The sequence below is a fragment of the Brienomyrus brachyistius genome, chromosome 10, assembly GCF_023856365.1.
Source record: "Brienomyrus brachyistius isolate T26 chromosome 10, BBRACH_0.4, whole genome shotgun sequence".
Lineage (NCBI taxonomy): Eukaryota > Metazoa > Chordata > Actinopteri > Osteoglossiformes > Mormyridae > Brienomyrus > Brienomyrus brachyistius.
In genome coordinates this window covers 15182391-15252866 of record NC_064542.1, presented here as the reverse complement: position 1 = coordinate 15252866, position 70476 = coordinate 15182391, and the positions used below count along the sequence as shown (strand labels likewise).

Genomic DNA, 70476 nt, shown 5'->3' with positions numbered 1-70476 from the left:
GAGCAGTGCCAAGCTTGGCCTGGGAGGCGAAACAGCATCTGGTCGGCTAACCAATTTGCTGATGCCCCTTGAGCAATGCAAGACTATGAGCTGATGTCACAGAGTAATGCTACGGAAGTCTCTGGTAATACACAGCAGACCTCCAGCTTGTTGTATATGAAGGAGGATTGTCCTTCGACTATTAATTTTATTGTCATATTTAATAATTGAGACGGCTGAATTATAATATAGAGCAAGAGGAGGGTGAGCTGGTGACACAGAGGCTCAGTGGGGAAGGTGGGAGTTCAAACCTTACCCCCTACACATGTGAGTGAAGTGTCGCACTCTCTCTGTATAACCTTGCACTAGATAAGTGGTTGGAAGAAGGGTGGATAATGGTGGTGAACATTGGCTGATGGACGATCGTCGGCTGACTCAGGGATTTCCCACTTTGAGGGTTTCCGGGTCGATTCCTGGCCCAGCTGTGTGCTTATAAGGGTTGCATGTTCTCACGTATCTGGCTTCACGTTGACATGTTTGTGTGGCTTTCTTCTTGGTCACGCTGGTTTTTTCTTACAGTCTGAGGAAATGGTTTAGGCGTTTACGTGTCACTCAATAGCTTGTCTACAGTATCCTGTGCTTCTGATAACGGTGCAGCATCGGAATACCGGTTATGGGACACGAAGGGATGGGGCAGGTTATTTGTCCGCAGGCCTGAGGTGCTGAAAGTCAGTGATTTGCTAGGCTCTGCATGCAAGCGACCCCCCCCCCCCCCCCCCCCCCCGCCATGGTCTGCACATGCCCAGGTTCAGAAGGGGCCCACCGGTGACATTTCGGGCATGCGAGACAGCATAGAAGTATAGGTGCGTACTAGGCCCGGGTGCCAATACACGCGTGCAAGAGCTCTCAGTGGTAAAGACCGATCATATCAGAGCGCAGGCTTCCCCGGAGGGGGGACTATGGGGCCCATGACACACAGCCTGTCACTGATCTGGCTGTAAAGCACCCCCCCCCCAATCATTTCCTGGGTTCTGCATTCCTCCCGGGATCGCTCGGCTCTGACGTGTCACATGATCGCGCACCTTGAACAGTCTCATCATTTCCTCTGCGGATACCAGCTCGACACACACGTCCCTGCGGCCCACTGCAGCGCCAGAAGGAAGAGTGTCGGATCCAAGTCTGGGCCTGACTTCTCCAGACAGGTCAGTAATTCCCATCACTGTTCCCATGTGTCACTGCTTCACTTTGAAGACCTCCTGGGCTCTACGAGAACTACGCAGATGTTCCAGGAAAAGTATTGATCTGTCTGTACTCATCATGGCTTCAGTTGACAGCATTGTGTGTGTTTCGCAGCCATGACAACTGGAGCAGGAAATCACAAGCAGGAAATCCAACGTTCTACATTTTTTTTATTTTTCTGAGATGGATGGATGGATGGATGGATGGATGGATGGATGGATTGACTGCCTGTTTTGGTATTAAACTTGCTTGGGGAAGCTGATGAAATGAAAAGCAGCGCCACCGAAGGCCGATGGACGCTCCTTCTGTTTATGTTGTGACTCACCACTGGTGAGCAGCAGGATTCCTGCTGCCCTGTAGAGCCGGGCACTGGTGAAGGGTACCGCACACACGAGCAGGAACCCCCCTGAAAGGCTCATGGAGACGGCGAGGACCATGAGCACAGTCCAGAACCCACGGAACACTGCAGAGTGGGGGGACAGATGAGCATCAGATCTGTAACGTACCACTGCAGCACGAAGCCAGCAGCCCGAGGCGTAACACTCACCTGCCGTAGTGTCATAATTTGGGTGAGGAACCGGTCCCACGGTGACAGGCAGAGGAAAGAGATAGCCGGGGACACAGACTTTGGGGGCCGGCTGCCTGGCTGAAAGCCCATTTTTCACAATGGATTAGCTGTTAACAATTCTCTGTGTGACCTTTATATCTTTTATTTGCTGTGACTGTTCTTAATAGTTAGTCGGCCTATTTCTGCTTCAGTATTCGTGTTGTGTGTCTCCCCACCTATATGTTAGTGTCCATCCTTCTGCCTGTCTCTCTGTCCATCTGTGTCTCCATCTGTCTCTCCATCTGTCTCTGTCCGTCTGACTCTCCATTTATCTGTCTCTCTGTCCATCGATCTGCCACCACAACCCTCCGCCACCCGTCAATGAATTCTTATTTTTGTATGATGCTGACCGGACCACAAACATCAAAAGATTGGGAGCGACTACTCCACAGCGGCTTGTTTCTAGTGTCCTGCCTGTCTGTCTGTTCACACGTTATTATTCTTGATGGTCAGTTTGCCCATGTGATTGCTACAACCCCCCCCCAGTCACTCACTGAACAGGACTGCCCAGAGGATGTGGGTGGAGCCATCTCCCTCAAACTTGCACCAGCGGAAGAAACCCTCGTGATGTATGACAAAGGGAGGTGGGGTGGGGCTGGCAGTCACTGGCAGTATCTGAAACAGAGGCGGGGGGGAGGGGGGGGGCGGTGGTTAAACCATCCCAGTGTGTCGTCAACGCCCGACTGCTGCAAACCCCCAGTGAGCGTCGACACCTGGTACCCGCGAGAGGGAGCACAGGGGGAGGAGGTTAAACACCAGCAGTGCTTCGCTACCTTGCGGCAGTGAAAACTGGAGCCAAGCACACGCTTTGAATATAAAGTGGATCTGGCCGGCGGTGTATGAAGCACACGCTACACGCTGCCTCTTCACCAGGGCTGTCACAGCGTGATTGATGGTGCCAAATGAATGCTGGTGCCATTCTGCTACCGGCTGGAGTCGCCGTTATCACACGTCCTGCTCACCGTGGCTGCAGATGATAGCCAGGAGGGAAGGGAGGCAGATCGAACGTCACGGTCAGGGTAGGCAAGCATAAGGGTTAGGGGGCTTTTCAGTTCCCCTGCAAATTCGCACGTCCATCTCCTGCTCTCACTTCCTGGTCAGGAATAACATTCTTGTTTATTATTATTACTATTATTTGTTTGTTGCTTTCTATTTCCTAGAATCCCCCATAGTGTTTCACCAAAGGAATATGTGTTACTAAGTTGACAGCTCTGCTCAAAGCCCTTCCATTCTGGCCCCTTCTGGTCATTTACCACCCAGTTCCCTGCAGCCCCTGGCTGCTGACCTGACCACTAATAAACAGCAGCTCTTCCCCAGCCCCCGTAAAACCCCCTCCACCCTCCAATCCTGCCTCCCCAGACCGCCGCACAGCCCCTCGCCAGCACTCACAGATTTCAGCGGCTGTCACAGTGTCCAGCGTCTCTTTCTGTTTTCTGTGACGGGGTTAAAAATCAGACTCTATCACCCAACTCAATTACATGTCCCCCCAGCTCCAGTCTGTCAGCATTAAATGCCCCCCCAGGACCTCGAGCATCGCTCTTACAATCCCATTCCTTGACTGGCTCTAACTGTCCCCTTTTAACATGAGTGTGGGGCAATTTAATAGAGCCCCCCCCCCCCTCCAGCTGCCACCCCATTGATAGGGAGTCCCAGTGTTTGCGGTCGCTGGGAAAACTAACTACATGCTTCCCCTTATACGGTCACTTGCACAAATGGTGTCATGTTCAGCAGCACCTGATTTCACAGTTCCAGCATTAACGGTTTACATTCTCGGGGGGGGGGGGGGGGGTCAGAATGTGCGGCGTTTACGATCCTTGTAATCAGGTTCCAGAATGGCAGATAATCAGTTTGTGGTAGTTTGTGACACGTGTAACATGTTGAGCATATAAATGGGTTTAACAACGAGGAAACCCTCCGATGTCGGGTGGAGGTGTGTGCGTCTGGCCGGCACACGAGGTGTGCTCATCAATAACACACCTTTAACGCAGTCTAGGGGAAGTGCTTTACGCTGCTGTCACAAGATCAGTTTCATTCATAGCTGTTAGACTGAGGGCAGCACAATGATCAGGGACCCTGACAATATGAGCAGGAACCTTGACATCATGGTCAGGAACTCTGACACTATGACTATTGACTCTGACATAATGGCCTGTGATACTGACACAATAACCAGGGACTCCGACACGATAACTAGTGACTCCAACATAAATGCCAGGGACATGAAGATTAATGGCCCTAACATAATGACCAGTGACTCTTACTCAATCATCTGGAACTCAATGACGAGTTACACAATGATCAGGGACTCTGACACGATGACTATTGACTCTGACACAGTGATCAGGGACTCTGACACAATGACTAGTGACTCTGACATAATGGCCAGTGACTCTGACACAATGACCAGTGACTCCAACATGAAGGACAGTGACACTAACACAATGACTTGTGACTCTGATATAATAGCCAGTGACTCCAACACAATTTCTAGTGACTTTTACACAATGATCAGAGACTGGCACAATGACTAATGACTCTAACATGAAGGCCAAGGACTCTGACACAATCTTCAGGAACTCAGACACGATGACTAGTGACTCAGACATAATGACCCGTGACTCTGGCAGAATGAGCAGAGACTCTGGCATGATGACTAGAGACTCAGACATAATGGCCAGTGACTCTGACATGACTAGTGACTGACACAAAGATCAGGGACTCTGACACAATGTCTAATGACTCTGATATAATGGCCATTGACTCTGGCACAATAACCAGTGACTCTGACATGATAACCAGTGACTCTGACATGATAACCGGTGACTCGAAGACCAGTGACATGACAGCCAGAGGCAATGAAATGCATGTAAATGCACATAATACTGTTTTCATATTTAATGCATGACAGACAGGGGCTATCCTCATTACTACATTCTGAAGCTCATTAATTTCTGTTAATCCTTTTCAGCACTTCAGGTCTGAAAGAATTTCCGGTCGGCGGAAAATTGTGTTTCTTCTTTATTTATTTTGAAGAATGGTCAAGTGTCTTTCCAAACTGGTACACTTAAGGACCTGGCCCCAGGTCTCCCAGAAGGGACAACGAGAGATTAACTCATGACTCAGCATTGGAAAAAGTTTTTTTTTTTTTTTTTTTTTAATGCATGCATCAATGCTTTTAGCCATAAAAATCGATTTTCCGCCATTAGATTCATATCCTAATTGCCATCTGCCTGGACAAAAAAGGTACATATTAAAGTGATTTGCTATTTATCTTTTGGATGAAGGGACTTTCAAAACATGGCGTAAGGAATGGACTACCAATAGTATTTCAGGTCAGGAGAGCCAAGTCGGACAACACCCACTAGAGACCAGGGGTGGGGAGGGGGTGCACAGGGGTTGGCCTCTGACAGGACTTATAAGGGGGAACAGATGCTATGAGTGTGCGGGTGGGGTAATGTATCCCGTTGGTCTCTTTGTGGCATGCGAGTTTTGTGTAGGCTGTGGATCAGCCCAAGATGTACTCAAGTATGCAGTCCACGTGCTTCCCGAGGGCCAGAAACTCTCATCTCTGACAGAGCACACAGATTCTTCCATGTCCACTCTCTCCTCTCCGAAGCCCTAGCAATCTCATGTTCAACATCAAGCTTATTGACAAAAGGTCCGTAGCCCAACAGGATGGTTTCTCACATGGCTCCTACAGGCCATCAGTTCACAGTACATTACATTTATTTATAACACGCTTTTATTCGAAGCGGCGTACATTTTGTTCTGAGAGAAATCAGAGTCAACCAGTCCCTGGCTTAGGGACCTTGCTCAAAGGCCCAATGGTAAAATTACACTGCCGAGTGAAGGATTTAAACCCGACCTGCTAATCTTAGGCACAGAATTCTAACCCACTGAGCCACCTTTCTAGGACAGAGCTGGTACCACTAACGGGGAGTAACAACGAGTAGCAGAAGCAGACAGCGGTGATAACATAGAAGTAAGTGATGGGCAACAAATAAGACAAAAGTAGCAGAGTGGTATAGCGAAAATGGATGGCGAATGAGAGAGAGCGGTGATGATAAATCGAGTGTCCAAATGACCAAATTTAATCTCCGCTGCCCTCACATCTCATAACTAATGGCTTCTGAGCAGCCTTATGACCCACCGGTAAAAACCATTTCTGAAGTGCTGATGCTTCCTGCGTACATGCACAGTGTTTCTTACAAACACGTGCACGCTTAAGAAGGGCAATTTTAACTGATTAGCGCCACTACAGTGATACGATGTTATCTTTCTAAAGATCTTTCTACTCTTAAAATCTTGAAGACCGTATACATATTAGTATAGTATAGTGTAGCATAGTATGGCATAATATAGTGGTACTACAATAAAGCATGTGGCAAAAAGGATTTGAATCACTGAAGAGCCTTCACTTTCTACTGATAAAGTTTAATATAATGGTACTGCCGTAAAGAATTGGGCAAAATTTTCACTAATGTAGTTTGGCAAGATGGTAAAATGTAACACTACAATGACAGTGCAGCAGGAGTAACATTTAGTGACCATAGAGGTGCCCTGAGAGGGCTGTGCAGGGAGATCCGAGTGTATGTGACTCACCTCTGAGGTATTCCCCTGCGCCGCCAAGCCGCCAGTGGCCGAGGCCCGCGGCCTGCAGTCGTCGCTTGCCAGCAGCCAGTAATCTGTGGTGAATGCCACCAGGAAGCAGAGCACCCCAACAACCCCCAGGACGGCCCCGATCAGGGCCACGATCTTCGCTTTCATCCTGAGCCCCATGCAAGGAATCCTGGAGGAACAGGATGGGATGGGGACAGCAGCGCTCCAAAGAACAGGGGGGCAGAGTCACACTGCGGGTCACCTTCTATTTTGGGTGGAAGAATTATCCGTGCTGTGGGTTTGCTGGCAAGAGGTGGCAAGGAGGAGGGTTTTACTGAAGACTGGGGGTGTCACACACAGGAGAATGAGTGATCAGGCGTGTCACGAAAGTGCGACAGGCTGAGACCTAAACTCATAAAGCTCTGTGGTCACACTGCTTTGAATCCAGAAACTTCTGTGACTCAGTCTATTAACAGCACCCCTCTTACGACAAAAAAAGCATCAGGCAGTTCATGTTCCCCACCTGCTCAACTCCCCCCACATGTTTACTTACAGGCCTGAATGTCAAACCCGGTTGAGGGGACGGGGGGGATTTCATGTATGGGGTTCCGCATCCCGGTGCCGTAAAGCGCAGAAATGCCCCTTATTGGAACCACAGGGTGCAGCCTGTCTTCGGAAAACAGTTTGTGGGGATCGCTAAGTTGCCACCCATTTCCCACAATGCACCACACAGGCCTGGCCCACAAACCACCCCTTCGGTTTAGCTGAGAAGCCATCTTCTCAGAACCTCTTCTTAAAATCACCCTAATATTTGCAGCCACCGTCCAATATACGTATTTATTGTCTCAGCCACTACCCCACCTTGTTTGGCTAATCAATACCTCATCAAGTTATTTAACTAACTAGTTTAGTTGGTGGCGAAATTTAACAAATATGTGGAATGGCTAGGGTGTCCTTGAAGAGAGTTTTGACAAGCAAAGTGGTGTTCATCTAGTTATCCAAGTAGGTAACAGTTAATTTTGAAGAACAGAAGAAATTCTTATTAGTTTTTATTGTCACTGCTAATTTGCATATGTTGAGTTATATACACATATACTCTTACTACCCATATAATTAGTTTTAGACATTTTCTTTCACTGCCAAATACTACCATTTGCACAATACTCTATGTAGTAATTATTAGCTGGGGTATATATTGTCCTCTGCTAACTTTCCAGCTACTTTGCTTATATAACAATTGCTCACGAATCCAACTGCTGCTTCCATTTGAGCGCCACTGACATCCAGACCTGAATGTGAGAAGAAGCCGAACCACCTGAACCCGACTTGACAGCGGTGCGGCCCAGAAGACCGGCGGGAGACAGTCAAACAGCAAAGCGCTATTAACATCGTATTTGCGTGGAAGCATTCAGACACGGGAGGGGTGGCCTGCCCCACACCGAAAATGAGTGCACTGTGAGTGACAGCTGGTTTTATGGGATTGCCGCCAGTTTTGTCAACCGAGTCACTGCCGCTCCCATTATGGGGTTTCCACCCGTCATTTGCAAGGGCTGGAGAGTGACTGTCACCTGGCATTTTGACGTAGGCATTTGTGAAACTGCTGCCACTGGCCTGCGTGTGACCAACAGGAAGTGATGGAGCTTTAAAACCAACCCAAACGTCCAGGTCCACCTTCCACAGACACAGAAGCTTTGAAATATGTGCTGCATATTATCATCATTTAAAATAACCCATTACCGTTCATTCTTGTTCATACAACTCTTTACTCATTTACACAATTACATATACACCGATCAGCCATAACGTTAAAACCACCTACTTGATATTGTGTAGGTCCCCCTCATGCCACCATAACAGCTCTGACCCATTGAGGCATGGACTCCACAAGACCTCTGACGGTGTCCTGTGGTAAGATGTTAGCAGAAGATCCCCATAACTTGTGTAATGGACCACTATAGGTGAGGCTTGTTTGTCCAGCACATCCCACAGATACTTGATCAGACTGAGATCTGGAACATTTGAAGGCCAAGTAAATACATTGAACTCTTTGTCATGTTCCTCAAACCATTCCTGCATTTTTTGCAGTGTGGCATGGTACATTATCCTGCTGAAAGAGGCCAGTTGCCACTGGGGAATACCATTGCTAAGTTGGGGTGTACTTGGTCTGCAACAATATTTAGGTAGGTGGTTCTTGTCTAAGTAACATCCACATGCCAGGTTACCCAAGTTTCCTGGCAGAACATTACCCAGAGCGTCACACCGTCTTCCTCGCCTTGCCTTCTTCCTATAGTGCATCCTGGTGCCATCTCTTCCCCAGGTAAATGACGTACATGCCCAGTCGTCCACATGATGTAACACAAAATGTGACTCATCAGCCCTGGCCACCATATTCCGTTGCTCTCTGCTCCAGTTCTGATGCTCACATGCCCATTGTAGGTGTTTTTGGCGGTGGACAGCGGTCAGCATGGGCACTGTGACCTGGCTATTTTTCAACTTTATTTCTGACTGTATTTTTTACGACATGTCCAAGTCTCAGTATGTCATGTTAAAATTGCACAATAGTCAGTCTTTGAATGTTTTCATACTCTATCGCTCTTTTCTTGCATTATGACCAATGAGACTAATTTCAGTGCATAAGGCATTACGTATGGGTCATATAGCTCAAGATGACAATAAGGATGCTTTCACTTGACTCTAATTATTATTATTATTAGAAGCCAAAGTACAGAAATAAAAGTGATCAATTCAAAATTCTCTCATACAATAATCATTTGCTAGGACCTACTGAGCCAACAGTCAAACAATGACACAGCTGGAGTATCATAACTGATATATGAGGCCTGTTACACAGCTGACATGACTGGGAGCAATGAGACATTTCTCTCTGGCATTGACCCTTTCTTTTCTGATACTTTCTCATTCATGGAAAAAGCTTGAACATCTTACGGTTTTTGTATAACATAGAGTTCTATATGACAAAACTGGCCAATCAAAATTGAAATAGTACCAAGAAAAGGTTTTCTGATTGGCCAAACACTTCCAGGAGGGGCACAAGAAGATTCTGGTTGGACAATGACCCCCCTCAGCCCCGTCTTAGACCCGACCATGGAATCAAACTTAGCAGTCAAACCTCATGCTTGTTGAAGGTCTTCTTATCTTCATGTATGTTGCTGGTTCCACACATGTTCCACATGTAACCTCCAGTGCCGAGGTCTCATTGCGTAAATCCTAAGATGTCTTTTCCATTTTACAAGTGTCCAAACACCACTCTGTGAGAAAAGCCCACCCGTCTCATCTGAGATAGACATCAAGGCTTCTTCAAAGCACTAGTGTTACAATTTTTTCAAATCTGTGCCATGATCCTGAAGCTTAAACCCCAAGATATAACGGCTGATTGCGGCCTTTTAACAGCCACCTTCGGCGCCACTAAAGATCTCACCTTCCGCGGCCTACAGATCAACACCATATGGGGGCCAGGGGCCTCCCCCGTTTACTCTGCCGTCCCACGGCACATGAATAAGCCACTCCAACGACTCTTCTTGCAGTTTCACATGCTTCTAAAATCACCGCTGTCATCATCGTATATGTCACTGTGGAATCCAGTGCCGGGGATAGAAATCGGGTTTTGATTTATGAAAGGAGTGTTTGTTCTGAAAGCTGGTTTGAAGTGCTCCACATGCCTTTCGCCTTTAATGGAAGCTGACAACGGTTTCGGGACACACGGCCCCCATTATGCGGAAACAACTTGGCAAACAGTCTGTGTCCAACCGCTCATTTCACAGTCCTAGAGAGACCTTCCTTCAAGGCGTTTGTCAAGAAACAAAACTTTTCTGATAACAAAACAAAACTGTTTTTCCTGGTGTTAATGGTTTGACATTGACTTGTTGGCCTCCTGAAGCTGTCAGCCATGTCCAGCATTTAACCTTCTCTCCCGGCCTCTGCTCAATGTATTTAACTGTCTGTATGGCAATGCACGCATCAGGTGGAGATCGGGTTGCTTTATAAGAAGAATCTGTTGAACTAAAAAGGAATCACAAGAAAATAAATCCATACAGTTTTTGATGGGGTGGGGGATTTAGGTTGAGGCCAGGGGATGCTGTATAAAGAACTGTGAATGATATCGCCTTTCTATGACAAGGATGTTCAGTAACCAGGACGTTCTGGGTTCAATTCCACTGAGGGGTACCCCTGCTGAACCCACAAGATCGCTTTGGCAAACATTCACTTGTACACGTTCAGGCCGCTAATACGGCTAATGGCTGAAGGGCTAGACATTAGCAGGCGTGTGCTAAACAAACACAAGATCGCACATTGATAACCAGAAGAGACTATTTGGTGATTATGTATGGCTCATTAATAGAAGCGCACAGCGGCGTTTACTATTTAGCAACGTTTCACCAGGATGGACAATGTCTGTAGACGAAGACCGCTAGATGAGATGAGCATATTTAAAACAGTGGGGGCAGGGAGTGCTGATCCTCATCAACGTTGAGAGGTGCCGTTAAATTACACGGATGGTGGTGAGGTGAGGTGTTGTGGGAGAGCTGACAGTACAACAATAACACCCAGCCGATATCAGTGTACCAACACATTCACCTGGCGTCCCGTAATTTGCAACCGCAATGCGCATCGCGACTGACAGGGCGCCGAGAATAATGAAGGAAAGGTCTCAGGCTTCCCTGTAATTTGAGCAAAATTACAACTAATTAGGTGGGTTACCGGAGGAGGACAGTTATAATTCAGCGTCCATTTAATAAGTGGTTACGGTGAACGCTGGTGACGCGCAGCCCTTTGCTTTGTTGAGCAGAACAAATCTGCTTAAATCCCCCAGGCCACACTGTGCACTCCCAGCACACTCCTACTGCAACCCTGCTGCACTGTCATCCGGCCGTAAGCACTGTTACCTGCGGGCGAGTGCGCCCTCACTTCTAACTTTTCTGCTTCTTGCAGGCACACGATGCATAATATCCGCATATGAATTTGTGGTCTCCTTCTCTGTAGCCTACCTGTCTGCAGTTAGTGAGTCTCTGTCTGTACCTGCCTTGAAGTTAGTGAGTCTCTGTCTGTACCTGTCTGCAGTGAGTAAGTCTCTGTCTTTACCTGCCTTGAAGTTTGTGAGTTTCTGTCTGTACCTGCCTGTAGTGACTGAGTCTCTCAGTGTACCTGTCTGCAGTGAGTGAGTCTCTGTCTTTATCTGCCTGCAGTGAGTGAGTAACTGTCTGTACCTGCCTGTAATGGCTGAGACTCTCAGTGTACCTGTCTGCAGTGAGTGAGTCTCTGTCTTTATCTGCCGGCAGTGAGTCTCTGTCTGTACCTGTCTGCGGTGAGTGAGTCTGTCTGCACCTGCCTTGCAGTGAGCGAGGCTCTGTCTGTACCTTCCTGCAGTGAATGAGTCTGTCTGTACCTGTCCACATTGAGTGAGTCTCGGTCTGTACCTGTCCACAGCGAGTGAGTCTCTGTCTGTACCTTCCCTCCATGAGTGAGTCTCTGCCTGTACCTGTCACTGCACTGTACTGTAGTCTGTGGTTGGAGAACCTGTCACTGCACCCGTCACTGTATCTCAGTCAGGCATATACACCTGAGGCAAAGTTTATCAGCACCTATGAGACTTTTCTCATATCTTCTAAAAATAAATATAAATGGAAAAGAAAAACTTGTTCTTCAGACTTCAATTGTGTTTGGATCTCAAATTCAAAAGAAATGGAAATGGAGTACATTTTAAAAAAATAATAATTAATAAGATGGTGAAAAAAACCTTAGCTCCCCACTAAAAATATCCAGTTTCATTTGATGAGAAACGTCCTAAAATCTGGAGATCCCTTTTTATTAAGACGCCACTGAGATGGCCATCACACCGCTCTCTTACTTCCTCCTGATGGTACCCAGGGGAGGATCCGCACTGTCCAGTGCTGTCCAGTTCCTCTGGAAATAGGGGTCAGCTTTGGGTCTGCTAGACATCCCAGCATAGACATGGGTTTGGCAAAGAGAGTATGCAAGATTTTTGACGAGCCTATATCGGTTTGGACCATGAGAACAGAGACATGCTAAGGTACAACCCCCCTTTAAACTGAACATTTAAACTGAACTAGCAGGTTATGCTAACGTAGCCCGTGTCATTAATGTTGGCCCAGATTTTTTACATTTCCAAGAAGAAAACAGACCGCCCGGCCTCGTTCTACAAGTGCCGCACTTACAAATGTTAGACCGCGTTTAGTGGCACAGTAAAACGGCGCCCCCTGCTGGACATGATGAACTTCTGAACTTCCAAGGAATCCTGAAATCTACATCTATGCCAAGTTCTTAACACGCTGTAAAATGAAGTGAGACTGGGTATTATTAGTAATAGGATGAGTTGTCATAACATTCATTTGTCTATTATTAATTAGTTTGTCTATTACTAATATGATCCAGAGCAATTTACAGATACTTAGCATACTAATTTTAGATATTTGTATGCATGTATAATTTTGCTTTTAACACATTAAAACACCACATTACAGTACAGCAGCTGTGGTCTGCATCACCATGGGAGAGATGCATTATGGGTTGTTACCATGCCCTGCTGGCCAGCTCCCCCATATCACTCAGCTGCTGGTGCACTGGTACAGTGCCGGATTCAGACATAGGCTAGTGATGCCAGTTCACCTAACAGCATATTTTTACACTGCAGTAACTGGAATACGCAGAGGAACATAACACCAATCAGACCATGCAAATCCCTCACACACACAGATTCGATATGACAACCATTAATTAACCCCTATACACCCCTAACCTAAATCATCAGTGATTAAAACAAAACACAATACTTTTGGCAGGGTTCGTTTTTTGATTGCAGTCACAGATTTTTTCGATAAAATGTAGTTTCCCCTTGTAGGAACAAAAAAAGTGATCATCAAATAATCACATTGTGGGAATAGTTGGTCCACACAATATAATATATACATGACTCACACACACACACACTCACATACACTTTATTGGTGTGTAGGAATTGAACCACGAGTCACAGTATTACCAACTAAGCCACTATACCACCCATAAATATGATATATTGTATTAAGCATTTTCCAAAATCTGGCTATAGGGGGCGCCGTGTTTATTATTGTCACTTCCAGCAGTCCTGCTAACTGTGGTGCAACCTGTTGCTGTTTCGGATTATGATTCCTTTATGGCTATGCTAAAATGCTACTGCAGGGAGATCTGAGATGATGAAGACCAGGAAAAAGATTATCTGCAGAAGATCCCTGTAGATGATAATGGGCTCTGAGTTAGAGGAAGCCAAGGCGGAGTAAGCAGGCCGAATTAGCTTAGCTTTCGGACGGACACATTCCATCTACTACGCGCCCTTCAGAAGAGGCAGAGGAGGATTGTGAAACACACAGATAACCAGCTCCAGCACAGGGACATCCTGAATGATCAGAGTCTCATTGACGCTGCTCCCCTTCTTCAGGAAGTAGTTGATAGTGGTGGACTTCTGGGATATGTTGACCTCTGGTCTCAGTAAGAAGGCAACGCTCACTGCAATAACTGACATCACAACACTGCATTATGTAAAAAAAGTACGAAAGTGCAGATGTCGACATAAAATATGCATATATTATTTGCATGGAGGTTTCCCCCACCATGTTCAGAAGAGAGGGGGCGAGGGGATGTGATATCCATGCCTGTACCTGACAGCTGTAGTGACTATACTGCCCCCCCCTCCCGCCCCCCCTTACTGTGACCCTCTAGGGCAGGCAGTGGAGCACGCAAATCTCCAAGTACACATGGAGTTTTAGGGAAAATGCAGTTTACAGCAGCAGTGCCATGTAGAGATTTCATAGGGGCAAGTGATCAACCCCTCCCCCCCCCCCCCCCCCACCAGAATAATGTGGCTGGACAGCAAAAAGGACAGAGTAAAGTCTCAGTGAGTTGCAGGTGTATTAATAAATCTATGCAGGATGAAGAGGGACACCTGAAAAAAGTCAGAGGTCCTCACTGCTCTCAGGACGGAAGTGTAGCCTGAGATGCAGCGGTAAAACCTGCGGCTTTAAATACTTTCGGACTGGATGCCGAAAAGTGTCCTCATGCCTCTTTGGGATTCATTTCTTCTTTAAAGGCTGCAGGTTGTTCCTCTGCATTGACAGATGTGCCAGGACATGCAGAATCGTTGCAGAAGCACTAAAGTGGTCGCCCCTCCGAGCTGCAGGAGCGTGAAGGAGAAGAAGGAGAGGAAGATCCAGGCGAGCCAGGAGATCAGGGGGGCTATCAAAACAAAGGCACGGAGGATTTATACAGGAAGATCTCAAAGATCTCTCATTAGACAGTCTTTCCTAAGATGGCTAAGGGCCCACACTAACTTTCATTCATCATTTCAAAGTAGCAACGAACTGATATTTAATATCTCCTACTTATTTAGCTGCTTGTTACTGACCCTGCGGAAATGTTTACAGCACCTTAATGCCACAAATAGGACAGGCCTGTTTCCCGAGTTCGAAGATTTTCCTGCAAATAGTGCCGCATCAGCTTTTGATGTACAAGAGGCCAGCTATCCTTCAACGACAACCGATACGGCGTCGCTGTGTAGCAGGGAAGCGTCTCATGCTATCCCTACAGCTGCCCCACTGGTATTTATGCCCAGTGATGAGAAAAGCCTTACCCAAGCCCTGTGCAGGCTGGGAGTCGATGATCAGGAGGTTTAGCCTGGTGGGGAGACTCACAGGGGTGGCCTGAAGACTCAGAACCTGGGGCAAGGTGGAGGGTGGGTCAAAGGAAGCAGCCAGGTGGAGAAGAGGGGGCCAGGAGCACCCCCAGGTACCTGCCCCCACAGCTGTACATCCCATATTAGAAGCACCCAGATGGTAACAAGCACAGGAATCACTTAGCTAGCAGTGGGACATAACTGGCAGCAAAAGGCCCTTAAAGAACATTGGCACCGTTCACAGTACAGCAGTGTGAACACCACAGGCCAGAGCTGAGCGGGACGCTAAAACCTACCCCAGGAACACTCCACCATGTTCTTGGTTTGACGATAGTTATACTCAGGGGCTGGAAATAAAGCTCTTGAGTAATTTCAATGAAAGCTAGCAATGAAAAAAACTCAACATTGTGTTGTGAAAAATTGCATGTGAAAGTTAATACATTCGCGTTAATTTTAAAGTTATAACGCCTAACGCATTTTAATTGCTTAACGTTGCTGCAAGCGTTAATTTTCATACTCCAACAGAAGTACAGGATAAACGAAGATTTGTAATAGAGACCTGTAATACTGGCAAACTGGATCAAAAACAAATAGCAAAGACTAACTATACTTAATGCATCTTCGAAGCATCCTAATGTAGACTTAAAAATATGAGGGTGTGTCGATTCGGTAAAGTTGGAAAGACATCGACAGATTCGAACTTCGCGACTCAATAAATCTTAAACAAAACGTTCTTACAACGCAATATACGGGTCTGTTCAAAGGCGGTAAGGTAGACAATGAGCTACAACCGGATTTTCGTCGAAACAATATTGGCAATAAAATTCAATAACTTTCTTACTATAAAGTGTAGTTCCACCAACATCGCTCTACTCTTCTAGGGTGTCGTCATGGTCGTACTACAAAACATAGTTTGGGGAAATGTGCCTGTGTCTATTGTTAAAGAGATGTTATTGGCGATCACGATCGGAAAAAATATATGGCCCACTAGCCGAGAAATTATCCAACTGGGGATGCTTGACAGCAAATTTCAGGGCTGTTTTTTTTTGTTGCGAGTCCATCCTTGGCGCCAGTCAACTCTTTACTTGACATGGGCGGCCGCCTAGGGGGCGTCGTCTTCTGAGGAGGTGCCGAAACTTTGCCACCAGCGCCCCCATCCTAATATAACACGAGGATGTGAGATTCGGAAAATGTTTGAATAATTGGATGACTAGTATGGATTGGACCGACCACGTTACCACATGTTGCTCCGAATGAAATTGTTTTTGGCGATTAATAAAGTACATACTGAAAATAACTTTTTTCACATGACGATCTGTTCTACTTAGCATCTCTGTCGTGGCTCATTTTAGCGGAGGATTCCCCCCGTATAAACTTCACCACCAGACGTTTATTTCATCGCGTGGTCCAGGGAAATCTTGTGTCACCGTATGCAGTTTGCTTGATATGGTTGCTTTAAGAATACACTTGACGACTTAAAGTCCTAACGTAAACTTAAACAACATGAGGATGTGAGCATCAGAAAATATTTGGATAGCTGGATGACTGGTCGAGATTGGCTGTGTACCAACCCTGTTAGCATATGGTAAATTTGAAAATAATAAGTAATATACTGAAAACAACCTTTTACACGACAATTATAGTCAACTCAGGAAAACTGTTGTGCCTCATTTCTCCCGAAGATTCTGTAATTGAGGTTTTTTTTTAAAAAAAAAAAAACGACGCAATACCAAAATAAGACAGAAGATGGCAGGCGTTTACAAAAAGACATGCTTACTCTGTGCCGTACGGCTTTGAAATGCCGTTTTGGCCATTTATCGACACAGATTACATGTTTACATCCATCTGTTTTCTATAACTGCTTGTCCAATGGGGGTCCAGAGTCTATCCTTGAGGCTACAGGCAGAGAACAACCAAGGATGGGGTATCAATCCATCACAAGGCAGACTCACACATGCACACCTATGGGTAAAATGTAACTCCAATTAACCTCAGCATGTTTTTGGATGTGGATCTTGGGTGTGAACCAGAGTATCTCGAGGAAACCCCACGATGACATGGGGAGAACATGCAATCTCCACACACATGGAACCCAGGTGGAGACTCGAACCCTGGTCCAAGAGGTGACAGGCAGCACTTCATATAGCACCTCCCTCAATTAAAAATATCTTTACAGGCAATGACAGGAATAAATAAAAAGAGAATGGACATTTTACATCAAGAGGATTGTATTTATTTTGTAAAACACATTATCTACTTACACTATATATAACATTTAAATCACAATGACTAAACTAATCAGATAGTGTAACATTTCTTAAAACACAGTGCTGTTATAATCCTGTAAACCGCAGGCATCCTGCTTTACAAAGAATGAAATTCAGTGAATTTCTTCTTTCTTGCACAGGTTCCCGTTTTTCCCATCTCTCTGTCCTCGTGGCTTCGTGTCCACGTGACGGCCACACTTATATTAGTTTAATTCAGGGAACAATATGTGATTCCGGCTGAAGGGTAGAGCGGACCATTCGTACAGAACAGTTTCGATTTCTCCTCCCACTTTGCGTGTTCTACTGTTCCAGAAATATGACTTCCTGCATATGCAGTTCTACAGACACCATAAACGACATGTCATGCGTCACACAACTGTTTCTATCTTCTCGCCCGCTTACAAGTCACACATAAGAAACAGGAAATAGTGCAGAATTCTAATTAGACAGGAAGTAACATCATGTCAAATGTAGAGGGGGGGGGGGGCATTTTCTATGTTTTACAGCCTCAAAGAACCATTTAGAGCAGTGTTTCTCAAACCAGTCTTCAGGGACCCCCCAGTCCACATTTTTGCTCCCTGGGAGATTGACAAACTCTGGTTTGGAGTAATGCTGGTCTATTATAACCTGAACTGTTCCTTCTTAAGGAAGGCCTGTGTCTGTGTGCCTATGATCTAGTTAACGACTTCTAGCTACTGTCAGCAACTATATGAATGAAACCTGAACTTATTTGGGATGTTACCAGAGTTACCAGCCAAAAGAAGCATGTTTCTCACCGAAGGTTTGGATTTTGACCCGGCTTCATAGAGCACGGCGCCTGCAGGTCGTAGTGGCAGAGAGGAGCCTGCCTCTGCCCTGGGTCAGAATTGGAGATACGTAGCACAGGAGAGCTGAAGTGGGAGCTGATAGCGGTGTTGGACTGGGAGGTCAGGCGACCCACTGCACTAGGCTCTGTGGATTGATGCTGGTTGAACTGGAGGGGGTTGGACAGGGCTGGTGTGGACGGGGCCAGGTTAGGGCTGGGAGGGAGCATGCAGCTGGGTGAAGAGCCCCCCCGGGCCAGCATGTCCTGTAGGTGCTGCAAGTAGACCTCCAGTTGCTTGTTCTCCAGGTAGCTGTTGAGCATCGAATCAGATTGCGGCTCCCCTGCCAGGATGATGCTGCTGTCTGCTGCATCTCCAGCCGGGGGCGCCACATCACACTGTGGATCCAAGAAGATCGGCTCCAGCAGAAGGGGCGCCATCTCGGCTAAATCCTCGGACTTCAGAAATGGGCCCCCATCGGCCTTATCGTCCAGGACGGGGCTCTCGGAAGCCTTATTCCCAATGAGGTCCCCTCTCAGCTGCAGATCGGGGTAATCTTTGCAAAAACTGTGGCAGCACCAGGAGCGGTAGAGCTCCAGTCCCCAGTAGGGGTGACCTTCGGTGCCAGGGATGGAGAGGGTGGGGCTTGGCTGGGCCAACACCTCAGAGCTCAGGTTCTCCACAACTTTCGACATGCCTGGTGGCTTATCTTGGCCTTTACATGAAATTACCAAGAATCAAGCAAGGAAAATGATTAGCATTAAACTGAATGATACTGTTTATCTTCATTGCTTTTCATAACTTACAAATTGTTTTTTTTCCCTCACCTTTGAGACGCTTGAGCCTTACGAGGTCTGGGGTGACCTCGACAGGGCGAGTGCAGGTATGGGTACCTCTGGTGCCAGGGCTTGGGGGTGTCCTGTCCACCGCCTCCTTTTTATACCTGAGCACAGACAGGAAGCCCTCACTCAGCATAACTCAGTTGGGGCGGACGTGAGGCCTGGATGAAACAGGTCATTGGTTAGAGGAACATTCGCGAACCATCAGCTAGTATCAGCTGGTACTACGTTTCATGTCCATTGAACATTCACGCAAGCTCAGCGTATGCATGGTAATTCTTGTGGAATATGCTGAAGGAAACAAATTTTTCAGCGCAAATATAAACAGAGATTGAGCATTATTGTGGAGGCACCCGCAATAGGTATCACTAAGATCAAAGTGGAAGACATTTCCAATTCATCTGTTTTTAGCAACCACTTTTGTGGCTGTGGGAACCATAGGAGATGGAGTGGGCTATTCCCTGGTGGGATGCCAATCCATCTCCAAGGTCATCCACACGGATGGCCGTTCCCTCGCAGAGTAAGGGCTGCCCAGGGGAAAGAGGGGGAGGCGAGTCACAAATTTTGGTATGAAAACCGAGAGGGAAACCCAATAGACAAACATATGACATCCACCCCCAGACCCAGAGCTAGATTTAAACCCGCACAACCCCCAAAGTGCGAGACAGCGACATTACCCATAAAGCCATCATACCATCCAGGAAAAGAGAACACACGAGCCCAAAGAACTTTCCACAAAAACAGACATCTGACAGACACCCATAATCAAACACAACAGTCCTTCGTTATCCACTTTTAAATCTGACTCTGAGACCTTCCTCTTTGTTGAACATTTCCTTAACTACATAGATGTTTTTTCTCCTACTTGTCAAGCAACACTGAGTTTGTGAAAGGTGCTATATAAATACAATCTATTGTGATTATTAAAGGAGACAAGCTCATCAGAAGCCTTACCTGCAGTCGTGGATGGAGATCCAACCAGGAAGACACTGCCCGGTATGCGGAGGGGAGAGCAGATCTACCGCTCACGTCGTCATTCGCCCTGACAGAGCTACGGTCATCTGTCTTTGAATGCTCACTGAGGAGGAGGAGCTCTTGAAACTGTTTCACAACAGAGAAACAGGAACCAGTGGGCACTGAAATATACACTCATATACTTTAAAAAAAATTGAAGAAGCGCTTTTAGGTGTCTGTAACACGGGGCCTTAAACTGACTGATGTGTTTTTTTCCTTCATTGTTTTCGGACCATTTTGGGCAGTGAGATGTGATTTTTCATTATCTCTGATCATAGGACTCTGTCTACTGTCAGGCTTTGTAATGGACAAAATCATTTGCAGGTTAATTTTTTGATACCCACACTATGTAAGACGATGAAAGGAGTACTGTGATCACTCTTTTGCTCTGAAGGTCCCTCACTTGCCCTTTCCTAAGACCCGCCCCTTATTTTGCTCACTTGACCTCCCATACTACCTGATGACCTTCTCAGCTTCTTCTGAGGTGGTCCGTCAGACACCCTCAATGAACAATGTACCATAGCAGCTGTCACATTCTATCCTGCGGCTTCCTGAAACCAGAAGAGGATAGTCCAGGTCCAGAAAGTACAAATCCAAGTACAATCCAAGATTTTCTTTCATCAGCTGAGCACACCATGACTGCGATGCTTAATTCTCAAGTTTTTGGTTGAGACAAAATCTTGGTCTGGATTTTTACTTTCTGGTCCTGAACTGTCCACCTCTGCCTGAAAGACTTGCTTTTTTTTTAGGTTTTTAGGCCATGTTTACGTTCACTTACTTTCTCATCTTGCTAAACAGACATCTCCTGAACTCTAAGAAGCTTCTCCTGGGGTATTAATGGCTATGGTGAGTCAGCAGCGTCATTGTTGAAATAGCCCCCTTTGTGGTTTGCAGTAATAGCTCCTGTTTGTTATCGTCTCCTGCAACCAGCTACCATTCTAGCCCCAGATGCTCCGTTTCCTAGGCAACGGCATCGCCCCCCCAGGCAGACTACCCTGTCGGTTCCATATGCCCCCCCCCCAAATGGCCACAAGCTGTGGCCCCGCCCAGCCGCGGCTGTGCCTCCCTCCACCTGCCGCCGCCCCCCCCCCCACCCCTGCCGCAGCTGGCATCCATTTTAGGTCACGGTTTTCTGGCCATGGACTTGCATGCCTGTCTCCCACGCCATGAGGTCCTCCCGAGGCTGCCCCCCCTCCCCCCACGGCATATGTGGCCCCTCCCCAGCGAAGTCATTCACCAGTTAGGCAGACTGCACATGGAGTCATGGCCCAGACTGAACCATTTCTGTCTGCTTTCTCTCAATGCCAAGATTTGCATGCATGTGCAAGCCAGATATAAATATTTAGCACTTAATTAACAGTTAATTAACTACACCTCAACGCATTAAATGGATATTTTACATTTATAGCTTGTATTTGGTACCTTATGCCATAGAAATGAACTATTTCTATTTCAATTTCAATATCACTGAGAAAAGATAAAGCAGTAATAATAATTTAAAAAAAAACTTGTAAATCCAGCCATATTCATGCAAACTGAAAGATTCCAGTTCTCTTATTCGAAGGGAGAAAAGAATAGAAACAATTGTCGTCCTTCATCCGTTTAATATACATACTTAATTGTTCTTTTTAAAATTCCCCATTAATATAGAGGCAGGCTATTCGGTGAAAATGCCAAATCTACTTCTAAATTATAAAAATACTAGCCTCGAGTAATTAGTGTAGCTGTATAACTGCGTCTTCTCACGGATTATGAAAAGTTAGAAAAATCCCCTTGTGGATATTGCATGATTAGCCACAGATAATTACTCCTGCATTTCACAAAACACCAAGTCATGTATTCCCCTCCATGTGAAATACCCAGCAGGGCCGCAGAGAAGCAGTCGGTTTATTGGTGCCGCAGCTGCGCCAAAGCCCCACAGCTTCTAACCCCGATCGCGGGTCTTACTCTTACCCGTCACCCTTTACCAGCAGTTTCAAGAGAATCGGGGTCATATGATTTGGGTGAACTTTGTTCCTTTATAATTTGCAACAAAAATAATGAATGCGATTCATTTCTGAATAAACTGGTACAAACGTGTCCCGAATCAAGAATTGGGTGGGGCGGCGTACAGAAATCCCCATGTTAACAAGGAGCCAAGCCTGTTCCGACCCGAGGCAGAGCAGCACTTGCAATCTGGCTCAGCCTCGCTCTCTTGGCGCTACTTTTGGGGAATGACTGGATAAAAAAGAAAAATTAGATTGCTAAAGATCCGCAGCGCGGATCTCTCCCACAGCAAATACCGCTACGCGGATAGATTACGGTAGCATTGGAGTCTGAAGTGGTACTCAAAGTACAAGAGCAAACCCGCCAACTGGGATTTTAACCTGCAACGCACGTCCAAGATCGCCGTCACAATGACTCAGGTCTCGGGTTTATGGACATTTGGCGCATACTAAAACGTGGACATAAGAAAAACCAGGTATTGTGAGTGCCTAGGAATTAACATACCAATGGCGTACGTGTTTCTCCTGCAACATTAGTGATAAAAGTACAAACGACGAAAGTTCGATTTGCGTCTTTATTATTTGAAAAACAACCGTAAAAACAATTTAGATTTTTTTTTCGGTGGCTTAGAAGCGTTGCAGCTTTATTTCTACACTAATGCTACGGATACCCATTTCATAATTACCTCAAATTGACCGAACAAATGAAAAAGAAAAACAATGTTCCTCAAAATACTACAAATACGTGAATGGCATAAACTTTGTAGATGAATACAGTTCTATGCATTTTTCCCAACTATTCTGCAGTGGCTACGTGAGCCAACAGTAACCAAACCTTTGTCACTAGTCTGTTTCAATGTGTTACTGTTTTCCCTCCCCAATCCATTCTTTAAGACAGAATATAATTGTCTGTGGTATTATAATGTACCTTCTACATTTGGCATTGTCTGGTCAACTTCTGTTAAATAGACAAAGGGTGCAAAAATACAGAGGAGAAAAAAACAAAAAGAACATTAAGACTTACATTAGGATACAGATACACTTTGTGCATCATATAAATGAACTGGTACCCTTAGCACAAGTATAACACACATCCTTTTATCAGTGCAAATATACTTGCCTATATGATTTTCAATATAATGTAATAAGGTGACTATTTGCAGCAAGCTGTATTAAGGCTCATAGGTTTGAAGGTTACTAGGTCAAAGGAATGAGTTCTTCATAAAGTAGCACATTCAAAATGCTGCACAGTATATGGCAGGATCTGCAGTGAAGTACGTGTGTGACAGGCTGCATTTCATTGTTTTCAAAAGTTGACTGAACAGGATGACTGTAAAGACAAACACACTCATGGGTCCCCGTGTTATACGCTCTTAAAACACTGGCAGGAAACTGAGGAATTCAAAATGACAGGAAATGACCCAAATAAACATGAAGTGAAATGGCGTGACTGAGTTAAACAGAGGACGCAAAGATTGTGATTATGAACGCCCTCCCAAAATGCACTGGCATTGAGCTGAAGTACTGGAGGCTGACATGAGAGGGCGCCGATGACCGTGGAAGACAGCTGCTGACTACTGCTGTTGCCTTTTGGCTAAGGCCTCTGCTTCCTGTTGAGAGAATGAGAAAGGTAGTTAATTTCACTGGCACTCATAGCCTAACCCCTTCAAATGCGTACAAACAGGAAGTCTCTGTCAATTTGACTTTGCCGTCTATTTTGTCAACAGAACTTTCTGACATTTAGGGAGTTTTCCACAGCTCCATTAAATATTTCTGTAAATGATTTTTGTCCTCCATACAAAAGTTTGCAAAAGCATCTTCAAAAAGAGTATGGGCAGACTCTGGCTTGCAGTCAAGAAAACGGAAGAATTGAAAAGGCAGGACAAAAGTATTTCATACAAACATCAACCGCAAACCACCAGCTACTCCTTCCGTCAGTCTCCTGCATCGCGAGAGGCTGTGCCGAGGTGCCTGGCACCCGACTACAAAGTCTTTCAGCAGCATTTCATCTCTAATGTGCCAAAAGCAGGCCCCAGTGAAGAAGAGTCCATTATTAATCTGCCTGCAAGTTTTATTCGATTTTTTTTCTCCCTGCCTGCAACGACCTTGATGTGAGCCAGAGACTGCTGCAAAGTCCTGGCATCCTTGATTCTTGATACGTTGGTACATCTTGGCCAATCAGGGCCATTAGTGTGTGTATCTGAACCTACAAGCCTGTACTTTTGTACTTATTATATGTGTGTGTGTGTGTATGGGGGGGGGAGTGATCTAATTAAGAGGGTGCAGGAACTATGGGCAGTTACTGAAGGAGGATAAATGGGATGCTGAGACCAGCCAAGCTTGACGGGGTAAGACAGGATCTTCAGCTTAATTAGCACCCTGCCTATAGGAGTGTTAGCCATTACTCTGCGGGGGTCATACTGACCTGTGATGGAGAAGAAGTGGGGAGATGGGGGGGGGGGGGGGGGGGGGGCAGGGTACAAAAATACCAGTGCTGATAAGTTATTTGGCCGTTGACAGATTACTATTATTTGCTTCAGCCTGAAGCTGCTTTGGTGTGTCTCCACGTGTGTGAGTGCGAGAGGGATTGCCAACGTGTTTGCCTGTAGGGGGCACTGTTAGTTTCAGATACTAAGCCTATTCATGTGGGTCAAATGTCAGCTGTACATAGACTATGGACAAAGGTGTAGTAATGCCTTGGATTCTCATTATGTGTGTGACGCTTATGAATACAGGATGAATGGAAAGCGCTTAGTAGTGACACCTACACGTGTGTGTGTGTGTGTGTGTGTGTGGGTTTGCATGGATGCAAAATGTCTCGTTCGGTTACATATGGTTAAGGTTCGGAATGACTAGGAGTTAAGGGTGTCGTGACTGAGATTAGGGTTTTTTACGTAGAAATGAATGGAAGGTCCCCATATAGATATGTACACCAACGTCTGTGTGTGTGTTTGGGAGTTTTCTGTTCCAAGGCGGCCTGTGCCTACAGTGACCTTCACATCACCGGTCACTGCCGTCTCACTTGCTATATCTACTACGTTTATTTCAGACTCTTATGATGCCGATGTTGACTGACCTATACCGTCTTTGTTGCTATCACAGCCTTAAATTCTGAGGGAGCAACATTTATAAGCAGACACACACTGTACATACACACATGCACACAGATACAGGCAGACACACACTGTATACACAATCTGAGAAATACAAGCATTCAAAGATGGTATATACAGCTCGTAGGCAGTTTTGGTCACAAAGCTGTATAATTCATCATCCACCATCCTAATTCACCATCCAAAAAGATGCATAAATCATCAGGAAGGCGGGGCCTCCCTAACGCGATGGCTACAAGACATATGTGCTCGTTCTTCCTTTTGAGTGACAGGTGCGTAAGTGCAGGTCGGGTGGTGATGTGACCTATGAGAGGGCAGATGGTCAGACTGGAACCCACCTTGGAACCAGGGGGAGCAGTCAAGCCTAGGAATGCATACACAGCATTTTCTTCCCTGGCGTCAAAAAAGGCCTCGTAATTCTGGGGAAAGGAAACACAGAGTCACAGGAACTCTTCCTAAATCTTCAAAGAGAGAGCAAAGGAAGCATGAAAATCATTTGGTGGATCAGTGGGAAGCACCTCAGCCTCAGACCCTGACCTTCCTAGGATAGGATTCAGTCTCACTGTGACCTTAACTTCGATAAGTGGTTTTGGAACACAGATGGATGGATGACACAATTTGTGAAGAATCAATAAATATTTCATATACAGACGCTCCTCTACTTACGAACGGGTTACGTTCTGAAGGGCCGTTTGTAACTTGAAATGTCCGTAAGTCGTTATTCAACATCGTTTTAAGGTTATACGCAAGTACAAAGAACTAGGATGCTGGGAGAACACATGCTATGCTGCTGTGCGGTGGGAGAAGCAGCCAGAAGTCGCACTAGGCGGAATTGGTGCGCAGAAAAAGAAAAATTTGATGTTGCGGACAGGAAACAGGAGTCCAACGAATACAATTTGGACTTACAGTCCTCTTCATTCATACGTCTGAAAGTTTGTGAGTTGAGAAGCGTCTGTACCATCAAATTTTCCCTTTCATCTGCCTTAGATCTTAAGAAACAGGGAAAAAACCCACAAGTAGATGACCGTTCGAGCTCAGTGCCACTGGCCAGCCTTCGTCAGTGCTTGCATCATATGGCTAAGCTAGCAGTCACCAATTGGCTCGTCAGCCAATCAGGTGCACAGTTGTGGGCATTTACCGTCAGCCTGCTTCTTGGTTCACAATGTATAATAGCACCAAAACCCAAACTCTGGGTGTTTATCAATACCAAGAACACAAAGAACACACTTGTGTTCTTGGCAAGAATGTTCTTGCTAAGGAGCCTCCCAAGACTGAACCTGGGACATGAATCATGAGATTGTTCTTGTTGCCGAGGATACAACTGATGCATCCTTGATATTTGGGGCGGGGCAAGAACATTATCCGGTGATTTTTACCATCCTCCATACTTATGTTCAAGTATTGAAACTATACTTTGCTAATGGAAGACGACATCAAAAGGGTATGCGAGAACACAAGAACAGTCAATCACGCATATTGAGAAACAGTCTCTTTGTGTCTTTAGGTTTAAGGTAATACAATCTCGACACTCACCCCGCAATACTTCTCATCGCTGAAGATCTGTGGCGGCAGTGGGTTCCCGGTGGCAGGCCGGGAGTTCTCTGGAACGTTCTCCTGCATCCACTTTCGGTTCTGTTCGTTTGCTGCAATGTCGCACTCCTCGAAATCGATCTTGTTGGCCGCCAGGAAGCCCATGACATCCTGTTGCTGCTTCTTGATCTGCATGGGGTGAGTGGAAAAATATTTACGAGGGTTGCCACAAGGACATCCGAAGGAAACCGAAGGTGCCGCTACACAATGCTCCATCAATCTTCCAAATAGACAACATAAATTTTGTTTACAGCGATATGGTCAATTGAAAACAGTGCATAAACAGAGTTTTTCCTGTGTTCCTATGTCTGATTTTGGCTCCTCCACTGGCCAATTGAGAAGCCACCCCTCCGCTAGCCAATCAGAAACAACACGAGAAAATAAAACTGGGGAACGTGGCTTCCCCTCCATCCCTGACGATGGTGGTGGGATCTTAACAATGCACACAACAGGGACGGAGCCTTGAACAGGCTCTGGCCCACCTGCCCTGGGCCCTGATACCCAGTAACTACACCCTGGACACTGCGGCGAAGGAAACACTGCAATCTCCTTTAATCGGACAGCGATCAGGAACCCAGCCAGCTTAGTGCTGTGCATTTTACTGACATGGCCACCAAACAGGCCGAAAAATCTGAAAACAAACAGGTGTGTATCAGCGCAACATCAGCAAGAAACCCGGAGCCAATAATCAAACGTACTTTTAAAATCTGCAAAAATTCGACTTGACAAAAAGGCTATTGTTGAGATTCCGTCGCTGTTTAACCATATTCAAACATTGGGTTAGTGTCGGGCGCCTGAGGGCGTGCGCTGTACTGGGTCTGTTTCTGTCTGGGTCTCATAATAGACTCTGCAGCGCCATCTAGAGGATTTGTTCCATTCGGAGGGCCGCACACCAGCCACTGCTCAGCACGGTATTGCCAATAGCATGGCAGCAGTTACTGTGTCAGCCAATCGCATGAAAAGGAAATCAGATTCAAATACAGCCCTGGATATGCATCTATAAATGCTAGCATTTGTTAGTAAAATAAGGCAAGATACCGGTCCTGCACATCCTCAATCAGCCGCCCTGAGCTGTAGGTTTCACCTGGAGCCCTGAACCTTCTAGAAAGAGGGAAGCAGAAGCTGTTAAAACCTAGATTTGTGACCCCAGACACACGCAAGTTCATAAAGCATGGGCAGGTTAAAATGAAATCAAGACCATTAAGAACGAAAATTACACTGTAAAAATTATATGTATAGCACACATAATTCAATATCCATATACATTCAGTGTCAGCAAGTGCCACACTCCAATTCAGTGTTAAATTGTCTGAGCTAACCATGGTGGGGAAGGCGCTTTATAAAATGGAATTAAATTGAACATGTTACTGTTAATAATCCAGGAAATCAAATAACCCAACGTGTGAAATGACCTTTTTTTTGGCTTTAACTTTTTAAGTACATTATTCCTTTTGACTAGGACATGGTCTGAAAAGTCCCCCCCCCCCCCAACTCTGCATTAATCTAACATGATTTTCATGTCCCTATAATGAAAAATAAAACTTGTGCTATTATTATACTATGGACAATAACAGTCACCTATATCAGTGTAACATGCGTTCCTTAGTAAGGCCACGTTCATAGGAGTGTTACTGGTGCGCAGCCTGGATGGTGGTATGGACAGAACGGCGTGATACAGGGATCCTGGGGCAGATAAGGAGGAGAACTAAATCAAGGGACATCTTTTTGGAAATGGGCAGGAGCACAAACAAACCAGGCATTTTGAACTGTCCTGTTGAGTGTAACATTAATGCAACTTCTGCAATCAGACAAGTAAATCCTTATCACAGATTTTTAGGTCTAGGGTCACCTAGACAGATACAAATAAAATAAGCAGAAGCATGAAGGCCACGGGGAACAAGGAACCCGTCCTGCAGCCCTGATGTCTGTGATAGGTAGATATTTTTGATGAAGCCCAGTTCTGTCTGCCGTATGTTCCTTTGGGCTTGTGTGGCTCTTCCTCCTCTGTGGTTTTCGTTCGCTGCGAGGGCTCGTCAACACACGATATGCTGCTAACTGCTAAACTCAGGGTCTAGCTAACCAAATTTGGACTCGGCCATTTTTTTTTATCACAACCCAGAAACAGTTAACTATTTCAGTCATTTTGTGTCACAAGGCACCACAAACCCACAGAAAGAGAGACACCCTTATCGCACATTTTTGGTATTGTGACTGGTTTGCCCTGGGGTAACCTACAAGCCAGAATAATCCAGAAATGACTGGAACTTCTACCAGCGCCTCTGGACTGAAGAAGATCGACCATGGAACAAGCAGTAAAGCTCAGTGTCGAGCAGATTAGCTGTTATCACGATGGCCTCTGCACCTGGAGCTCTGCCATCAAAGGCTTCCGTCTTTGAATTCCCGGATTGCAGGAAATACTTCACAATTTTATACGGCTGCCAGGATGCGACAGGTAATGAACGCCAGTCAAAACAAACCCGCCGAATCCCCTGTGCGAATTAGCTGATCCGCGGCTCGAGTCGTAAATCCAATCCAAATTCATGGTTTATAGGCAGATGATTATGTCCATTTATCAGAAAGAGAAAGATAAGTCATGCAGTCTGAGGCCAATGGATTATAAAGATATTTTATCTCTAAGGAAATTTCGAATTCACATACAAGACATCAAATGGCCAGTCTGTTGCAGCCTTGTGGAAGTTCGTTATAATTTTTCGGAACTTTTGCTGTTCTGAAAATGTCTGTGAGGGAGGTAAGGAAAGGAGATGACTGGGGATGTAATAATGTCAGATGAACACGTTACACCTGTAAAAAGTGATACATTTAAATAACCCATCTGCATAGGTGTATTTCGGACGGTGGCAATTAGATGTTAGACTACCGTGTTCATTTAATGTTCGATGGAGAATCGCAACACTGACAACATCGTGCCTTGTGGCTAATAAATTGAAAAAATTAAGACTATAGTAGGGAGGAGAGGAGGAGGGCAAAAAAGAGGGGAGTTAAAAAAATAATAATAAATTAAAAAAAATAATAAAATAAAATCGCTTAGGCTAATGCAAACAGCCACAGGAGGGAGTGTGTTTTTCTTGCTCGGGGGGGGGGGGGGGGGGGGGGTCTTGTTCCTCCCCATGAAGTTCTGGTCTGTCCTGTCGCTGGTAGCAGCACAGAAAAACTTGCCAAATAAGGAGCTACGGAAGCTGGGAATCTGGACGGAGGAAGGAGACCGGGGGGGGGGGGGGGGGGGGGGGTGAAGGAGGAGAAGTGGGAGGGGTCTCAAACCCTCACCAAATATGGCCAGCTGGTGCGAGCCCAGAAACCCCACTCTCCACTTCTCCCTGTGTCCCAGGACAGCCGCACACGGCCCAGACAAACGCGGGAGGCCCAGGCAGCCGAGCTCCCAGCACCTCGCCGTAACCATCCTATAAACAGCGGCATCACTGACATACCCTGACAGATTCCACTCAATAACAGAACCCCTCCAATTCACACTCACATCACCAGGAAATGCCACCAACTCTGAAATCTAATCAATTATTACTGCACATATTATTAGTGGAATTCATTCATTTCCTTGTACATTTGTAAAATCGATTGAGTGCGATGTCATTAAAACAAAATACAGATAAAGTTTGTGTCAACGTCCCCAAAACTGGTATATAAAAAGCTCATATGTATGTTTTCAATTTAACAATTTGGAAGGTTAGAGTAGCAAACACTCCAGCTCCTCTGCTCCTAGCTATTTTGACATTGTATATACTCAGATTTGTTATTTTGTGATGCATATCAATTTTAAAATTAAGTACAATCTTTCTCCCGCACCCATAGTAACCACAGTAACTGGAGTAGGGCTGAATACTGGATTTTTCCCTGAGGAACTCTGAGTCCCCTGCCCAGCCCACAACACAGCTGGCCGGCCCTACTGGCCCACGAAACGAGCACAACGCATTCAGATCTATAAGCCGCCACCCAGGCTGACCCACTTTGCCTGGTGCATGCTGGGAAGCACGTCATTCCGTCACCGGTGGGCCCATTGCCCAACCCACCTTCAACGAACGGCAGGAGAGAGAAGGATGTCTCTTTCAGGGGCTGCTAATCACAGAGCCTCCATTGTTTACATGCCAAGCTAAATTGATTTGGCGAGGAAATGGGCCGCGATTATTATCTCATCGAGCCCACTCCGTTTCTCTGTTGCAAACGGGAGCGGCTGTCTTGCAACCTTGGTGATGCCATTCCGAAACGCCTGCCCATGACCTTTGCATTAAAACGTAATTCCGCGTCGTCACATCAACCAGCTAGACGTTTGTCTTCTCCATGTAGACCTTCGTCTTTCTCTTCTCTGAACTATTCCTGTTGTTTCTGGGGTGGGGATGACACAACGCGTCCCTACTTTTGACCAGCAGAGGGGGACAGAGATGGGGGGGGGGGTAGACATTAAGTCATATGTAGAAGAGACTGAGAAACAGAAGCTACAGTGAAGCAGTGGTTTGGATAATCAGTAGAACGAGTCCATATTGACGAATGCAAATGGCATAAACCAAAGAATAATAAATAAAACTGACCAATTAGAAAAATACTGTATTGGACTGTGCCTATGGAATCATTGTGTGAACAAACCAATAGTCAAGCCAACAGTTTACAAGACACATTGGCATCCTGGACATCTGCCTTAATGATCAGCCAGTCTGTGACAGTGATGCTTACTTATAAGATTTCAGGATAAAATAGGAGCTACTAGCAAGTAGAGAAACAAGGGTCCAGGAAAATACAACCGGAACAAGACCGCTTTTGCAAACATGCCACATTTGTGTTGATAAAGACCTCCCTGTCCTGCCCACATGCACCCCACAGCTTATCTGTCCCTTCATTCAACATCTCGAGGCCCTAAAAGCTTCTTTCCTCAACCGCACCGCTTCCAGCCAGCAGAGGAAAGGGGACAATGGACCGGCACAGAAACTCTGCTCTCTGACCTCCCACATCAAGCATGCCGTCCGGACGTCTGAGCAGACACAGCAAATCGATTATTTTTATGAGGATCAGGGGGGCGGCCAAAGGAGTATCCGGTAAAAGTTATGCTAGAACGTCCCCAATGCTGGCTACGCCCATGCACGTCAACATTCACTCCTCCACCGCCGACACTTCTCTCCTGAGACTGCGGGCATTGGTTTATTGGAGTTCGATACGTTTCACACACACCCCCCTGCTTCCCAATTTAGTTGTTGTCCCCCCCCCCCCCTCGACTGCCCTTTCTTGATGCTTAAAGGCCTCACTGCAGTTATGAGGAGGGTTTGTAGGTTCCAGGCTGCACTAGACGTTGATACAAAGCACAGCCTGCTTCAACTGGCACCCATACTGCTGACCCAGATGACCTTAAGGCATGGTTTGGATAAGGGCTGCGAGAAGCTGAGGCCGAACCTAAACCACAGGCCTGACATGGAACACCAGTAGCACAGGAGAAGGGCCAGGCAACCGGACATAAATCCTTACTGACACATTCACACCAGGTAGAGTTTTCTGTAGTAGCTACAGGAAATGCAGCCATATATATATCTGGTACGGCAACAAATAAGACCGATGATGCTGTACTACAGCAATACCAAATCAAAGCAGAAGGTTTCTTCTGAAAAGACTTCACGTTTAGATGGAGGCAAAGCCTACAGTTCCTAAGGAACCCCTTGGATTTTAATGTGAGGCTAAAATGTCCATGCCAGTTTTCTAGGCACACAGGCTGCGAAAATTAAATCAGTCCAGATTGCATGAAATCGAGAGTTACGGAATTAACAAGCAGCTCCATTAACGTCCTGGTGTAATAGGTAACGGCATTAAAGGCGTAACATTTAGAGAAACTCTGGCAGAGTCAAATGCAAATGGCTGATATCCATTAACTTAGAGGAATATGGAGTGCCAGAGCGCGACTTGACGTCACAATATGACTGCAAGATTCCACAGGCTATAGTTAAACTTCAGTGTCAAGGCGGAGAGACACACCACCAGTGCCTGGAGATGGCAGACAAGGAACACAGATAAATTACTTCTGCCTGGCCTAATGGCGAAAGGACAGGCTTGATTACCCTACCATGGAAGAGCTTGTTTGCTCAATATAAACACAGAAAAATGGCTGCACAGAGCCCTGACCTTCGGTTTCGGCTCCTACATCCCGGAACCACCACGGAAAATGCTCCAAAGCACGTCATATTAAGGCTGAGGTACCTGGACCCTTTCCCCTTTCATCAATACATTCATTCTGCCCCCAGTCAACAAACACCACATGTTACATATTGAGAAAAGGGGAAATAAAGGGCAGTGATCTTTGGAATTTGGATAAAGGATCACTGAAAACAAATCCTCCATTGTAAGTTTCAGCTTCCCTTTACCTGGAGATCATTTACTGTCTAAACAAGGAAGCTCCTCTCAATAGCTGGCCTCAGACGCTGATTATTGAGGACGCAGTACATGCATATGTAACGCACAGTCTTTTTATGTGCACAAAGACCTTGCGAGCGTAACTTTGTGTTCTCATGGAATACAATGGTTTAACTATGCTGTGGAGAGTCATTAACATGGGAGAAGGTACGAGATGCCATGTAGGAGTCGGAAACAGCCGGACGATTGAAACAGCTAGCATCAGGCTTGGTCCACTGCAGACTACTAATGCTTTCGACTCGTTTTGTGCCAGACATTTAACCAGATACTTAGGAGCAACTGCATACCTATAGCAGAGCAAAATCAGTGCTGTTTGTGGGGGACAGAGAAGATCCGTTTTTCTGGTGGAATAAGAGCGAGGTGGTAGATTTCCGTTGCTTTTCCCCAGATCCTCAGGAAATATCAGAAGTTGCACACAGTCCTGCGGGGTTTGTAACGTGATACATTGGCAACGTGCAGTATGGCCTGTCCTTAAAGACAACTACCAGACTGGGGAGGTGCTGACAGACACGAAACTGACTCCTCTTTCCTAATCCTGGGTACCGAGATTCGGAATTTTAAAATGCCTATACTGACCTTGCATCGGGATGATTTTGGCTTCGCAAGACACACACACACACACGTACAACATCCAATACCTAATGACTCTAAAGCATTCTACTTTTATTCTCCGTGACAGTATACCTCAGTTATAAATTAAACTATGCCTACTAATAACCAATAACCGAGAAAAATATTATAGAGCACGTGTCTTTAATTCGTAGTGCTTTCACAACCATCTGCGCCCGGTAGGCCAAACCACAGCGTGCCTCCCTCGGTTTAGTCGCCGCTTGTCTGCCTGCCGTTGCATGAAACGGGCTTTAGAGAAAGTGGCACTAAACGGGCAAACGGGGAGCGTTATCTGCAAAGCCCACAAGTGTCCGACCCTTTCCGGCTGCATTAACTGCATGAACCCACTAACAGCATAGTCTGCAGAGTCAGAGAGCGCAGACCTTCAGCAAAAAGCTACTTATTTTTCGCCTTTGAGCCCGCTCTTCACTTTTCAGTGTCGTACGCCTTCTTTTAGTTAATTTCCCCCAAAGCAAAAATGTGCCCGTTTAACTGCATGTTTAACCGCAATAGTATAATTGCTATTTAAGTCGTCTAAAAGTGCAGTTATATACATTGATGGGCGTACGGCTGACGCGCGTTCATAAAACATGCAATTAGATTTCGCTCAAGGCATCAATACTACAGAATTAAGTTATGTGGCAGTAAACCATGCATCGCTATCTACTGATCAATGCATCGGGTGGAGATCCTCCAAATAATCTAAATTTAGACCCGAAAACATAACGTGCAGCTGAAATAGGAGGTCGTTTTTAAATGAAAAATGCGAAATCTGGGGTGTGCATGGCATGCCATCGAAAAAGGTAGCAAGTTAAGTTCTTACCGAAGTCGACCCGGAGGAGGATGCTATGAAAACTTTGATAACCATGTCGATTTTTAAAAAATAGATTTCTTCTCTTTAATTTTTCCCCTTTGCAAGAAGGGTGCAGGCGTGAGAAATGCAATTTACTCGGATCAAAAATAAGTATGGAAGTGACGGAAACGTCAGTCCTCTTGGCAGTGTGAATTGGACGCGACGCTGCTCCTGTGCGGAAGAGCCGATCGGCCCGAGATGTTGCCTAACTGGGTGCGTTTCAACACTGCGGTCACTCAGCTCCCCACCCTCCGCATTCTCCGCCCTCCTTTTGCTGCCTTTTCATATCTTAGCCATAAAATGCAAGCATCAAAAGTGGAAAAATATATATTTACACATCCAAAATGAAAAATCGTGTTCTCCCGCAAGTACCCGTGCTTCTCTATTTTTTGTGGGACGAACAATAGGCAGCTAAATCTGAGGAACTCCAGCGCTGTGCAATGTGATATATGGATGATTAAAAACTTCAGCAGCCTTGCTTTCGGGTGGTTTTACAGAATACAAGCGTGTTTGGCGTCGTTATTGCTCGAATCGCCTTTCATATCCGTTACTTTCCTCCTGTATAACGAAAACGGAGCCTCCATGTGTAAGACTTGTCCGTATAAATTCATTAAATTAAGATCACAGTTTTAAACATGGGTGCCAGTCATATATCCCACAATTCCGCGTTCAACGATGAAATACAAACTGAAGCAATATGCTGCCATGCCAGGAAATTGCTTGGCCCAGTTGCTTCTTCCTGTCACTAAAAGCCTTTTTCCAATTGCAGAGATATATGTTAAAAATGCAGTACTTTCTGTAATAATTACTCTGATAAATGAAATGACTGTACTATAAACATTAACATTGCATTAGGGTTACAGTATAGGCTTCCGTTTCTAAACGGAATACGCATACAGCATGTGGCACTATTCCTTCCATTTAAGTTACAATATTTTACGTCACACGTAACGTCTTGAGAATATAAATACCAGATTTGCATGCCATGAAACGTGATTATTGAAGGATTGGGGCGCCCTCTACTGATTAATGGCCTCTATGTCATTAGATGTTTCAGACGCATTAGTTTGCTATTTAAAGACATTTAATATCTGACAGGGAGGGCACTACAACGAAAGACATTAAGTGGCATGCTATGTGAATGCCAATTAACTTCGGTTTATCGTTTAACATTGCATAACTATTGAGAGTGGTCTTTCAACGCGTCCTTGGTCTCCATCTGTCTTTCGTTATGAATTCAAATTGGGCAAAGCAGTTGGTGTAACATGCGGACGCTAGTGTTCGTTTTTTATTAGTGATCGTATTTCTTAGTTTCACCTTTAACAAACGTCTGCTGCTAGCTGTGTCTGAGACGTTTTAATAGCCAGACCTTCACTATAAAACCATGACGTATGCATATTGCAAGATATCTTGTAACCTTAGCACAATAGCAGGACATTGGACACCAAGAACCAGGATGTATTTTATGTTATTTCTGCACAGGTTGTTAGCGACAAATCTAGGGAACCAGCAACTAAAAACATGCAGCCTGCCACTTTGTCGTCGTCTCTCTTACATCCCTCTCTTACAGTACATGACGCCACAGATCTCGTAGAGGCATGCAATGGCCGCAAGGGGCGCCATAAGCCGGAGCGTCCAGTCCTGGCGCAGCTTATATCCACTCGCAGCATGTACGGCGCCGCAGCCGCCAATAGGAAGCCGTCTCTCAAAAACGCCTGGTAAGGTTTTTCTTCCACGGAGGAATTTGGTTAAGCCGCCAAAGAAGAATGTGTCAAGCAGGCTGGGCGCCATGTTGGAAGTACTCTAAGCACACGGGGGGGGGATCGGTGTTCAGTTTTCAAACTTACTACGACTCTGTTCTTGCATCTTTTCGGGGAATTCTGAAACCGTCCACATTGTCTGATTCCGCACCTCTGGGTGTAAGAAGATGCAGTACGTCGCCTTGCAGGCGCATTTAAGGACACAGGCGAGCACAAAAATCTAGGAGTATATCTCCCTTGCAGAAAAAGATAATTTTATTTTTCTGCAAAAAAAAGAACAACTTCAGATTTAAAAGAAAATCTTCCCCTCCCATTTGCATTTACGATTTCGCGCGTAAAAAAATACCGGCGCTGGAACTCCGGCTGTACTGCAGCTGCCAACACCGAGCGGCGATTGGCCGAGCGCCGCGTCAATCATGGCTTAGCCGCACCCCTCCCCCCATTCAACCACTGGGTTTAATGTTGCTGTGTGTTTACTACAGTATTTAGTATAAGGGGCTATTCGCCTTTTACATGCTGTGAACTCTGAGTAACACAACAGAGGTTTTTAGGTTTATTTTTAAAGAAGCCATTCAGGAATCCAACATGCCCAAACGAAAGGTACGTAGTTAACTGAAATATGCAAATACTTTTTTCCTCCTTCTGAAATCAGAGAACCTTTACTGGCGATTTCACATTAGCTAGCTATTTATTGTGAAGCCTACCAGACAACGGTGATTTAATTATAAAATCCGTTGTGCGCAAAAAGTAGACTATATAAATTAGTGTGCTTTATGTAAGAATTAATGACTAATTTTTTGACCAAGGAGGCGTATTTTTTTCGCACGTAAATGTAGTGTTTACACTGGTTTCTTGATCAACGCACTCGTCTCATAGGGAGTCTGAAGTCTAGCTTGGTCTCCATGCTGTTAAACCACAAGCAGCCATGCTTTGCAGCTCTGACTGTGTCCGCCGTAAAAATGGCAAATCACAAATGCTCGTCTTTATCGTTATAAGCGCTCACGGTGACTCGGAACAACACTCACAGACGCTTTAGGACCCGTATTTTTTTGTGAGCCGTCTTAAGCCGCTAACGATGCCTTCCGAAGACAATAAATGTATTATTTTTTTCTTTGTTCGCGGTGCCAGATGGCTGCAGTGTCGCCGTTCTGCCGTCAGATGGCGCTGTAGTAGTTTCAGTTTCAACCCCTCCCCCTTTTATCTGCCCCCCCCTCCTCTCCCGGCGGTGTGACAGAGAAAAATCAGAGGAGGGGAAAGTGCGGTTTTCACGTGGGGATGCTAAGGCAGGTTTTTTGCAAACTGGCGCGGACCAGTAAGTTACTGATTTTTTTGAAAAAAATATTATTCTAATAATCGAATTGCAAAAACTATACTGATGGTTTTAGTTTGATGTTTGATCGCAGTAACCCAAATACAAAGCGCGGCGCTTGAGTTCAGTATCACTAAACAGGACAGAACTTCATCGCAGAACATCTGCTTGCCGTCTTACTTAAATGAGTTGACTTGTGTATTGTGGATATGCTGCGTGAGCCCAAGCGCAAGTTTTATTTTTTTTCGCCTTTTAATTTTTAATAAAATGTTTTTGATTATTTAAATTGTCACTTTTCATAATTTATTTATATGAATGCAGAATTTTTATACATGTGGATCGTCATGATTAACTGTAATTTTTTTAATCGATTATAATTTTTTTGGCCTGACACATTTTACCTTCTTTTTTAGCAACAAGGAGCCGAGGGCGACGTTAAAGAGGAGGTGTGTATTGCTTTATTTTTTTGTTGTCATACATTTGTCTACAAGTATTTAATTAGAAGTAGCTTTTACATTTTTAACCGATTTAGAAGTAAGCTTTGGTTTAAATTTATGTACCTGGTTCTGTGAACATGAATCCTCTCCCCTCTCGTTTCAGCCGCAGCGGAGATCTGCTCGGTTATCGGCAGTAAGTGTTCGATCTCCGCTTCTCAAAGTTGCCTTTCTGTCTTAAAACTTTGTTTGCATAGATGTCAAGCATAATCGCACGTGTATGGAGTAATAGTTTGTTGCTGGTTAGCTGGGTTATTTCTTGGCCTGTCACAGTTATTGGGAGTAATTTCTTAGAGAAGTTTTGATGGGTGCGTATATAAAACGGCTGTTTGACCTAAGCTTAGTATTTAAAGTAAACCGTATTCAGATGTTGTTTGATTTCATAGCAGTTCTTTATGGGTGACTTATAGAACCTTTTGTCCACTGCAACAGAGGCCGCCGCCACCTAAACCGGAACCAAAGCCCAAAAAGGCAGCAAAGGTAACGTTTTCCGGCAAAAATCCGCATCCGCAACACTTAATTCCGGACTGTTTTGTGTGTTGGATGAAGCCACCCAAAACTCAGCCTCTTTCAGTCAAGGTCCTTCATTGGGTCCCCCCTATCCATGTCTGTAGAAAGAGAAGGCAGTGAACGATAAGAAAGAAGAGAAGAAGACCAAGGGGAAGAAGGGAAAGGCGGAGAGCGAGGCAAACGAGGAGAACCACTCTGAAAACGGCGAGGCCAAGACCAACGAGGTACCTGCCGTGACGCTCGCGTGCCAGAGGCAGTGCTTCACTGTCAGTATAACATGGGAGATGGGACTTCACCTCCTTCTGTAATTTCACTATGATAATGGTGGCTGGCATCTTAAAGTATAAACGCACATGTCGGAGAGAAATGCCACAGTCGGTAAATAGAGTATAATTTCCATAATTAGCTTGGTCAAACATTTGCAAGAATTAAGTTACTGTTTGTGTTTTTGACAAAAGGAAGAACCTTTCGCATTAAACATGCATAACATTCAGTCCTCAGTAATGCAGGCTGTCATTTACAGTTATATTCCAACTTAATGCTTTTATCTGAAGCTAAGTTTGTAATTTGCACCTTGCTTGAGTACTTTAGTACTGTGGGGATTTGAACCAGGCAACACCTTCAACTAGTATTCTATGTACTCTTTTTTTTTTAAAGATAATATAAAATGAAGAAATATACAAACTGAGTAAGTATGTGGACACCTTATAAAATTTAAATGCCTTGACTTTTGGCCATATCTGGTCATTACAGCTTTTTGTTGTTTATTTGGCAACTGAAGACTGCAGTTGGAATCATGTAGAATTCTGGGAAAAGGTCTACTGATGTTGTCTGTCTTTCCTGCTTCCAGGTGGGAGACACTCCTCAAGAAACTGAGAAGGAGGAAGCAAAATCTGACTAGCTGTACTGCCACCCCTGAACCCCCCCCCCCACAACAGCCCCACCCTGAGAAAAAAGCCCACAAATCTCTTATGTAGTTGCCCTCAACCTCCATGGCATATTGTTATCAGAGGAATATTTTTATCAACAATTTTATAAATATCGGTACAGGTTTTTAGCACAAAACAAAGCTAGATATGGATGGCCTAGCATGTCTGCAATGGTCACATCAAGTGTCCCCGTTAAAGACAGATATAGTAAACCTTTTTTTAAATGGCGCTTCTTAATTGTCGATGACTTGCTCAGTGTAGGGAGATGACACCAGCCGGTAGGGGTGATTTGTGAGTTACCTGACCCGTTTTCCCCTTTAAACCAGTTCTCGTTTGCGGATGGCTATTATTTTTATCTTCTAAATGTGCGGTTCTGATTAGTTTTTTTTTTTATTATTATTTGGGGGTTTTTACTTTTAACTTTAAAAATGTATTGTCCATATGAAAGAGGAATACAAACATCTGAGAATAAAAAACATTCCAGGCAGAGTTATAATGTGGGCTGACTTGTTTTATAAACAACCATGTTGGAAATTATTTTAATAAAACAAAAAAAGATTGTGAAAAGCTACTTCTTTTTAGCAACGAGGGTTTTTTTTTTTTTTTAAACCGAGAAAATTCAAGCAGATACAAAATATGCAGGTTTCTCTGTTCCCACTCTTGTGTTCTGGATGTCTCTTAATAAAATGATCCTTGGAATTTTCCTCATTCTGGTGCTGTGCGATGTTTCTTTTCTTGGGGAGCATAATTCACACGAGGTACTGGTTTTGGTTTGGCCCAGAGGCTGCAGACTGTGACCTTAGCTGATTGACGATGTGTCTGCTTGTTTATTCACGGGATGCTTGAGTACAATGTAGCTTACTAGGGGTGTGTGTCTTTTGTCTGTCTTTAAACGGCTACACACTTCGCAGATGTGAATTCAAGTATTCGGGGGTAAATGACAGATAAGCGCTTATCATGTGTTTTTAGCCCCGTTAGGGAGTCAGTATTTTTCATGTGTGTAAGATGAGATCGACAGGCGAAAGTAGGATCTCTGCACAGAGGTTTAGAAAATCTTCACCAGTTAAGGTATTGAATCTTGTGTTTTGGTGCCGGCTGGCTATGTCAAAATTATTTAAAATAAGATTCATACGGAGGGAAAAGTTTTGTACTGGACAGCTGGGCAACCGTACAAATTCACAAAGCAAGAAATCTGATGTAATGGGCTAGATTTTCACAAGTGATTCCGTTATTAAATGTAATGGGGCTCCCTGAACAAGAAAGTTGCCAAGCCTTGGGCCAAACCAGCCCCAGTAACTGGGCTCCACTGAAGACAAGCCCTGTCTGTGAAAACGTATGACCTCAGCCCTGTCTGATTCTGCCACCCACAGCTGGCGAGGGGGCGACTTGCCCGCTCTGCGTTTGTTTGCTTTCGCCGAGTGCAGGGCAGCGCCGGGCAGGATCAGAGTCACCTAGCTGGGGGGCGTAACTGTAAGAGTTCTTTAGAAGATGAAGAATGACGAAGACTCAAAGATGGGAAGAGGTCGAGCTGGAGAGGGGGGCTTGAGTTAAAGAGGGGTGCTGGTGAAGGTGGAGAGGTTATAGTTGAAACACAGTGTAGCCGAGATTTCTTGGATAAAGACATGTCAGGAAGTTGTTGCATGTTAAAATACGACATGTGTATTGATGTGAAAGTATGGCTGGAAGCCGCAGGACAGCACCGAGGAAAGATCTGCAAAAAAACCAGAGCAGCAGCACCCTGAGATGTTGACGTCGGGCTGTTTTGGGACCTAACCTGGAGATGCAGAAAGGGCGGGGCCATGTGGCACTGCCCTCACCCCAAAGCTGATTGGCTGCTGCAGTACCCCCTTTTCTGTCACTCACCGATTCAAAACATATCATTGGCTAAAGCTAAGACTGACATAGAATCACCCCTGAGATGCCGGGGATGTGACTCTTGGATGTATGTATTTGCATCTCTTGTGTGGTGTCCCATCTCCGGGAACTGGTCAGGCATCACTGCGGCGTGTGCCGAGAGGGCGTGGCAGAGGCGGGTGCGGTGTAGTGTGACCTGCCCCAGAGCTGTCAGCAGCGGCGGGCCTGGCAATTACATAATCCAAAGCTCCAGAGGTAAGCGGACAGTAGCTTGATTGGGTGCAGATGTGCAAGTCGGGCACCATAGGGTCCCACTGTACCACACAATTGGACCCACTGAGCTGGTATGATGCAATGATTCCTGATCCTCCCAAACATCCACAAGGCCTGGAACAAAGACACCAAGATGATTTTGCAGTTCTTGGGTGGGGATTAGGGTCTCAATGACCTAGCATCAGAGGAGGCCCTATACTTTTGTTCAAACTCGCAGAAGGGTGGGTCTGTGATCGGATGAGCAGTGCCAGAGTCCATCCCTGGTGGAGACTCCACCTTCTTTTGACCACCAAATCCCCATCACTCATGTAGAGTGTGAAGAGTGTGATCCCCTTCCTCTTAACGTTGGCGGTCTCTGCACCTGTGGAACCCAGAGCTGGTAAATAGTGAGTGTCGGGCGGTTAGAGTCATCAGTATGTCGTTCACAGGTGGAGCCTAACTTTGGTCCTAAACCTCCACGCATCCCCTGCTGCAGAAGTGGCAGGTGAAGGTGTGGGCAGAGCCCAGCATTAATGTGAGGCACCGCGTGACGCCAAGCGCCTCCGTCTCCACCCAGACTGGTTGCATCATCCTAGTCACTTCGCTCAGCTCGCTGCCAGCAGTCCTCAAATGCTCCCTGATTCCATTCACTCACCTCTTATATACTCCGTCACGATCGCCGGTGATTAAAGCGGTGAATCGCTCGGGCAGGCGGGCAAGGAACAGGCAAGCAGGCGAAAATCGGGGAAAACGGGGGTTTATTTGGCAGATTAGGGCAGGACGGAACACTGGCATTGACAACATCAATGACGGACAAGGGACACAGGCAAGACTTGGACTTAAGTACACAAGACTGGGCGAAAATAATCAGACACAGCTGGGTACGATCAGGGAAGCACACGTGGATAATCAGGGGGCGTGGCACACACGAGGATCATATGAGCCGGGCATGACATACTCATCCATGTCTCCATTTAAAAACTACATCCTTTTCTTGGGGGGGGATCGTGTTGCTGAGATAAAAGCAAGACCTATATTCTGCTCCTTGCTCCAGTTCTTTGGGGCCCTGGAGCCTATTCCAGGCAGCATAATGCTGGGATACACCTTGGACAGGAAGCCTGTCCATCACAGGGCCCATACAAACTCACACTATAAGCAATTCAGAGACACACAGCTTTATGTCTTTTGACTCTGAAGGAGCACATGCTGATTACAGCACGTTGCCACACCCACCACACGTCAATCCACCTCAGGGGTGAGAGCCTGTGCACAGCCGTGCGACGGGTGATACTTCAGCACCACACTAATCTGACCGGAACAGTGTGAGCTTTTCCCCGTGGCTGGAGTGGGAATCCTGCCACCAACACCCAAATATTCACTGTAAGAGGGGTCACCTGCTTGCAGGGCTGGATGTGGATTAACATCATACCCCAGACAAAGAAATCACAGGTTAAGGGCCTTTCTCAAGGGCCCAACAGGGTACGATCACTCCTGGCGTTGACAGGATTCGAACCAGCAACCTTCCAATTGGCACAGATCCATAGCCTCAGAGTCACACAGGGTGAGGGTACAAGCCAAATCCTCAGCTGTAGAAAACCTGAGGTAACGGAACTACCCATTGAGGTACCGGGCCATCCATCACAAATATTGCCGTTCGCTGTGTAACTCCTAGCCTTTTCAAAAGGAAATGATGTAATTTGAATGCACAAGTGTCTTATTTAAATACCACAGTGCATTACTAAGTGCCCCAACTGTATTATATGTGTAGTAATTATTGATGATGTTTAATTAAACTTGTTGCCCGTTCATTGAAATTATTCTGCATGGCCACAATCACACAAACAGGACCAATCACATTTTGAACAGCAATAGTACTTTCCCCAGTGCTTCCTTCTTAATTTAATGGTCACATGTCTATCAGAGGTCAATCAGAAGTCACAGACTGGTTTTTAGAGTAGTTGCAACATTAATAATTTAGTCTAAAATTATTTGTATAAAATTATTTTCTAGACTGTCTAATTTAATGGGTAAATTGCAATAGTGACATAAGTTAATGAGTAATAAAGCTGTAAAAGTTTGCTACTATATATTTCAGTAAAAACAGACTACACTCTACAGGATTTAATCCGTAAAATGATTTTTACTGTTTATTAATTGATTATTGTGTCGTGTCTTCATTTACACTCCTGAATTCATAGTTTTTCACCAATGGCTAACAAACAGCTAAAACGGGTTAAAATGCAGTGCGCTAAAATATTATTTAAAAAACAGCAGTCATACTTTGAGAAAGAGCAACTCGCTACCTCGTAAAAAAAACCAAGTGGCACGGCACGGCATGTTCTATGGAATATGAGTAGCTGTACCTAGCTTTTAAAAATCCTGTGGAAAAAGTCAATACCACCAGAGTCCACAGGTCCTGGGGAATAATAACCAACTACTATTTAACTTCCCACAGCGTCACCACGGCGTATTTACAGCATTGACTTCACTGTCACCGTTTTAATATGCTGGCGGTATGAGTAGTATTTAGGTACATTTCCAAACTCTCTTTCCATGGTACACACACGCACACACATATACAGGTGATACACAGTACGTGACTTTCCATTAACAGGATTATGGCCTCCCATCTGGTGGTCGGTGAAGTAACTGCATCTTGGCAGGTTTGCAGAACTGTCGAAGGGGGGCGCTATAAACACGTTCGGTGAAATTAGCTAAAGGGAAACGAGGGAAACGGCAGAAAGCCAGGAGAAAAGTTAATGGCTTATTTCACATGCCTATCAGGAAAATAAAAAGAATAGCTTGAACGATGGAAGGGAACTAGGATTCCCAATTCGAGGCCAGTTTCTTTATCAAAAATGCTGAAGTGATGCCGGTTTTCATGGCGTCGATTGGATTTCATATGTACCCACTGTTATTTACAGTGTTGAATTTCCTCATTGGGTAATTTTTTGATTCATGATCATAGAAAATTGCACCTTGGGAAAAATCGCAGTTGCTGTGTTTTGAAGATTCTTGTGGAGGATTAAGAGGTAGGAAGGATACAGTACATTACTCCCGTACATTATCACGTGATTGTTAAATGCCTTAGCGTCATCGCTTCACATGATCCCATATTACTTACTATCCGATTTATTATTTCAAAAGGTACGTTTCAGTACACTGTGTTTTATATATAATACTGTATTTTTATTGTATTTGGACGATGGAGAACTGAATTGGGTCAGTAAACAGTATTAAAATAAAACTTCCAAGCCTGGGTGAGTATATTTAATATATGTTACGGACACCTGTCAAATGGGCTGAACAAGTGAATATTGAAAAGAAACTTTGTAACGTACTGTTTAATTACATTGTATAAATATTGTTTCTTATGAGCATTTTTGATTTGCTTTTAGAATAATGCAGTTTTGAATTGTCTGGATGTATTGTGAGTATTTCGGTAGAAATAAAGGATTTATCGTGCAGCGGCGGGGGCGGGAGGTAAGAGCTCACAGACTGTTACAATGGGACGGCTGCCACCAGCAATAACATACCGTAGGCTTGATTTCTACAAAACTCTAAAGCCAGCGTTGTTTAATTTCCAGTGGTTTTCAACAACAGCAACGACTGGACGCCGGAGTTATACTGCAATACTGAAGTGTGGGCTGGTTTGCAAGGATTTGCAACCACCGCCGACAGCTTTACGCATCCTTAACAAATATATTCTATATGTTTTTTTCTGTAAACTAGTAAGCTTACATTTAAAGTAGAGGCTTGACAGCCAGCCACGCCGGCAGTATTTACAGTATTAAGGTGACTGCATGTGTATTCATATGTTTTCAGATGTTTTTAGGGGGTGGGGTATCTGAATATCTTGCACCTTGTGTCTGCTTGTAGATGCACATGCAGTTCTTCAGTCGCAGGAGTGTTTATGTGTGGTGGGGCATTGTTGTTAATTTTCAGTATTTCAGTATCGTTCACTGTTCACCCGCATGTGTTTCTGTACATTTATGAATTTAGGAGGTGGCGAGGTGGGGGGATGTCGTAAGCCCCCCCCCCCCCCTCATTCTTTCCCCAATAAGTGTCTGATTTTGTATATTTCTCTAGATTATTGTTACTTAATCTAGTCCTCAGGGACAGTCCTAGACAGTTGTAGACATTTTTTACATTTTTGCTAGCTCCCAGCCAATCAGGGACACTGAATACCTTGGGGGGCACCCCCCAACGATGGCCAGAGCTAGTATTTCTGGGGTCTCTTTGGCATGCTGGGAGCTGGCAGGGAGCCAACATGTGACCTGTCTGGGTGTCTCTGAGGACCAGGCTGAGAAACACTGCTCGAGATGAAGTACCCTTTTTGAAGTGTCATTTATTTTCTGCTTTATGGCAGGTTTTATTGCTGCTTTGGGCACAACAGCCACATGGACGTGGATCTGCAAACTCCAGGCTGGTCTGAATCCCTCCTGCGGGTAATGGGCCCTTGTGGATGGAAGTATTATCCTAGCAAACAAATGTCATTGTGAGATAAACTCTGTCCCCCAGGACTCTGACAACTTCCTTGTGAAGATCTGGGCATCTAGTAAGGACTGACTTCTCTCTCTGCTGCAGCGTTACACGGTGGAGATCTTCGAACCAGCTGGCAAACACTGTCGCAGGCCTGTGAATGTGTGCCCATGCCAGCGTGCTGCTGGATCATGGGGTCTCCATCACATCTATGCAGGTGAACAACCTCCGATTCATTTTGCTACATGCACAGAGGCTTCTGGGTAATACATACAACATGGGCTTGCCAGCGATGTACCCATGCATGAGGTATAAAAGCTCATCAAACAACCTAATGACTTCCTTTCTCAGTTCAGCATGACAGACACAATGGTATCACATTACACACATCCCCCCCCCCCCCCCGTCCATTTGTCCTTACATTCCCACAGTTTCCTGGGGCATCTTTGACAGATGCAGCCTGTTGGAGTGGTGAGTGGGGGGGATGAGACACGGTCTGTTTCTGCATCCTCAGTCCTCCCACCCAGCAGGGGGCGCTATATAGTACCTGGTCCCCATCAGGGAAGATGGGGCCGCCTGTGCCGCGGGTTTCGGATGGATGAGACGGTTCTGTCCACCTTTGGAGCCCCCTGCTCTCTCCGGGGTTGATTTGTCGAACATCTTGCTGCCTGTGGTGGCGAATCAGCTGCCACATACCATTGATTTTTTCTTTCTAGAGAAATGTTCAGGTTTCTGGTGGATTCTGTCGGCCTAAGTGAACTTAGCGTGACGCTGGCATCTGTAACCACACCGCACGGATTTTATCACATTGGCTCTACATTCCTTATCTGTTCTTCTTTTGCTTTCTGTCATGTGCTTGTCCTTCCTTCTTGCTGAAGCCCAGAATCCCTCGTCTCCTGTCTGGAGCTGCGTTTTCTGCCGGTTAGTGTGATCGCCCGCACGCTCCGGGTTTTCCCGTTAATGTTCTGGGCTTGGCGAGACGCCGGGGCGGCTGCTCGCGGGTCCCGGAAGGGCTGCTGAGTGAGTAACGCTTCTGACGCATCTTCGCCCGGCGCCGTCAGCAAGCCAGCTAACGTGTGACACCCGCCGCGCGACTTTGTTTCCACACATAGGGGTTGGTGCGTTCCTGCGTGTGGATCCTGTGATCTGAGCACACTCCTCAGTTGGTGAGATGCCGGTGAAGATGTCTAGGCTGCAGGCCCACGTGGGGAGAGATCTGGGTCAAAGGCCTTCGCCAGCCGCACAGACTGCCCCCCCACCCCCCAGCCCAACAGCCGAAGCAAGCATTAGGACCTGGATCTTCTTCAATATCCCTCTAATTAGTTAGTAAATTTCCTCCATTTTTTACTTCTGTTCTTTGCAATAGTAAAGGGGAGACTACACTTCACTACAGAAAATGTTGAAAAATAACACCCTGGAAAAGAGATCTCGGAATCTCAGTTATGCAGGAATATTACGGCATTCATTCGAACAAATGACCCCATTCAACAGTTGTCCCTGGTCTTATCCTACCCGTTAGTGTAGATCTTGGAATACAATAAATGTATTGTTTATTTGTCTTTTGTTGTAAACTGTCTAATTTGAACAGTAACTCTGGCTATATCCATAGAGATATGCTTCTCTTGCTGGGATTCCAGAATGTTCCAAAACCTGGAGCAACGTGGGACTATTGTGCTAAAATACTATTTAGGTTTTAAAAACCTTTTTGGGGTTGGTGTGGCGGAGCAGCGGTTAGCATTCTTGCCTCACACCTGAGACCTGGTCTTCTCCATGTGTTGTCATGGGGTTTACTCTGGGTTCTCTGATTCCCCCCCCCCCCCCCCCCACAATCCAAAAACATTATGAGACTGATTGTTTGTAGGTTTGCTTGTTTGAGTGAATGGTGTGTGAGTGTGACCTGTGATTGGTTGGTGCCTCATCCTGGGCTGTCCCCCCTGCCATAGGCTCCAGACCCCCCACAACCTTGAACAGGACAAGCGGTTATAGAAAAATGGATGCATGGAAAAAACCTTTTACTTTGGATATCAAGAAATAAATGATTTTTTAAGTGAAAAATATAACTGGACCCTAAGCATGAGTAAAAGGGGCCGCAGTGTGTTAATGTGATTCAAGGGACTTCCTCGAAGCTCACAGCTTCGTTAAGTTTTGAAAAGCTGAAAGCTTCATCGCTGTGTTTGAATACCGCTGGTAATATGCGGCTGCATAATTGGGTGGACACGTAATGTACGCCACCGAAATCACCTAGCAGAACCGATGCTGGCTAAATGCAATAATTTGAGCAGAGCGACGGAGCGCTGATGGAGTGCACCGGGTGAATACAGGTTCGATTTTGTTGCTGTGGCCGTGGAATTACTGTGAAATTGGGGGAATGTCTTACAGGAGTTAAGGGGGTGAGTGATTATTCTGCGTTTTTCACTTCAGGTAGAATCTGAAGGGAAGGAAGGTTGAGTGACTCCAATCCCCTTCCACTCCATTTCACATGCTTTCAAGGACCAACCAAACCCCTGCAAACCGACCATGTGCAAATTTCTCATCTTCTACCTAAGCTGCAGCAGGCCCTATAAAAAGGTCGCTTGTGGATATTGTAAATGATGTGGGTCCAAGCAACTAGCGAAGGTGGGAAAAACAGATCTGATTGGTTGTTCCTGTCTAGTTGTTTGGACACACCTCCTCTACAATCTGATTGGTTATCTCTCTGAACCAATCATTTTTTTTCTTCTGTCCTCAGAACATTTTTGTGCAAGAAAAACTTCCATGAACGTGTGAGGATGACGCAGTAGGTCAGCAAGTGGGCTGTGGGATTTGCATGTTCTCCCCATGTAACGCTGCTTTCCTTCAGGTACTGAAGTCCAAACACAAGCGGTTAGGCTAATTGGGGTCCCTGCATTACTCACTCTCTGTGAGTGTGCCTGCGCTGGATAAGTGGCTGGAGGATGATGGATGACAGTAGCAGCGTGATGTTGCATTGTATGCCAACAATGACTCCAGGTAACCAGAGTGCTGGGCCACAGCCAAACCCACAGGTCCCGTGGAACCCGTGACACTTTGATCCCTGTCTGGCCTCTAGCTGCCTACAGCACTGGCTGATTCCTAACTGATAACTGTAAGAAGCTGTATCCCTTAAGCTCTGAAGATCTCAGTGCCAATTGTGCTCTGTGTACTGACATCACTACCTTCAGCAATTCCTTTTTACTTCCTTCCTGTTACTAGATTCCTAGCCAGAAGTTCCACCCATGTTTACAGGGGTAGGGGGTGACTCTGTGGGTTAGGACTTTGTACTTGTGAATTGGAGATTGCTGGCTGAAATCCCATGGTTGGCGGAATGCTTGTATCACTGTTGGCCCCCTGAGCAAGGCACATAAGCATGTAAATTACCCAGAAACCAGGGCAACCCTGGACATGTTGCTCCAAATGCACCACACTGCTCCCTGCAGGCAGAGCAAGACCTGTGGGCTTAGACCTGGTGGGTAGTGGTCACTGTGGACAAGGGGAGGGCAAAGGAAACTTTTCATGAACCATTTGCTGTATTTTCTGACTCCACTAGATGGTGCTCTCTGTTCATAAAGCACCATCTAGTGGGGCCAAAAAAATACGGCAAATGGTTCACGAAGCTTCATTTGCTGGCTGGGTGACACTGGCAAACATCTAAGATAGCCATGTCGGATCCAGCAAAGGACGATCTTGACAGGTAAAGTACTGCAACTGGGCATAGTTTCCAGTCTAATTCCTCTTATAGATGGAAAGAGTGACTTATATCCATAACATTTCGCAATCTGTGTACAGGAGTGCTGGTCCCCACCCTCAACCTTCCCCCTGGAATTTCCAACCCCCCCCCCCCCCAGTAAGTTGCCAATCCAATTACCTCAATAACACTATACCAAGGAATTTAGGGTTGCAAAAAGACACACAATGAAACATGGCTGGGAAAAACTGCCCAAGGACAATCAGGCTGTGATTTCCGTCGCGGTGATTTCTCGTCTGAGTCCAGCGACCAGAATGCAATGTTTTCTCTTGCTTGTTTGCAAGGAGCTGGCTGACAGAAGGTCTACAAGCACATAAGGTTCCCTAGGGGGGCCAGGGGAGTTTTTGGTAAACTTTCAAGGTGAAATGTTTGGTACAGATGTGAAAAATCACATTCGTTTAGCTATGACCCGGGGTGAGGTGGGGGGGGGGGGGGGGGGGTGACGTTTTTCATTACCTCCCATCCCGTCATCTGAAATCCACTCCCAGGAGCTCATCTTGAAAATATGAGAAGCGAGGTCTCACCGTGATTAGCTGAAGAGTCACAGTGAGTCTGTTGCTCATGTTTACAGAGCTTAACCTGCTGCAGATCTGCAGCTCTGCTGATTACAATCAGGTTCCCTGCGTTGTGTTGATTATATGTCGCCTCAGTTGTTCTTTGTTTTATTTCTGTTCAGCTGAACATTCTTATGTTTAAATTGCTTTTCCAACTGAATGACATGCGATGACAGTCTTAATTTTACTCTCATTATTTCTGTTTATTTCTTTTTGTGTTTAATTAATTATGTTTGACAGTATCCATCTTCCTAATGCTTATCCTGGACTGGGCTATGGAGAGACTTGGAGCCTCTCCGAGGCTACATGGGGCAGGAGAACATCCTGGACGGGATGACAGTCCACTGTGTTTCTCAAACAGGTCCTTGGGGACCCCCAGACAGTCCACATTTTTGCTCCCTCCGAGCTCCCTGCCAGAGAGTCCACATTTTTCCTCCCTCCCAGGTCCCTACTGGAAATGTGGACTGGCTAGGGGTCCCCGAGTTGCATTCCCAGTTTCAGGGTGCTGCAGGAGTGGAAGTTTCCAGCAGCAAAGCAAAGTGTGTGTTGTGTGTGTCTGTTTGTGTGTGTGTGTGTGTGTCCGTGTGTGTACAGGAGGAATAACCTGCTTCCATAGTGCACAGTGTGCTGCCCTCTGCTGGTCCTTCAGTACAAATGATCGTGCATTTATTTCCCAAGAGGACTTTTTCAGTTGGGAGTTTTTTGGTGGGGGGGGGGGCTGTTACAATGTGCAGTGTATGTGTGTGCGTGTGTGTGTGTGTGTGTGTGTTTCTGTCTGTCTGTTTATGGGGATCAAATGGCTCCAAACCCTGTTGCTTTTTAGCTTCTGCCCACAATATAAACTTCAGTTTTATAAAAATCTGCGACTGCAGTAAAAAAACTAAAAATGCCAAAAGTCTTGCATTTTGTTTGGTTACTTATGGTTAAGTTTAGGGCAGAGTAGGGGTTAAGGGCATCATGTTGGGATTAGGGTTATGCTCATAGAAATGATTGGAGAGTCCCCACAAAGATATACATACCTAATCTGTGTGTGTGTGTGTGTGTGTGTGTGTGTGTGTGTGTGTTTGGGAGTTTTCTGTTCCAAGGCGCCCTGTGCCTATAGTGACCTTCACATCACCGATCACTCCTGTCTCACTTGCTATACCTACTAAGTTTATTTCAAACTCTTATCATGCCGATCTTGACTGACCTATACCGTCTTTGTCGCTATCACAGCCTTAAATTCTGAGGGAGCAACATTTATAAGCAGACACACACTGTACATGTGTATGAGAGAGAGGGGAATGTTCCTGTGTGTGTTAGGGCTGCATGCGTGTGAGGGGCCCCAATCTTGTTTCATCTATGGCAGCACTGTGACTCTGTGAGGCGCTGAGGTCGAGCACCAGCCTGTCAGTCTGCTCCACCCACAGGGAGCTCCGCCCTCTGAGGACAGTCGGCAGGAGCCAGATGGTGAGGATGCAATACATGATGGAGCCAGCCGGGGGCACTGCTAATTGATGCAGGCCTGCTATGTAGATCCCCCCCCTCCCCCCCATTGCCCTCCCCAAAAACTATTCAGCATTTGTCCTCTCAGATTTTCCATAGTGTTTTGGCACACGGCCTGTAACCCTGTCAATCCCTCAACCTAAACTACTCCAGTGAGGACTGTGATTGGACAGCAGACGCAAGGGTCAACATTCAGCCCCTGAAGTGTTCAATCAGGTAGAGCATCTCCTCTGGAGAGGAATGAAACAGAAGAGAACCCAATGGGAAATAAGCACCATCTCTTCACGGCATCTTTGTTGGTTGTTGCTACATAAGAACAGAGTGTGAAATGCAGCCCTTTCTTGGATCGACCGCTGGTCTCCTACTCTGACACACCCATTAATTCAGATCTTCTGAGCTGCCACCTTCAGGATTCTGAAACTCGGTGCCTGAATATGATGGCGGGGATCCCTGTAGGCCCATTTGGGAAGCTACTGCTAAACACATCATTACCAGCCCTATCCTGCACACTGAGACCCGACACAGTCTGGAGCTCAGGGTGGGAACCACGTAGCGGACGTCATAGCTCTGGATAGCCTGAGCTGATCCAGGATCAGCACACAACACAAGGCACCAGCGTCACTCAGTTCCATTTGACATTTTGGGACCTGTGTGATCATTCATGCCTGTGTCCATGTTAGAAAAACAAAATAAGTAGGTTTTGTCCCAAAGTGGCCATGTCAACAAGATTAATGACAAAGGGGGATGGAAATTCTTATCTAAGAACAGCCCTGGGGAGCAATGAAAGGTTTTGCCGACTGGTACCTGAGGCTGATTTATGTGGTGTTTTTGTATTGGGGAGGGCATCCCCCCAAACGATGGCCGAAGCTGGTGTTTCTGGGGTCTGTTTGGTGTGCTGGAGCTGGTAATGGTCTCCATGGGCGACACAACAAGGAGGAGGGGAGAGGAGTCCATGGCACACGATCCTAGGGGCCTTTGGATCCAGCCACCCACCATCGTCGGGGCATATGTGGAATGGAGTGGAACACCCGGTGTTCAGGTTCCTGGGTACTGAACTGAAGGATGACCTGGCCTGGAGTGCAAACACCAAGGAGCTGCAGAAAAAGGCACAGCAGAGACTGTAGAATCGTCTCCCCAAAGGTCTTCTCCGTGACTTTTACCACTGTTCCATCGAGAGCGTACTTACGTACGCCCTTTGCATATGGCGCGGCAGCTGCATTTCCTCAGATGCGAAAGCTCTCCACAGGGTCATCAGGGCAGCAGAGAAAACAACTGGCTGCCCTCTTCCCACCCTGAAACAAATTTACACCTCCCGATTCTGGAATAAAGCTATGGACATTTTACATGATTCATCACATCCCGGTCACTGTCTCTTTCAGCTTTTGCCATGAGGCAAGAGATACAGAACAATGAAAACCAGGACAAAAAGACCAGGCCTAAAAAACGGTTTTTATCCGAAAGCAATAATGGCCATAAACTCAAAATAGAAATGTAAATTTTTATATTTCATAAGTGCAATTTGTATAATCAGTACAATTTGTGTAGTCAGTGCCATTTGTATATTTTAAATATATTTTTTTATTACTCTTATGCCTCACATTGAGTTGACTGCATTTTCTCAATTCGTTGCCAAGTGACAATGACAATAAAGATGATCTTATCTCATATCTTATCTTTGTCTGCTCAGTGTCACACAGTTACTGGGAGTCGCCTTGGTGCGGCCATCTTGGCACTGTGTTTTCACCAGTCTGGTACCTGTGTAAAAGTAACTTTGTTTTTCTTTAGTTAAACTAGCATTTCACCCTATGGAACATGGAACATATCTAAACGAGAAGGGAGCATGGGGGGCATAGCATATTATTATTATTATTATTATTATTATTATTATTATTATTAACATCACATCCTCTTGCTTGGGTGTTTTTTAAAAACTTCCAAAATTCGGGGCCCCTGACAAAATGTCACTTTGCCCCCACCCTTCCCAATTTTACATATAATTTCTCATATTGAAGAGCCCCTGTAAAGTGCCGGACCCCCTGAATCAGTCAGCGTATCCATGCCCCTCTGACGTCCATCCTTAGATGTAAACTTCTGCTTTTTCTTTTTTTCTACATCGTCTAAATCCTCTCACCACACAATTCAATGACATAACCCTTATATACACAGTCTAAAAATACAGCTGACTGGTCGATTTCAAAGCACAGCAAACGTCATTTGCTTTGCCTAAAAAACTACATTTTTGCTTAACAAAAAAACTTAAAAAATAATATAACTCAGGGTTTTATTGGTTTGCAAAGAAGTACTTGCTGGTGATTTTTTCCATTCTTAACGATGCTCCAAAAGTTACCAGAGTACAGGCCCCAGTGCCAGTGATGGGGAAGGAGGGGGGGGGGTGAAGATCTTCCCATACTGGCCCCAGGAGGGTGAGTGGGGCTGCTCCTTTGGGACGAGGGGCAAGGCCTCTCTTTTTATGTGGACTGAGAGCCTTCGGAACCAGGATGGTCCAGTCTGGAGATGAGTCCCGCAGCGATGGCAACTACGACAGGTTCTTCTGCGTTATCTTGGACATAATGCCCTGTCAATCACACTTCCCTGAATCTTCATTTTCTGGCACAATGTGTCATTTGGACGTCGCACAGAGCCTCTTAGCTGGGAGCTCATCCACAGATGAATGACCAATTTTTATTATATTTAGATATCACTTACTGTAGCTGTATTAGGTCTGCACGTTCTCGTCCTGTCACAAGGTTTGTGTGACTTCCTGTCATGTGACGTGTGACTGTCACCCTATCCAGAATGTTCCCTCGTCTTGTACTCTGTTCTGCCTTTATACTTTATACTGGGTAAGTGGTTGGAAGATGGTTGTCTGAATTTCATGCAAGCAGCATCAAGCAGCCAGATTGCAGCATTACTCCCGAAACGAAGCAGAAATGACGAATTCTGCAATTTTTGTGACTGAAAGGCTTTTTCTGCCTCTTTTTCTGCGGAGACACCATTGGTCAGTTCTACAGGAAGAACATGGAGATTGCAGAAGCCCAAAAGAAGGAAGCAGAGGTGAGATGGGGAGAGGAAGCCGTATCTAATGTTAGTGAGGGCTCGAGTCAGTGGGAGATCAGCACTGGTGTTGATTGACAGCCCGTTAAACCCTCCCACTGAGGGACTGTCAGCGTCTCGTGTACAGAAAGCTTCTGAAATGATCTCTTTCAGGATGACAAGAGACATGATGGTGATGGATGACTTCAGCTGCTTCTGACCCCAGTTTTGCAAAAATAGGGGTGATTCTAAGATTTTTGAAAGGTGGGGGGAATAAGAGGAGCCACAGTTCTTACAGAGGGGCCACCAACTTTATCGTTAGCCGATGATATGCTTCGAATTGGTGAGTGACAGGGAAGGGGGCCAATCAGCTTTCAGCTGGGACCTGTGGCCCTGTGGGACCTGTCGCCATTTGGAATGTTGTGATTACTTCTCTGCAGTGAGCACCTAAAATGAAACATCCGGCTTCAGTTTTGAGGGAAATACCACGAAGAGAGACGTGAGATAGAACGCAGAAGCTGTCCAATCTGAATCTGGAGGGCTGTCAAGGCCTAAAGGTGCACTGGCTGAAAGTGGTATCGCTTCATAGTGGGACACAATATGGCTGACAGAAAAAAGTGATAATAAGGAGAGAATCGCTAAACTGCAGCTTTCTGGGGGGGGTTATAGGCAGGAAGTGGTCCTCCTACAGCCCATGACTGTGTAGACCCTGGAGAGATAAGGACCTGGGTATTTTTAGGCTCTTGTGAATCCCAAGACTGTGCTGTGTGACTTTTTGCAAATGTATTTTGTGTTGGGAGGGAACAAAATTCAGAGAAATAACACTATTAATATCAGGGAAAGGCTGCTGGAAATGAGCACGAATGTCCTTGTGAAACCTTCCAGGCTGATCCACAGAGACAGTGGAAGCATTTTTGCATGTGAAAAACCCTTTTGAAGATGAAGGTATCTGCCTGAGGGGTCTGTACACGAACATCCTGCTACGTGCAGGATTCCAAAGCTGCCTCGAAATGGGAATAAAAGAACGGAATGAATCTGCTCCACTGCAAAAATTCTTCAAAGGGGTTTAGCTTTACATGTTTTGTAGGGAAACATGCTAACTCTGATAGCAGGGGGGTAATTTGGTTGTAATGGCCTCTTTTCCAGTTTGCCTGTTTTCGCTAGCATTTGAAAAGCCTGCCTTCTCACTCGTCGACATTCCGACTATGTGCTGCCATAGGAGTGGCAGGATGCCTTCGGCACCCACCGGAAGCTGGACGCCCGGGGTCACGAGGACCCCACTGATGCCGCTGGAGGTCCATCGTTAACCCTGCAAAATTCCGAGCGGATGTCACGATACGGAGGAGTCAGAAAGTGAGCTGCAGGCAAGCGAACCCCCCCCCCCCCTCCCCCGTTGGTCACACTTGACAAACAGGGATGTTTCAAAGGCCTCTTAAGGGTACTCCAGTGAGGCTTCGTCGAACATGTGGCCTGTTAGAAATGGGTCTTTGATCGACTGGCATCTCTGATCTTCTGCTGAGTCACAGTGCCAGTGGCGTAGTTATGCCACCCCTACAAGCAGGCAAATTTCTGGAGGAAAGGGTGTGGTGGGGGGGGTGGCGGCTTTCTGGCGTCCTGGTTGCCTGGTGCCGACCCTGTTTGCGGTGATTAAGTCCTGGGTCCTGGGTCCAGAGCCCCCAGCAGCTCAGACACCCTCCAGATTGACCACTCAAGCTAGCCAATCAGCTCTGCAATAGAAGCCTAATTGAAAGCTGGATTTATACACACTTAAGTACATCTCCCAGATCTGCACTGACTTCCTAATTTATGGTCTCATCTGAGAGGGCGGGTCAAGAATGGAAAGGTGGGTATGCAAATAGCCATTAGACAAAAACACTGAGTCAGTCCAGGAAAAGGACTGGCTGTTTGTTTACGCGTGGATGTGCCTCTCTGGGTAGGTGCTGCTGTAATTCCTTTGGATGCTCCCCCCATCTCATCCAGAGGTCCAACACACCCTAGAGCCTGTCCAACTTTTTTGGTTCTGTGCCATTCTCTCAGCCTATCAGGTCACAGCACATGATCAGAGGCGGAGCCAGGGAGGCGGAGCCCTGCTGCAGGGTAGCCACAATTCCCCTAATATAAGCCAGTGCTGAAATGCCCCACCAGGGAGTGCAGAACCTTAGATTGCTGTTCCTGTACAATCAAGGATCTATATCATGTGATTCCCAAAGGCTTTTCTGGGGACCATTCAGTGATCCAGCTCATGCCGTCATACAGGGGAAATCTCAGAACTGCCAAGCTTGTTAAAAGATCTCAAAGGAAATGGACCAGTAAGTCCATTTAAGATCCACAGGGACTGTACACCCCACTGACCTCCAAAGGCTCCAAGGCTGCCAGTGCTGACCTGATGCCTATAGAGACTCGTCTGATATCTCGGCCTTTTTGTGAACATGATGGTACGCATTTAAAATCAACCTCCGAGCATGACAGCGACAGGCTCCGGCTGGCCACTGAGCTTAATGGCCCACTGCTTTCCGGGGGTGGGAATCCTTCTGGAGTGCTGACCGGGGATAGGCATCAGGGCCCACTGCAGACTGAAGAGAGATTTCGGGTCTGCAAAACAACCCTACGAAGAAGATGTGGCACAGAGAGTGAGTGGGCTGGCGGAGTGCAGAGAGATGCGTGGATGCATGTGACCCCGAAGGGATCCTCTGCTACCAATCTTGCTACACTCAGGCATTAATAACAAGCTACAGATAGCACCCCCTCCCTGCCTCCTACTTAGGTGAACATATCCAGAAGTTTTCAGCTGGTCTGCCTCTTCCTGATTATCACAAAGCGATATGTTCGTCCAGCCTGTATCAGCAATGGCTCAACCCAGGGATGGTGCGTTTCACTTTACTCTCTATAAACTATGGACTTAACCTCAAAGCCCCCCCCCCCCATTCCCCTCGTCAATCTTCTGTGGCTCAGTGGGATAGGGCTCTGTGCCTATAATCGGTATGTTGCTGGTTCACACCCCATACCTAATTAATTGATGTATTGTCCCCCAAGCTTGCTCTCACCTCTATATGTGTCTCACAGAGAGTAGGAGGGGGTAGGCAAAGAGACAATCTCTCCATGAGCATGACTAGAGCATCACTATATTTACAGATGACACCACCCTGACTAACATGCTGTCTACCTCGTATCACTGTGCTGACCATCACAGGCCCTGCACAGTAACTGTCTACATTCTTTCTGATACTGGTACAGTGCTACCTTGGAGCACAAACTTAATTCATTCCAGAAGGCTGGTTGGATTACTGTTTGGTCAATGTTAAAGTTGAATTTCCCCCTAAGAAATGATGTAAATGAATTTAATCCATTCCAGACCCCCAAATGGTTGCCTATTTAAACTACCTATGTAACTAATAATTAAAAAATGTTAACAATCAATATAAAATTAATACACACATGAAAAAACGCGGGGCGGCATGGTGGTGCAGTGGTTAGGGTGAGGGGGGGCATGGTGGTGCAGTGGTTAGCACTGTTGCCTCACACCTCTGGGACCCGGGTTCGAGTCTCCGCCTGGGTCACATGTGTGTGGAGTTTGCATGTTCTCCCCGTGTCGTCGTGGGGTTTCCTCCGGGTACTCCGGTTTCCCCCCACAGTCCAAAAACATGCTGAGGCTAATCGGACTTGATAAATTGCCCTTATGTGTGCATGTACGAGTGAATGGTGTGTGAGTGTGCCCTGCGATGGGCTAGCCCCCCACCCTGGGTTGTTCCCTGCCTCGTGCCCATTGCTTCCGGGATAGGCTCCGGACCCCCCTCGACCCAGTAGGTTAAGTGGTTTGGAAATGGATGGATGGATGAAAAAACGCACATACCAAAGCAATAAACATGATATAAATGACAATCCCACACTCCAAAGCAAGAGCAGACACACGTGCACCACCTTCAAGTCTCGCAGTAATTTCCATTTTAAGTTCTACAGTTACTTTCATTACTTTCCTCTTTAGTTCTCACTTTCTTAGGGGGCATTTTTACTGTATCACTAAATGTCCTGTAGATAAAGCAATTTCACACTGAACACGGCTTTCTCACAAACTCAGTCGAGACTGAGAACCAGTCATAAGCATCAGCATCCCAGTAGGTCTGTTTGCTGTTGTTTCAGCCCATCAGAGATGCATCCCAATCCATACAAGTTTTAGCAGGTTTGTTTTCTTTTGTCGTGTTCCAAGTTTTCGGTTGAGTTGTGGGTAGATTTTTCTCGGCTGATCTGTTTGAGGTCCGAATTGGTAGAGCTGAACGTGTCTGGACCCATTAAAACTTTAGCAGAAACAGTTCCAAGATTAAGGTAGAAAAACTTCGACAGACCCGTTCGACATCCGAGCTGGTTGTGATGCAAGGCGTTCAAGTTGCAATGATGTACTGTATTCTGTTTATTTGCATAGGCTAACACATCCCTACTCATCAACTTAGCATGCACCTGTAAGCGTATAAAAGCGGCTCTGATAACTAACCAGGGTAATTAACTGTGTGCGACCTTTTTGCAGGGTGTCATGCTGTGCTGGATCTGTCTGGGGGCGTATGCCCAATCCCATTGTGTCATAATCCCATTGTGTCATAATCCCACAATGTTATTATCCCATAGCTTCATTCCTTGCTGTCACAATGCCCTGCAAATAAGTGACCCTAATTAACGCGAATGGGCTCAGTATTGCAGAGATACACAGCTGTTTATGCCCTTAGGGGTGGGGGAGCAGTATTAGACACCACAGTCAATAACAAAGTGTGTTTGTCGTTATTATACCTTATTATTATCAAACGATTCTCCATTCCAGTTGCCGTGTTTTCATCAGGCTTAATCTGTCAGAAAACATGGGGGAATAGAGTGAAGAGGAGAGAAATATGATCATAGAAGGGCCTGGTGAGCCCCCCCTCTGGGGACGAGACGCTGCTCGGACCTGACCCACCCTGATGTGAGTTTCTGAGTGTCGCCCTGGTTCGGTAGGGGGGGGTGGGCTCTGATGACTCATCGCGTCTCTCACCCTCACCATGTTTAATGCACCACTGTGTAAACATGTGAAAGTGTAAATTAGGAGGGCGCTCAAACTAAGGCATTTATCGTGGCCCTATCGAATCTGGCCTCCTAAGCATCCCCTATATCTAAGTGATGCATTCTCTCCCGCCCCTTCACCACCTTGGCTACTGTGTGGTGAGAGTGCTGGAGCAGGAAGGCTGCTGTCGCATCATCCAGGTGGGTGTAACACAGAGGTGCTGGCTGAAGGGGCTCCCCACTGCTTCTGTAAAGCGCTTCGGCTGTCTCAAAGAGCGCCCTGTAAATGCAACTTTCATTCATTCATTCATTCATTCATTCATTTATATATTTTTAATATCTAAGTGCGTAGGGCCTTTTGGGTAATTTAGTCTGAATGACAGCAGGATGTAGTATCAGTGTGTGCATCTACATTTACATTTTATTCATCTGACTAATGCTTTTACCCAAAGTCATTTATGGTGGAGGGATGGGCTTTAATTTATGCACCCTGGGATATTTAAGGTGCAATGGACTTGGTAATCTTGGAGTGTGTGTAGCTTGATTGTGCCTCAATTTATACCCTTGTAAAGGCTGGATGAATTATAATGATTTCTATATTATTATAATGTGTCGTTAGTTAAAACATCGTCACTGTTCAGTTCTTTGCCAGGTGTCTAACAAGTTCTGCATAAAAATCTATCTGACAGGAAGAGGAGGGACTTCTTGGCCAATCACCCAATCACAGCAGAGGTACAGTTTCAAAATGGTACCTAAGGTGCTTCTAGATCAGGGGTCATCAATCTTATCCACAAAGGGCCGGTGTGTATGCAGGCTTTTGGGGATAACCTTTAGGTCAGCTGTTCAAACCCAGGTGTGATGACTTTTCAGCCAATCAGTCCTCTAATTAGTGACCTAATTAGGGAGTTGCATGAAAAACCTGCATATACAACGGCCCTTTCTGAAAAAAAACTGGCCACCCCTGTTCTAGATCAAGCAATTTTACTACCAAAATAATGGCAATTCAAATTCAGCTGTCGTATTAAAAAGTAGAAGTCGAAGGTTTCCAGTTAGTAGTTTGCATAATGTTTCAGACTTAGCATGAATCCATGGTCCACAGTAATGTGATGGTATCACCATCCATGAGTCACCAGGAAGATTAAGTGGCCATTTTCCCCTGTTAACTAAAACAGTGGCTGATGAGGGGACATCCCTCTAGGGGGCGCCACACTTCATGTTGCCATTTAGCCCGCCCTGGATTGGACCCCTGCTTGAAGGTGAAGAGGGAGTCATTTTACAGGCTGGCTGTAACTTTTCTCAGCATCAAGGTCCTTAAAAGTGGACGTTAACAGTGCGGATTCGCAGACGAGCAGCTCTGTTTAAATGCCCCTCGACTGGCTCCTGATAACGATGATGAAGCATTTCACGGCCCCACCTTTCCCCGGCAGCTGCCTCCGGTGTCCTCATGTGCCCTCATGACTCTGACCATCTCACTCCCGAACACCCGGAGATTCAGGCCACAATATGGCAATGAAATCAATCTGCTGTACAAAGAGCAAATCTTGCATCCTTTGTTCCTGCCTTGTATGTTGCCTAAAGGTCCACAGTTATATCAAAATGTATTTTTCTCCCCTGCCAAAGTTGCCCCATCCTGCTTTAAGTTATTACAGGCTGATTCTGTTTAGTTGGGGGTCAGTCCCCCTGAGGGCGTCTCTTCCTACCATCCTGCTTCTGTTACTGTTACTCAAAAACAGAACAAATGACAACCAAGCTGGACATTTCAATGAGTTTTCTTGCAGGTCCAATTTTAAATGACTGTCCTGTCTGTCTGCCAGCCTCACTAGCAGCTTAATAAAGCTGATGTCTCAACCACAGACAACCCCTGTTTGCTTGTCCTTCCTGCTTAGATGCCACTGTGTGGTCATGTGATCAGCCATTCCTCCCCTTAGCGAATGAACAGTTTATCCTACAATGGGTGGGTTCCCAAAGCAGAGTCTCATGATTGGGTTCGAAGAGCATGTGAGCCAGACACTTTGACTACTCTGTGCCTCAAAATGGTTTGAAACACATGTACTGTCTGCAGGGTTGGTCATTTCAGGTCCATAAGCTACAAATCCAGACCAAGATTTTGTTTCTATCAACCAGTTCAGTGGTCTGTGACTGTGACTCTTTATGCTTAACCGGCTTGGCATAAACAAAATCTTGGTGTGAACTTGAATGCTTTTTGACCTGACACTGATTGTCTGTGAGAGAGCTTTTTAAGAAAGATTGCTATATGATCCTGTTACCATTTCACTGGGTCAAGCCTGAACCCCTGAAAGCTGACCCTGACACCGGTCACGGGTTTGAAAGCAGCTCTTCTGGAGAGCCGGGAAGAGTTTGTCATGCAGGCCACGTAGCTTCTGATGTCAGCGGCACTCATGCTCATTTCCCATAATCCTCCAGGAGCAATCTCAATTTCCAGCTGAAGCCACACCCATTCCCCCGAGTCTTACTCCAGCCCCCGGCACCGGAGACAAGCTCGACATCCAATCAGATTGACGGCTAGGATCTGGCAATATCGTTTGCCCCAGGGCGACAGATGGGGAAGTCGATGATTAATTTGAGTCACTTGATAATTTCGGAAATATAATTTCATGACTTTGAAGGGCAGGTCGGTCAGCGAGGATAGAGATCCTTGAATCTGTGCCCCTCACAGCAAGACTGCTCTGGCTTCTCAAGGGGTGCTGTCTTGGAAACAACAAATCTTTATTTAGCATGTGTATCACTTTCCTCTCCCGTCCACATGTGATGTTTAATTAAATCAACTCTTTTTAATAGAAGGCTCTCAAATTTCAGACTTAGTCACTCACTAATAATATGGGGAGAAGAGGGTGTCTACTTTGCACGTTTCCTCTGCACGTATGGCCTAATGCTAATGCTGCAACTTCATTTGCAAGTCGAGATGAAACACAGACCAGGAGGAAGGGGTCTGGGCCCTCGGTGAGGCTGTAAATAGCCCAGAGGAAAGGACTCGCAAGGCCACTGTCACACATACAAATGACCCTGGCGGAACACCCTGGAAACGTGGACATTGCAAATGAGCATATTTAAAACAAAAAAAAAACACAGAACATTTCATTCTTTAGTCAAAGTCATTTTTTTCCCCACATATTTGTGAATTTTATTCTGGAGCTTTACATTGTATTTATATAGTAGACGTTTTTATCCATAGTGATGTACAATTGGGAAAGCAAGATCACTCCCTGGAACCATTGGGAGTAAAGGGCCTTGCTCCGGGGCCCAATGGTGAAATCACTATTTGCCTAACCCACCGAGCCACACCCCCCACCAGAGCCACACCCCCCATCGAGCCACACCCCCATCGAGCCACACCCCCCCCACCAGAGCCACACCCCCCACCAGAGTCAGCCAAAGGGCTGGTTCATACTTACTGCAGACGTGTTATTGGATTTTCACCAATGCCCCAGGCCACACCACGTAGTTTGATGCCAGGTCTTGGGTGGCGCTGTAGAGCAAAGCTTCTCCTAAGTCACGTTTATGAAATGTGGTATGGATATTATGTTAAAAGCAAGCATTTTACTAAAACTAAAGTGAATTTTGCACTTATAGTACACAGGGACATTGACAGGTATTTTATGTGAATGTGTAGCCATCTGGGAGTCTTCTTAATCCCGTAGCAAGGAATCATATAAATGCTGGCATTTCCAGACTTTCTCAGCCATCCTTTCCTCAATTCAGCTTCTACTGCTCCCCTGGTCATTAGACAATTGGTCAATTGGGCTTGTTTGAGTCACAGAATGGACTGTCCACTTTGTTTTTGATTTTCCAGTCGTAAGCGCCCTGTGCACGACCCTCAAACATGGTATCCGTGCCCGAGCTCCGTGACAAAAATTACGTCACAGTAACTGTGAGCACGGTGACGCATCTGCAGTGAGTTTGAACCAGCCTTAAGTGGTTAGAACTGTAGCTTCACACCTCCAGAGCTGTGGGTTTGATTCCTGGGCGTGGGGCTTACATGCTCTCTCTGGTTGCATGCAAGTCTCCCCCTGTGGTACAAAAACATGCAGTTTGGTGAACTGGTGTATAATTGTGTCTTTCGATGCGCTGACATCCTTACCTAAACCACCTCCTGGGATAGGTTCCAGGCTCATCACGATCCCCCTACTGGATAAACAGGTTTGGGACATGAATGGGTAAAAAGCTAGCTAAATAGCCAGCAGATTCCAAGGTTACAGTCCATTTATTTGACCACTATGTTACACTTAAGATAAAGTGGTGTCTCTGGAGCTAAGGATCCCGAAGGTTGCTGGTTCGCATCCCGTAAATGCCAGAAGGTGATTCTACTTGAGCAGAACCCCTCAACCAGCAATTGCTTCGTCCTGGGTATGACGTTAATCTACATCTAGCCCTGCAAGCAGGATCACCAACTTTCAAGGAAAATTTGGGGGTTGGTGGCAGGACTGGCACTCCAGCCACTGGGAAAAAAAACTTTACACTGTTACACTCCATTCAAACTAGTGTGGTGCTAAGGTATCACCCAATGCATGGCTGCACTTGGGTCTCATCTCTGAGGTGGTGGGTGCTACAACACGCTGTACCAGTGCATGCTCCTCACCTATGTTTTATATACACTGATGAGACCATCTGTGACTTGCTGAGGGACGGATTAAACAAGACCTCTGAAGGGGTTCTGTGGTGTCTGGCACCAAGATATCAGCAGCAGATCTTTTAAGTCCCCCAAGTTGCAAGGTGGAGCCTTGTCTGATCGGACTTGTTTGTCCAGCATATCCCACAGATGCTTGATCGGATTGGGATCTGGGGATTTTGGCGGCCAGGACAACACCTTGAACTCTTCGTCGTCTTTCACACACCATTCCTGTTTGTGCCGTGTGGCAGGGCTCAGGATCCCGTTGGGGATTAAATGTGAATGGGGAATACCGTTGCCTTCTATGGGTGTCACGGGTCAAAGGCTGGACACAAGCTTCCCAACAGGATGTTGCCCAGAGCATCACAGTATCTCCGTCGGCTCGTCTTCTTCCTACAGTGTGTGTGTGTGTGTCTGTGTGGTCCAGGTATACGTTACATAGTGGGGGCCAAATATCCCTACAATGTAATAAAAACCTGTTATTCTGACATTGTCAGGAGCATTTTTTTCAGTCCCCACAAAATTAAATTTTTTGAAAATCTGCGACTGCAATAAAAAAACTAAGAATTCCAAGTCTTTTTGTTTTGTTACTTATGGTTAAGGTTAGGGCTGGGTGGGGGTTAAGGTTGTCATAGTTAGCATTAGCATTTTTCCCATAGATATGAATGAACGGTCCACAAAAAGATATGTTTACGACATGTGTGTGTGTGTGTGATGTTAATATGCTCTGTGTTCTCTGTGTGCTTTCTCTTTTACTTGTTTCTCTAGTTTTTGGGCTTTTTTCCGCCTGCCCGCCCGTCACGTACTGATGAGGAGCCCGTAGGCAGCGGAAGCAGGAGCCACCCGATTAGCATAATTGTCGACCGCTCTCGTCTCTCACCTGCGTGCTGAGCGATTCCGATCTTCCGAGAGCACGCGCAGCTGCTCGCTCCACGCACGTCATCCATGACTGTCACGTCAGACTGCCGTCCGGATTTTTCGAGCATGGTGCGGCTGAGCCGTGTCTCCATTTCTATCCACTTAGACAGTTTTAGTGTCCTGCTTTGTGATACGCTAATGTAAAATGTCCTTCTTTTTCCTTTGTACCAAAAATAAATCTTCTTCTGAAAAAAATCTAAAACTGTACAATGCTAAAGAAAATAACTTAAACTTAATAATAATAAACCTGTGATGGGTTGGTTATTCTCTGCCTTGCACCAGATGTTTCCAGAATAGGCTCTTTAGAAGATGAATGAATTAATAAATATTTTTATTGGGTAACGCTTTACATTAACTGCACCTTCATAATGCATTCATAGAACATTCATAAGAAGTATGCAAGTACACCTTAACATACTAACATCCCTTAACAGCTTTAATATACATTAATAACAAACATTACATGATTATATAATTATAATGTTTCTTATTATTATATAATGTTTGTTATTGATGTATATTACAGCTGTCAAGGGTTGTTAGGATGCCAAGGTATACATACATGATATTTATGAACACTTAATGAATACATTTTGAAGGTGTACTGAACGTTTTATGAATGCAATATAAAAGCATTATTTAACTTATTGACCAGTGTTCATTACTGACATACCACAATGTGTCCTCTGCATTTAACCCATATGTGACATAGCAGGGGGCAGCTAATTCAGCACCCAGGGAGCAGTGCTTGGGGTCGGTACCTTGCTCAGGGTACCTCAGTGGTGCCTTGCTGGTCGGGGATTCAAACCAGGGTTGTGGGTTTGAATCACTTCTGTGAGTGTGTATGTGTGTGCGTGGTCCAGGTATACCTTAACTTGTGGGGACCAAATGTCCCCAAAAGTGATGAATACCCTTTTTTTACCTTATGGGGACCAGTTTCCTGCTATATTTTATAAAATCTGTGACTGCAATGAAAAAACTAAAAATGCGTTTTGTTTGGTTACTTATGGTTATGGTGAGGGCTGGGTAGGGATTAAGGTTGTCATAGTTAGCATTTTTCCAGTAGAAATGAATGAACGGTCCCCAAAAAGATATGATTACACGACTGTGTGTGTGTGTGTGTGTGTGTGTGTGTGCCTGTAGGTGCTCTACAAATGAACTGGCCTCCCATTTAGGGTGTCCCCCTGGTACGGGCTCCAGGTTCACAATGACCCAGTACTGAGCAAAGCAGTGATGGAGAAAAGGTTTAGATCATCTCACGGTCCTCAGGGAGCTCTCTGCACAGGAAAAAGACCAACCAGGTCACAGGCTCTTCTGTGAGGTTCCCAGCACAGCCTGACGACTCAATCCGTGTCCTATTCAGATGATTCATCACGATTCCGTCCTTCCCATTGAGCAGAAGCTCTACTTCGTTTGCATGATTATCCACTGGGGGGATGTTCTGTTCGTTATCTGGACCAAGGAGAGCAGAGAGGCAGGGGAGCCAGATGTGGAAGCGGTGTGAGTTGGCGGAGTCCACGAGACAGGATGGATGCTCTTCATGGTTAATCATTCCCAGAAAGGTTACTTCCTGCAGAGGTGACACCATTACATCCTACAGCTTCTCATGCACTATGGCTTAAGGAAAAACAGAGAGGCTTTTTTTTTGTGCCAAGAGCAAACGCCTTTTTAAATATTTGTTTAAAGGCTGATGAGTAGAAGATGGGGGAGCCGGCTTGTGTGGTGCAGTGAAGGAGTGTGATTTACACCCTGCCATGTGACTGAGTGGGTGTGCACTCCAGAAGGGGGAATCTGGGAGACAGGGCAGTTGGATCATAAATGTGGCTGGGAGGGGACATTAGGTGGGTGATGATGTTTTGTGGAGGCAGGACATCGCAGATCTGTGGATACTGTATCCTGCCCTGACTATCCACAAGGAGTCACTCATGAGCATAGATGTGCTCCACATGGTACCACCCAGGGAGAGGTGTGTGTGGGGAAACAATATCTTCATTCCCTAAGCCAGCCGAGGAGTCCCAGGCATGCCTCCAAAAAAGGGAATTAGTGGGTATATGGAAAAATACCGTGGCAAAGCAGGCTCGAATTCATACTGCAGTACCAGGCACAGACCAATAGGTGGCACTTGACTTGAACTTTACGTGATGTCTACTGTCCATGCAGATGAGCCCCTGATCTACTGAAGGATGGATGGGTCATTCGCTGATCATAGAGAAGCAAACTTCTGCTTCCATTGATCTCCATGGCAGCCATAACACCGTGGGCTCCTATTGGCTGGCCACCCGTTTGTCAATATATGCAAATCAGCACAAATGGTAAAAGTAAGATCTGAAGTGGCCCATACTTAAATGGTCCTGCGAGAAATGAAGCATTGAAACTCAGTACGGCCGGAATAACTGTGATCTGTCAGTCACCGGTTTAACTCGCTTCCTATTCGCTACCTTGTCATTCCCGTAGGAGATAAACCAAGCAATCACCATCAGTGGCTGGGGGTCCCTCCCACGGCAGGTTTGGAAACCTCATTTCCCTCGCCGGTTGGCACCATGTGGCAGCGCTGCCGTAACGTTGAGGAAACGTTCAAGGCGAAGCCCCCCCTGTGCCGGAAGCCTGGCTGTCGATGCTGTAATCAGCAGCGCGCTGCTGGCCCAGCGTGAACACGGATGCTGAGCTTGTATGGAGCTGATTATGTCCTTTATACGCGGACGCAGTGCGAATTTAGGCCTCGCTCGAATACGGGAACGACCCCGGCGGTGTGGCAATAGCTGTGTTCCTGTGTGTGGTAATCCCGCCTCAGCTCACCCGGAACAAATGTTCAATCCACTCCTTTATAACCCATTTACTTTTCACTAGATCCCGTTGATTCGGCTTTTAGGGAGGAAATCTGAGTCGTCTGAGATTATGTTCCCGAACAAACAAAATAACTTTTTCTTTTGTGTTCCATGTCGATTGTCTCCAAGGCTCCGAATGAGAGTCTCAGGGCTCAGCCTGACCAAGGTTACTGTGCTGGGCTCTCAGGTGTTCTTCATCGATCTCGACGTGAGCGTAGATCGCGTAGCACTGAGGCCAGGCTTTGCTGCCTGTCCCCCTCCAGTTTCTTAACCTGTGTGAACAGCTTCAAGACTGAGAGCAGTAACTTCTCTCTTTCTGTATAACATCTTTTCAAAGACAGGACCATTGGATCTTTTCGGGGTGTTTCTTTGAGATAGTTGTCTTTGATTTGTTTCCTACACGGTTTCCTGTTGGGTGGTGTCACCTTTTTAGACTGGCTGACAGGTAACGAATTGATTTTGTGTTTCGGCCTGAGGTATTTCTGCAGGTAGTGTCTCCGCAATGACGGAGATCTTGGGACTCTTCCCAAACAGCTCCACTGGGGGAAAACATAGTTTAGAACATGAAGATAGTTTAGAACTGTTTCCTTGTTCTGCTGCTTCCTCTTTGGGCAGACAAGATGTCAGATCAGGTAGCAACACAAACACATTCAGCTTTCAACACCCAAACCACGTGATCTAATTAGAGTGTCCGGAGTTACAGTCATTTTTACCAGTTGTGGCACTGTCTTTATCAATAAGATCTTGCCATTTTTTCTAGGGGATGTATGTGTAACCATCCATCCATCCATCCATGCACCCGTCCATCTTCCAAATCCTGTAGGATGTCAGTCCATCACAAATCGCAACAAATGCTACCCAAAAACTACAAAAACGAACAACAAAAAAAACTGTATTCCAAGTACATTTTACCTTCACTATTTCTTGATTAAATTTGGCACGGTTGACCGAAATAAACTGCATTCCACGTTATATTTTTGATTAATTGAATAATACTGTATGTATGACGTAAATGTTTAGCTGATCTGGGGTTGCGTGTTCATGCTTTTCTTTGTTCGTGGATTTATCCCTGCTACGTTTTGCTTATACTGCTACAACATGGATTCAGGGCATATAAAATTCATTAAAATTTATCTTAATGACGTGCCTGTATGTGAATCACCCTGTATATCCCTTCACAATTGTTGGAGTTAGACTCCACCGAGTCCGTTGATGAGGGAAGGATGCAGTCTGAGGCGAAGGTTGGTTGCAAGTCAGCTCTTTTTAATGACGTCACAGATTGCAATCCGGGAGCACACTTAGATGCACAAAACAGTACATACCAAGAGTAGCTCAATATCTCTTGTCAGGGTCTGGTTTTTATACCCCGTTTAGGGCGTCTACTGTTCTTGTTGGTATTTTTCCAGTTGACGTAACATACAAGTGTTGTTTTGAAATTGCTGGCGTTAGTCCCCACACCCGTTCCCTTTTACCTTGTCTTGTTATGTTGCAATTTAGCAGTGTCAGCGACCCCCTCCCTTGTTATGTCCCCGCACGTCAAGCGTAAGCTTAATGTTACCGCGACCCTGTCAATGTACCTTCTGCTTTTCTAAATTTACTTGCACTTCGAGGAGGGCCGGAGCCCCCCTTTTTGTCCTGCCTGTGTTCCAGTTCCAGTTAGTTCCCCATTCTCAGTGTGACAGAGGTTAGCACGCGGCCTAGCCCCCCTTCACCTTAAACTCTTAAATTGCGGTTGAAACATCAGTCCTTTACAAAGAGCAGGCGCGGCGTTTCTCTATGCCTCAGGTTTCGCGAAGAGCGCTTTTCGGCACTGCTGCTGCGTGCCACTAGGGGGGAGTATTGATCCCAAGTCTGCACGGAGCGCTGCACTTCTCTTCTCAAAGAGGAGTACTGTTTTGATGATCAGTAAGTCGGTATCAAATAGCGTCGCTCTATTTTAAGTTCCACATTCATAAAAATAAAGCGTCAGGATCTGAACGCCACCTTGTCATTACTTATAAGATATTGACTCTACCATCCAAGGTGATGTTCTGGATTCTGTGGTCTGGACTGTTTTATGGAATGATAGCTTATTAAGTGA

The 70476-nt window shown here is 45.8% G+C and overlaps 4 protein-coding genes and 2 long non-coding RNA genes across 10 annotated transcripts in view; 2 read left to right on the top strand and 4 right to left on the bottom strand.

Moving 5' to 3' along the window:
* LOC125751183 (transmembrane protein 182-like) overlaps positions 1 to 6846 on the bottom strand; it is a 9155-nt gene extending 2309 nt beyond the window's left edge. Inside the window, exons 1-4 of the mRNA XM_049029795.1 lie at positions 6428 to 6846; positions 2320 to 2440; positions 1766 to 1864; positions 1544 to 1681 (exon numbers count right to left, since the gene is read on the bottom strand). Coding sequence (XP_048885752.1) covers positions 1544 to 1681; positions 1766 to 1864; positions 2320 to 2440; positions 6428 to 6604 — 535 coding nt within the window. The 5' untranslated portion in view covers positions 6605 to 6846. The remainder of the gene's footprint in view (positions 1 to 1543; positions 1682 to 1765; positions 1865 to 2319; positions 2441 to 6427) is intronic.
* A 7068-nt stretch (positions 6847 to 13914) lies between these two features.
* Positions 13915 to 17056, bottom strand: LOC125750754 (uncharacterized). Its single transcript, XR_007400414.1, has 4 exons — positions 15949 to 17056; positions 15066 to 15150; positions 14406 to 14671; positions 13915 to 13954 (listed from the first exon to the last, which is right to left on the bottom strand). It is a non-coding gene; the product is annotated as an uncharacterized LOC125750754 (long non-coding RNA).
* Positions 17057 to 17317: 261 nt separating this feature from the next.
* Positions 17318 to 22439, bottom strand: si:dkey-237j10.2 (uncharacterized protein LOC568721 homolog). 2 transcript variants are annotated; one of them, XM_049028279.1, is made up of 4 exons: positions 21984 to 22439; positions 19971 to 20117; positions 19005 to 19177; positions 17318 to 18892 (listed from the first exon to the last, which is right to left on the bottom strand). In XM_049028279.1, the coding sequence occupies exons 3-4, from the start codon at positions 19150 to 19152 to the stop codon at positions 18147 to 18149; spliced, it is 894 nt and encodes a 297-aa protein (XP_048884236.1). In that variant the 5' UTR covers positions 19153 to 19177; positions 19971 to 20117; positions 21984 to 22439; the 3' UTR covers positions 17318 to 18146. The 2 variants fall into 2 exon arrangements, with proteins under 2 accessions (XP_048884236.1, XP_048884237.1); XM_049028280.1 differs by having other exon boundaries at positions 19005 to 19120.
* Positions 22440 to 22576: 137 nt separating this feature from the next.
* Positions 22577 to 34841, bottom strand: sh3bgrl (SH3 domain binding glutamate-rich protein like). The gene is made up of 4 exons (XM_049028281.1): positions 34571 to 34841; positions 26662 to 26847; positions 25467 to 25547; positions 22577 to 23625 (listed from the first exon to the last, which is right to left on the bottom strand). The coding sequence occupies exons 1-4, from the start codon at positions 34613 to 34615 to the stop codon at positions 23590 to 23592; spliced, it is 348 nt and encodes a 115-aa protein (XP_048884238.1). The 5' UTR covers positions 34616 to 34841; the 3' UTR covers positions 22577 to 23589.
* A 1953-nt stretch (positions 34842 to 36794) lies between these two features.
* LOC125750452 (non-histone chromosomal protein HMG-14A-like) lies at positions 36795 to 40305 on the top strand. Of its 2 annotated transcripts, XM_049028283.1 has the most exons (7): positions 36797 to 36960; positions 38083 to 38115; positions 38270 to 38299; positions 38596 to 38643; positions 38778 to 38897; positions 39331 to 39361; positions 39524 to 40305. In XM_049028283.1, the coding sequence occupies exons 1-6, from the start codon at positions 36946 to 36948 to the stop codon at positions 39337 to 39339; spliced, it is 255 nt and encodes an 84-aa protein (XP_048884240.1). In that variant the 5' UTR covers positions 36797 to 36945; the 3' UTR covers positions 39340 to 39361; positions 39524 to 40305. The 2 variants fall into 2 exon arrangements, with proteins under 2 accessions (XP_048884239.1, XP_048884240.1); XM_049028282.1 differs by lacking the exon at positions 39331 to 39361 and having other exon boundaries at positions 36795 to 36960.
* Positions 40306 to 44423: 4118 nt separating this feature from the next.
* On the top strand, positions 44424 to 53572 carry LOC125750453 (uncharacterized). Of its 3 annotated transcripts, XR_007400349.1 has the most exons (6): positions 44424 to 44740; positions 46078 to 46156; positions 46296 to 47210; positions 47303 to 47512; positions 51835 to 51935; positions 52060 to 53572. It is a non-coding gene; the product is annotated as an uncharacterized LOC125750453 (long non-coding RNA). The 3 variants fall into 3 exon arrangements; XR_007400350.1 differs by lacking the exons at positions 51835 to 51935; positions 52060 to 53572 and having other exon boundaries at positions 46296 to 46407; positions 47074 to 47210; positions 47303 to 47997; XR_007400348.1 differs by lacking the exons at positions 51835 to 51935; positions 52060 to 53572 and having other exon boundaries at positions 47303 to 47997.
* The last annotated feature ends 16904 nt before the right edge of the window (positions 53573 to 70476 follow it).

Coding starts and splice junctions, on each gene's coding strand:
- sh3bgrl (XM_049028281.1), bottom strand. CDS start 34,615: ATGGTTATCAAAGTTTTCATAGCATCCTCCTCCGGGTCGACTTCG. Junction 26,848..34,570: donor CCTCCTCCGGGTCGACTTCG/GTAAGAACTTAA, acceptor CACCCCATGCAG/ATCAAGAAGCAGCAACAGGA. Junction 25,548..26,661: donor GCGATGAGAAGTATTGCGGG/GTGAGTGTCGAG, acceptor TCCTTTCCCCAG/AATTACGAGGCCTTTTTTGA.
- LOC125750452 (XM_049028282.1), top strand. Junction 38,644..38,777: donor AGCCCAAAAAGGCAGCAAAG/GTAACGTTTTCC, acceptor CCATGTCTGTAG/AAAGAGAAGGCAGTGAACGA. Junction 38,898..39,523: donor GCGAGGCCAAGACCAACGAG/GTACCTGCCGTG, acceptor TCCTGCTTCCAG/GTGGGAGACACTCCTCAAGA.
- si:dkey-237j10.2 (XM_049028279.1), bottom strand. CDS start 19,152: ATGCTGAGTGAGGGCTTCCTGTCTGTGCTCAGGTATAAAAAGGAGGCG. Junction 18,893..19,004: donor AAGGCTCAAGCGTCTCAAAG/GTGAGGGAAAAA, acceptor TTTCATGTAAAG/GCCAAGATAAGCCACCAGGC.